Source organism: Numenius arquata, chromosome 4 (assembly GCF_964106895.1).
Source record: "Numenius arquata chromosome 4, bNumArq3.hap1.1, whole genome shotgun sequence".
Classification (NCBI taxonomy): domain Eukaryota; kingdom Metazoa; phylum Chordata; class Aves; order Charadriiformes; family Scolopacidae; genus Numenius; species Numenius arquata.
Window position 1 is genome coordinate 11,490,137 of NC_133579.1, and position 72,089 is coordinate 11,562,225.

Below are 72,089 nucleotides of genomic sequence, written 5' to 3' on the forward strand. Positions count from 1 at the left end.
CCTCCTGCGCCGTGCCCCTGACCCACACGTGGGTGAGCAGGCAGGACTCCAACCAGGGCTGGTCACAGCAAAGGGATGTCTTCAGTTCTATGGGAGCCCAGGGTGACCACATCTAGTAGAGCTGTGAGAACTTTCAAGAGGCTCTTCAGTCCAGCTACTCAAGAAGCAAATTGGTTGCCTCAGGATCGTATTGTGCCTGATTCAAGGATCAGAAGTGTCCTGTGTTCATTTTAGCAGTTTCCTTTTCGAAGGATTTTCCTTTATTTCACACCTTATGTTAAAGACTAGGATCTCTCAGTATAAATTACTTTCCAGAATGTTGCATAGGATATATTTTCTCTGTTTTCTCTTGCATACATTACCCTTTAAAAAGAAAAATTTCAGTGCAAGTCTGCCATCATTCTTGAGGATTACTTCCTTTCCTCTGTGATTTAAGAATGTCCTGAGATTTGTGCCTTCTTTTGAAATGTGTTTTTGTAAAAAAGCTTCAGTCTATATTAATTTCCATAATTAAAAAAATTCTCTAACTAATCTATTCTGTTACTGATTAGAGTTTTATCACTGCTGGACAAATTAAAAACAGTGATCTACTTTTGTCAAAACTATTTCTGTCAAAATTATTTCTGTTTCAAATCTTTGTTTCCTGTTTCCTACTGATCTTGAAACTTAATTTTCCAGACAAAGTAAGTATTTATTATCTTTTGTAAAGAATCTGTTGCAAGTCTCTCAGAGATTTAGTAAAAATAGTGTATGACAAATGTAACTAAAATAAAAAGTTGTTTGTAGGCTTAGTCCAAGTACTACCAATCCTATCAACTGTAGAAATATAAAGGATGCAAAACTAATTAAGTAGGAAAGAAAAAACCCACCAACGTTAACTTAGATTTTTAAAAAATAACATGATGTTGATTACTTAAAGTTTTAAAAAGGAGGCAAGTATAAAATAATTATTGAACCGAAAGCACTCAACTATTTTTTGAAGATATGACTAAGATATGACCTTTCCTTAGAACAGGTAACATTTGCAAGTTGTTTGCTCCCCTTTTTAAATTTTACTTTCAAATCCAGGTGAAGCCAATAGTCTGATAATAGTGTAGTTTTCACATTGTCAAAATTGCTTTTTAAATAGCCAGTGGCTGACATACTAATAAAATGGGTCCAGTCAGTCACTGTATGCAAAGTGGGTGCCAAGGACATGTCATATTTTTCTTATGACATTTAACTGCTTCCATGGCAGCAGAATAGCCACCAGCTTTGGCACTCCCTTGTCAGCCTTTACTTAGGATGAAGTAGCTTTCTGCTCCGTGGGGTTTCAGTGCAGCAGCACAGCCCTCCATAACTGCTGGGGAAAAGCTTATGAAAAAACGAATCAACAATTCTCTCAGTTGTGGCTTTTCTTCCCCGAGGCAGTACCATCCCACCTGATTCAGAAAGGGAGCAGTAAGGTAACGAAGGGGCAGGACGCTGTTGCTCTTTTTGTTGGGCCAAGCACGTGTTTGGCAGAATTGCAGAAAATTTGCGCTCCCAAAGGCAGTAGGTACAGGTAAAGAGCAGGAGATACCTCCTGACCCTCTGTCCTGAAACTGGACCTTGTTGGCTCATTAACAGAAAACCATATTCTCTGCTCCAACAATAACTGGAGCAGTGGGCATTTAACACATTTGGTCTCTCCGTGGGAGACGTAACCCGTCGTCTGTCCAGTGGCAAAGAGGCCACCCATGACTCATTTCTCCAGTCTTTGCCGTGTGGCTCGTTTTAATCTGCAGCCAAAACAAAAAGTTGTAACCCACCTCCTTGGTTTCCATATGCAGCTCTTATGCAGACCACCAAAGTTGCAAGTGCTAATTCAGCCAGTAGATAACTAAGAATATAACATACCTATAAAGGCATGACAGGCTTTGCAAATTCAGCGTCTCTCATTGGTAGCTTAGCTGGTAGTCCAAATAAGAGACTGACAGAGAAATGAGTTGATATGTGCTTAAAGAGATTTACACTCCAGTGGCTTACTTTTTACTTAAAATAAATGAAAATTCCACCCTCAGAAATGTCGGTGTGGTAATCAGGGTCACATTCTTCTGTCTCTAAAATGGAGAAAAGGCTCTTCATTCTGCTTTCTCATCTATTTCAAATCATTCAGCTATATGTCATAGACCATTGCTTATTTTCCAACTGCAGATACCAAAAGTATTCTCATTATTGCACTTCCTGCACCTGTTAACCAATCTTCTTCCAAAAATAATAATGCATTTCTTTCTAAAACACTGTTTTTTTTTCATAGAATCATAGAATCATCTAGGTTGGAAAAGACCCTTGGGATCATCGAGTCCAACCATCTACTCTACTCTACAAAGTTCTTCGCTACACCATATCCCCCAATATCACATCTAAACGACTCTTAAACTAATCCAAGGATGGTGACTCAACCACCTCCCTGGGCAGCCTGTTCCAGTGTCTGATCACTCCTTCTGTGAAGAATTTCTTCCTAATGTCCAGTCTAAACCCACCCTGTTGCAGCTTGAAGCCATTCCCTCTTGTTCTATTGCTATTTGCTTGTGAGAAGAGACCAGCACCAACCTCTCTACAATGTCCTTTCAAGTAGTTGTAGAGAGTGATGAGGTCACCCCTCAGTCTCCTCTTAATGTCCAGTCTCACTTAATGTTTATTTTCTACATAATTTTGACCTTTTCATTATAAGCCAGCATCTCTGTTCTTTCACTAAACAGGCAATGGCCTCAATGCCCTTGCCTCATTTCAATGTAGCTGCAATATCTGAGGAAAAGATCTCTTTCTTCAGTAACCGCAAATGAGGGTTGGGTACAGAAACACCTTTCTTCTTGATAAATGCTTTCATTTTTATGAACAATGGTTTTGGTTTTCTTCCTTTCTTCTGGAAACTGATTTTTCTACACAGGTTGTGGTTCATATTGATCTTCATTGATTACAGGTGGCATGTTTTAATCTTATAAACCTTGGATAATATGTTTGATATATATTGAACAAGCATGTTTCATTATTAAACTCAACTTGGATGGGATAAAAATTACAGAATCATAAAATGGTTTGGGTTGGAAGGCATCACTAAAGATCATTTAGTCCAAGCCCCCCTGACATGAGTGGCAGGGACATCTTTCACTAGACCAGGTTGCTCAAAGCCCCATCCAATCTGACCTCAAACACTTCCAATGATGGGACATCCACAGCTTCTCTGGGCAACCTGTTCCAGTGTTTCACCATGCTCATTGTAAAAAATTTCTTCCTTATATCTAGTCTAAATCTACCCTCTTTTAGTTTAAAGCCATTACATCTTGTCTTATCGCAACCTACTAAAAAGAATGTCCCATCTTTCCTATAAGCCACCTTTAGTCACAATAAGGTCTCCCCAGAGCCTCCCCTTCTCCAGGCTAAACAACCCCAACTCTCTCAGCCTTTCTTCATAGGAGAGGTGTTCCATACCTCTAACCATTTTTGTGGCCCTCCTCTGGACTTGCTCTAACAGGTCGCTGTCTTTCTTGTAAAAACTCCTGTTATGGATTTGTTGTCACATAGAGGTTTCTTTTTTGCTGACATTTTTCTTGTAACTGAGGTCATCTTTAAAGCCGTTATTCATTCCATGATTTTTTTCTTTTCCTCAGTGACTCTTTTTTTCCATGTCCTTGTTCAGACATTCTTCATCTTTTGTGGCAGCTAATGTCATCTTCCTCTTCTGACACGTGGAAGCAGTGGATCAGAATTCGTGTTGCAGTCTCTCTCATCACTTTGTACCTATCAAGAAAATAGATTAGATGGTCATTGCTGGAAGATAGTTCTTCTGCTGTTGCTACAATCCAGATATCCATTTTTCTATATCTATAGGGACTATTTTTCTGCATCACATTTATCTTGAAACAGGAGAAATTTCTATACATCTTTAACTTCTCTGAGGTCAGTTCCTACTTACAAAATTTCAACTCCATTGGAACTGGAGGGTAGGAAACCACTGTTTTCAGAATATTGTCTTCTTTTAATCTCCAGCCATAAAAAATTGGTTAATTTTGAAGGCATGCCATTGCTGGCAGTGCTGTAGTCTTATTGTGCTACATATAGAACACCTACAATTCAGAAGGTATCAAATTTGGTGGCCTTTTATGATACTGCCACAGACTTGGTGGACAAGGGCAGAGAAACAGACATCTACCTGAACTTATGCATAGCGTTTGACACTGTCCAGCATGACATCCTGGTTTCAAAATCGGAAAGTCATGGGTTTGATGGATGGACCACTTGGTGGATAAGGAACTGGCTGAATGACCACACTCAAAGGGTTGTGGTCAGTGGTTCAATGTCCAGCTGGCGGCCAGTGACGAGTGGAGTTCCTCAGGGGTCGGTACTGGGACCAGTGCTGTTCAACATCTTCGTCGGAGACATGGACAATGGGATAGAGTGCACCCTCAGCAAGTTTGCTGATGACACCAAGCTCAGTGGCATGGTTGACATACTGGAGGGAAGGGATGCCATCCAGAGGGACCTGGACAGGCTTGAGAGATGGGCTTGTGCAAATCGCATGAAGTTCAACCAGGCCAAGTGCAGGGTCCTGCACCTGGGACGTGGCAATCCCAAGTACAAATACAGGTTGAGCGGAGAATGGCTGGAGAGCAGCCCTGAGGAGAAGGTCTTGGGGGTGTTGGTGGATGAGAAGCTCAACATGAGCCAGCAGTGTGCGCTGGCAGCCCAGAAAGCCAACGGCATCCTGGGCTGCATCAAGAGAAGCGTGGCCAGCAGGACGAGGGAGGTGATTCTACCCCTCTACTCTGCTCTGGTGAGACCCCACCCGGAATACTGTGTCCAGCTTTGGAGTCCTCAACACAGGAAGGACATGGACCTGTTGGAATGGGTCCAGTGGAGGGCCACGAAGATGATCAGAGGGATGGAGCCCCTCCCCTATGAAGACAGGCTGAGAGAGCTGGGGTTGTTCATCCTGGAGAAGAGGAGGCTCCGGGGAGACCTCACAGCAGCCTTCCAATATCTGAAGGGAGCCTACAGGAGAGCCGGAGAGGGACTCTTTGTCAGGAGATGTAGTGACAGGACAAGGGGTAACGGTTTTAAATTGGAAGAGGGGAGATTTAGATTAGATATTAGGAAGAAATTCTTTACTGTGAAGGTGGTGAGGTACTGGAACAGGTTGCCCAGGGAAGCTGTGGCTGCCCCATCCCTGGAAGTGTTTAAGGCCAGGCTGGATGGGGCTTTGAGCAACCTGCTCTAGTGGGAGGTGTCCCTGCCCATGGCAGGGGGGTTGGAACTCGGTGATCTTTAAGGTCCCTTCCAACTCTAACCATTCTATGATTCTATGAGATTGCATTACTTGGTTTTAGGTAAAAAGAGCAAAATTAAATGTTACATGTACATTTCTGTCTTTCTCTCCTAATAGTTTTCAAAGCTATTGACCAATTTTAACCCAGCTTGCAAAAGAATAATCAAAAGGATTTAATACATGTGAGATGATTTTAGTGAAATTGAATGGTTGAATGGAGAAGAGAGCGCACATTAGGAGCCCCATATGAGGGAAAGGCTGATGAAGGAGGTTTTAAACAGGACAGGAGTTGTTCCAATACTGCTAGGACAACTTATTTTATTTTTAAAGTATTTACAAGTTATTAAAGGTCTCCATGATGATCACTGACCTGGCTTGGCTTAGATTAGATGTCTGGGGCACAGTGCCCTTTTTTATTGTTTATATCAGGAAAGTAGAAACAGACAGAAGTGGTGTACGCCTAATTCCTTCCAAAGGAAGTACACTTAAAAATGCACTATATGATGAAGTGTTTAATAAATTTGTGGTTTTCAAAGGTCAGTTTGAGCATCATTTATCCACTTGGAACAGTGAATTTTTGCCAATCCATTACTATCTCTAAGTCTGTGATTGAGTGGTTCTCTGGGAATAGCATGTTAATTAACTTCAGTAACAACATGTTGTTATACATTTTTCTCTAGACTGGAAGCATGCCATCTCTGTAGAACATATATAAACCAGATAGACTGTTATGCTGGTTTATAGCTTTGCATTCTAGCTTAGCCATGAAGATTCTGTTAGCCTCATTGCAAAATAAATATTTGTTATGTACTTTTTTTCTAGTATTAAAAAATATCACTTGATATCCATCCTTGGCCCCCCTCTCAAATATTAAACTTTATTTAATCATGTTTATAACCAAAACAGGCTTGAAAATAAAAAAAAAACCTGCATGCTTTCATACTAAATTAATGTTATTTTCCTTAGGCACTTATGCATGGTGGTTAATTTACATATATTTAATTATAAGCACTCAAACGCCAAGATAACTTTCCTTCCAAATTCAGATATTTTTATTAACAGCAAAGAAGCAGTTCACCAAACTCTTCTTATGAAAACTTATGTGCAAAGTTTTCTGTGTAAGAGCTAGGTGAAAAATTGTCTAAAGATTTTTAAAAAAGGGGGGATATGCAGTTAAGAAGAATTCAGTGTAGGAAATTTCCATCTTCCACATGCTAAAAATTTCCTTTTTAATGTTTTCTAAACCCCATAAATACTGGAAATTACAGATACAGTCATGATGGTGAAGCAGTCAATGGGTGTTTTTCTCTTGACTGGAAAATGGTCAGGATTCTCCCTCTATTTTTACTGTTAACTTTTATTAGCTCAGTTTTGTTAGCCCTATTGGCTAGAGGAAGTACTTTGCCAGTTTGTGAAGTAGTGTCTGTTTTTCTCTGTAGTAGTAATTCCCAGTAGTCTGACTTGGAAAGGCTTGATACCTGGCTGGCTACAGACCTGGCAAACCCAAGCTTCTGAAAGTTACTGCCTTTTGGCTGGATTTTGGAAAATCTTGGGGAGATATCATTCCAATCTTTGCATTTTCAACTGGATTTATTCTATCATATTCAATTATTTGTGTGCTGAGTGGCTACTGAATATAAGGATATACTACGAAAGAAATTCTAGAGTGGAATAGGTAGGAAAAAGTATTCAAGTAATCGAAACTATGTTTGCAGTGTCTGTTAACAAGCTAAAAAATAATCACAGCCTATTTTCCTAGACTGCAATCTCTCTACAGAGATTATAGTTGAAAATCAGTTTTTCCATGTACGGTCTACAGTTATTATGTCTAATTCTAAAGAAAGGCAGCAAGAAAACAGGCAGCTGCTTTTGGCTGTCTCTGCCTCTTTCTTTGTCCAGTTTCCCCAGCCTTATAATCCTCCTTTCCTTCCTTCCTCTCTGTGCTTCTTTTTTCCTCTTCGCTGCCTCCGTACTGGGGCAGGGCCTGATGAGCTGAGATTGCTGAGTTCAGCTGATTCTATGGAGATGTCACCTTCCCATGGTCTGACAAGTCTCCTCGAGGCACTTACTAAGTGAGATTTTTCAAAAGCTTTCAACATAGCACCATTTGGGGTAATTGCCATACGAGCAGAGCTCTGATAGCTCAAGGTGATTCTGTTCTGAAAAACTATGAAGTCTTTCTGCTAAAATGTGTAAATACCAGATGACCTCAGCAAAAAGACAAGGTAAAACCAAACTGCCTAACCTCATTCTCTGAAGTGGCTGAATGCTTTTCTTCTTTGCTAATTTCTCTCGAAATCATTAAACTAAGGGAAGAAAGTTAAAGGGAAAAAAGTTAACAGGAAAAAAAAGACAAAGCAGATTTAGTATGAGAAGTTGTCTGAAAACTGAAAAATAGCATCTCGGAGACGGCAATGATTGAGCATCTTTGCCTGCTGCAGCAGTAACTACTTAAAGGCTGATTTAAAACCCTCTGGGAATAGCCCTTCACCGGGGGCTGTGGGAAAGGGCAGGAGGAGACTTTCTTTGTTGTAGGGCGAGGTCACCCATTTTTCTCCAAGGACTACTGCTGATAGCTTTTTGTTGGCTACTGTAGGGCAAGGAGAGTGGGGCCACAACTTGTGCTTATTTTGCTGAATTTGGTGATTCAGCTAAATGGCTTAATCCAGCCAACTAATTGTAGCCATCAAAGTCACTGGGAACATTTTTCAATGGAAGCATATTTTTTCAGTGTTTATTCTGTCCTTCTAGTTTTCAGGGGAAGGCCAGGGTAGGTTAAATAAGCTTTTAAAATATTATTCATTCTGGAAGTGTTCTCCTTGCTAGCCAGGCACTACCTGTCTTTTGTGTTTGATGATTTTTAACTACTGACAATTTGACTCTACAGGAAAAGGGGAATGATAGCGTTGATAAAACCGTATAAAACTCTCTGAAGATGTTTAATATCACCTATCAGTGGCTTTTTATATAAAAACTCTATATGTGTTACATAAATGAAATACTTGATGGTTGTAAACCAATATTTTTTTATTAGGAAGAGTTACTAAGCTCGTTAGGGTTGGACAAATTTAGTACTCCAGAAGGTGAAAAATTCCAAATTTGAACCAAGGAATCTATTATACGACCTTATCTCATATTGTACCTTCCACACGTCTGTGTCCCTGTTTCAAAAGGCAAATAGGTATGTAGTGGAAATTAAGTTGTGGATCTCATGATCAAGAGATTAGTAGTTATATGTTCAGAATTTAGTTTCAGCAGAAGTGATTGAAAAGGAAATATTTATTTTCTGCTGAGTGTAAAATGAAGGAAGACAAAAGAAAAAACCTTCTTAAAAATAAGAATGAGAAAGGTTTAATACCAGTGCAGTCTAGGGAGACAGTCATAGGAAGAAAGATGTGTCCACCTATAATATTTTAGGAGCAAAAATATTTGCATCTTCTATTGCAGAAGGAAAGCTATGGAGCCAATAGTTTACCAGTGAATAAATTACTTTGGAGCCATCTTTCAATTCTATTTTAATATCTGGTAGACTTTTAAAGCCCCAAATTTAAATCTTCCCCAAGAGTTGTAAATTATAATTTGGCAGTTGTATTTCATATCTATGGTGGTTGCACCTTATAGATATATCAGTGTCAGAACTAAATGTGTCACCCTTTCTTATTTTCTGGTTTTCTTATTTCTTGGTTGGTCATAAGGCTAAACAGCTTTGAAGATTTCCTCTCTCTCATGTGTCAATTCATGCTTCCTAAGAGATCTTTTTCAAACCTCAAAGATATAAAAAGTCTTATCAAAATGTAGGTCTGATAAGACCCTGTGCAATTCGTTTATCTTCTGGGAGGTGAAATGAAAACCAGAAAGGCAAATGGCATATTCTGTTTTTTTTTTATAGTTGCAATTAATTGTTGCTTATATCTTTCAAAATAAAGCATATATATTGAGTATATATATTTTATTTATGGAAACAGGTTTTTTTAAAGACTGGTGGCTGAAGCATTAGTTAGCTGCTAGTGCTGCTGCTGCTGAGTTTCTGAAATTATTCCTATGCCCACTAATCAATAATTCTTTCTGTCATAAAGTCAGAGCACTAACAGCATATGGATTTTATACCAGTAAAACTTCTGTCCATCTAGAGTTGAATAGATGGCTCATGTAATCGCTTTCTTTCTGCTGCATGGTAAAGAGCTGTATTCAGACTATGAAAGCCACTAATTTCCTGAATATGCAGGTGATGTGGAATGCTAAGGATACACCTTTTCACAGGTTATGGTGTTAGGCGTGTTTTTACTTTTTATCGCTCTTATTGATCTAGAATCATAGAAAAATAATTCACTATTTTAAAAGGCCTGTTCTGTAGGGCCTTACTAGCAGGGCTAATTGGACCAAGTCCTGCCAGCCTCTGGTGGATAGCTTTTGATAGAGATGTACTATTCGACTCACAGAGGGTGCACAGGTCGGATGCACAACTCTCCAGTGATATTAACACAGGGAAAAAGCTTTAGGAAAAGGAATAACAGGAAAGCTTGCAGAAAAGCCAGACATGTTATCTGGTAAAGGAGAGAATAAGGAAAAAGAAGGGATTTTAGAGTCTGCTTCTGACTCTCTTGTTTACTCCTTCTGTATGTCTGGAAACACAGTATAACCTTTATTTTTCTCCATCTTACTGAGCCTTTTTACTGTATTTGCCTCACAGCAGTACTGTGGTGCTTAAGCAGTTTGTAAAACACTGTGCTAGAATTAATCAGAATGCACAAAATGCAGAAAGCCTCCATCACTTGTGGTGTTTCCTTTCTTCCTCCATGAAGGGCTGGTTCAGACAATTTTGCTGGCAGAATTTATTGAATCGTGTCCAGTTATGCATAGGGAAATAAAAGAAGAGTCGGGGGTTTTAAAAATCCTTTACCTACCTGGACATAATTATGAGGTAAATTGTTTTAGTGGAGCGTACCCCCAAAATCCATTTAGTGCATTGCTATAAAGCAACATGGGGCTATCACAGAGGGAAAGCAGCAACTGTGTGTATATATGGTATGTAAGTTCAAAAATGTTGAACCTGGATCCTTTCCCAGAAACACCTTCGCTGCAGGAGGAATTATTAATCTGGAAATGGTAAATTCTTACTTATCCTTTTAAGTGCCAAAATCTGTGAAAGAACAGTACTAAATAAAACTGGCCTTCAATTTGTCAAAATCAGTTGCTGCAGAAATGGTCTCTGTAAAAAGCTCACGTTATACAGATAAGATTACTATTTCACCTGATTATGATTATCATATTGTCTTAGGTTTACAGAAACTGTTGAGTTGCCATAGTTTACTGTTAAATATTTATTATTTTCCTTCATGATTTCTCCCTTAAGATACAGCTTGGTATAACGTACTAACCCAAGGGGATAAACTAGCAGCTACAGAGTAGGAAATTACAGGGCGAAGGGGTGATCAGGAAAACGAGCAGTTTGAATGGAGGGCTAACAAGTCAAGGGAAACCGCAGGTGCATAATACTAGTGTCGGCTGAAACGCGCCACAAGTCTTCAGATTAATCACAGTGATGAGGGACTGAGGGCTTTTTGAGCCAAACAGCCAGCTGGCAATTGCATAGTAAAGGCTTATCAGAGACGAGTTACTAAGAAGCTTCCATGGCAACGTACATGAAAGAGGACCTTCACCTAAAACCCGGCGTGCCTGCCTGAAGCACTTCTAGGGGTGGTGGGACTGATCTTGCCCGCGGGGCAGGGCTGAACAGCAGGGATGACCATGAACTCTGAAGATCCCTGGTTGTTTTGTTGCCATAGACACACAAAAGAAGAGAAAATCTAATTATAAGAACAGCTTATCTGCTTTCTTGCCCCCAAGACACTTATAGAAACCCAGGAATGTAACTCTTTGTGGCAGCCTTGGGATCATTCCATTTTTTTTTTTTTTCAGAGGAAACAAAGGTAGAAGAGCAGAGGCTTCTGTTTGATCCTGTCTACTTTCAAACAGGTCAGGCTTGTATTGTCCAGACTATACATAAAATTTAGAGTGTTACCTCTCCTGTAGAAGAACAGCTCTTCTCTCCTTTCATCCTGTTTAGTTCCTAAAAGCTGGTCCTGTATTTTTGGTATTTCTAATAATGGAGAGAAAATTAATGACAAGAGGTATCCTGCATTGTTCTGAAAAACACTTCACCATAATCCTCTTCACTCAGTAGAGCTGTCTACGAAGTCCAGACCCTAATTTCTATGGAACCAGGATTCGTCCCTGCAATCATCTAAAACGATCTCTGAAACTCCCTTCTGAGATGATGTGTGTAAATTGTGATTTCTGAAACAGCACTGTGTGCGTCACTGCCATGCAGCATTAGCAGGATACAGATATTATAATACTACAATAAATATTTTAATCCTGCTACACTTGCCTGACTATTCCAGAAGAGTAGGACATTTTTTATCTTTTCTTTACAACTTTTAGCCTCTTCCATATTGGTTTTAACGTCATAAATAATAAACCTATCTTGCTAGAGGACCCATAATTGTGTCTGAATTTATTGCTGACTTCTAACAGAGTAAATTTAATCTGAATAGTTTTTGAGACTTCCCTAACTCTTCATCAGTTTAAGAGGTGGATTAAGCATTCTACAAGCATGGTGTGGCTTTAAACTATACAACGCCCCATAAACACTTGGTAAAATTCAAGGTAAATATAAGTCCAAATCTACAGTCAAAACTTCAGATTCGAATGGCTGAGGTTAGACACTCAGATTCACATCTAAAAATTTAGCAAGATGATTTTATCATTTATGTTGAAATAGTTAAATTGTATTACTAGAATTTACAGGCTGCTGAAGAAACTGGCAATTTAAATGGGAATGTTCTGGACAAACACATTACTGGCAGAAGACAATAAGGACTGGCTGTCTTGGCCAGTATGTGGGCGATAAACATGGTTACGATATCTGGTTTGGAGCAAGGAAGTGAGCCTTGGCTTTCTACATGTCTAGCAGGAGGTTTAGCTACTAGACTAGACAGCAGTCTGCCTTTCTCTGAATACTTGTTTATCTACAATGGATTGGCTCCAAGAGGAAAGGCTAAAGCCTAAAAATGGGTTGTTTCTCTAGCCCTAACTACCAACCCATTTTCCAGCCTCAGCTGCTGGAGCTCCCTCTCTCACACTCTCTCTGTATTTGTATATATACATCCATCTTCCATCTTCAGCAGAAATAAAGCGACGTCAAATAATTTCTACAAAAACTGTGTTCAAGAAACTTGACAGTGGGTTATTTGCAGAACTTGAGCTTTTCTGGCTTGAGGAAAACCTACTATTCAAGATAGCATCTTTGCCAGATGATCACAGGACAGTCTCAGGGAATTAGTCTGTTTGTTGTGCAAAATTACTTAAAGCCATGGGATGACACACCTATAAAAAGCTTTCTATGTTCCGGTAAGTAAATTTTAGGAGTAACACCAGTTTTAGTTATGATGCAGATTTTCTTAGAAATTGCATATCTGTATAAGAATTTGGTTGCTGGGCTCCGTCCCTCTAAGGTGGGTATTAGTAGAGTTTCTGTCTGTAGGATGCAAACGAACCAAAGAGTTACGAGTCAGGAACGTGACAGGCTATATACTTGTCTCCTGTTTTCTAAACTAATCAGTGATTTCTTTGTGTCATATGAAATAAGGACCTATAGGTGTGTTTAATACTTTGTTCTTTAATAGCCTGTGTGGACAAAATCCAGATTGTTCCATCGTTAACTGCCAGCTGTATGAAATGCCTGACTGGGCAACTCTCCCTACTGGTAGAAAGCAGCAGTTTCTGCCACTTTGCATGACAGAGCAAGTAAGAAGTCACAGGCAGTAAAGGCACACAGGTGTCTTCACTTAAAACCCGATATTAAAACAATGGAAATAAAAACACTGGGCACTGAAATCCTTTCTGTTCTTGAGGTTTCAAAGGATCTTTGCATTTACTAAAAAAATTCCTTCAGTACATAGAGCAATTAGCAACCTAAAGCAATTAGTAATCTTCTTTTACCACAATTGAAAAGTACTTTGGAAAATTAGCTGGTATGGGATTCTAATTTATTCAAATAAAAAGGAACTGCCTTGGTGCCATTAACTTTATGAATATGCTGATAATTTTTAATAATAGGCAGTTATAATAACAGTAAAAGAGGTGAAATCAGAAAAAAGATGAAGACAACCCAGTCACGTGGCATATACTTGAGTGTAATGTTTAAGCCTTTGATGATTTCCTTTGTTCTCCTGCCAAAGTATTAATTTACACTGTATGTTTCTTTTTGGTGCTACTTGCTTGCACTAACGATCTCGTCAACATTTTCTCCTTCTGCAGGTTTTGTTCAGCTTGGGTTGCCCTTGAAATTTTCTGTGTTGTCCTTTAGTGAGAATTTTCTTTTCCTTCTCTTCCTCCTTGTCTTTTAGAAATGAAATTTTTAGCCTGGTATTTTTCTGCCATGAGCAGTATTGCTGAATTCAGTGGCAGTGCACACAGCAAGTAATGACAATAAATTGGGCTTTGGTATTTTATGTGACCCACTTAGTACGGTTCTAAGTGAAGCATCAGTTTTTCAGTTTGATACCCAACTTGGCTGTAAGCAATTGGCAAATTGATCCCAGACTTATTTTCTTCCTGCATCACTTATTTAAACAAGTGTCTCAAAGGGCTCTCTCCCATACACTGCAAATCACAGGCACGAGTTTTTACATTAATTTTCACACGTAGTAATTTACAATTTAGTAACAGCATCAAACAATGCAGTGTAAAAGGCCCGTCTGTCCTCCTTGTGGCATTTTGTACAGGAGCTTAAATGTCTTTTTGTCTTTACCGTCTAACAAACGTTGCTGTTTCATACGCTGAAGCTGCGAAAGGCTGAAAGTACTGGCCTTATTGTCGCTTGACGCCGCTGAGTAATTACAAGTATAACCAGGGGAAAATAATGAAAACGGGTACGTGACAGGGCCGGGCAGGGGTTAGAAGGGAGAGGGTTGCCAAGAGCCTCACCCCCCGCTGCCTGCGGCTCCTCCACGGGTCCCGACAGGGCGGCGACAGCGCCGGGAGCCCGGCGGGGCAGAGACCCCGCAACCTGGCCGGGGGACGGGGGACACGGGACAGGTCCCCGGCGGGCGGCTGCTTTGCTTGGTGGCGTCATGTCGGGGCACCGACACCCTCTGCTGTTCCTTCTGAAAACAGCGTCGAGGGCGGGTACCGGCTGCCTCCTCCCGTGGGTACCGGCTGCCTCCTCCCGTGGGTGCGCCCGCCCCGCCGCGTACCGGATTCGCGTTTCCCTGGGTGTCCCCTGGCTAAATGGGTTCTCTGTGCAATCGGACAACTTTCGGGCTTCTCCCCGAGCCTTCTGCTTGAGCTTGGCAGGTCTTAACCCTTCGCTCGATGGGGCTCTAGGAAACCCAAACGACCTCAAGTAATTCAGGGTTTGTTTTGCAAGTATCGCAGGTAAATATATATTTTTAAAATCCCTAGTTCACATCAGTCCTGCTCCTGCACTGAGGAAAGCTTTGTCCTCCACACTTGTTTTTTCTTGATACTCTTCACTCTCAGCATCACTACTAATATACCGTTCGCTCCTACAGCTCCAGTAGGTTCTCTGTGGTATCGACTGAGCAACTAACAGGACTCGATTAGTGGGGAAAACGGAAGGGAGAGCGGCTGAGGGAGCTTTAGCCCCTTCCCTGCTCTATCCTGGAGTCAGCAGAGATGGGCTTAGTCAGCTGGTGCAGGCACAACCCCTTATTCAGAGAACTAAATTCACCCCTTTCTTATCACAATGCTGTTGTGCTCAAGCAATTAATTATGTATGAATGAAGGTGCTAAAATCAGGAGGCAGAGGAGGTGGGAGGGGTGAGGTTTAGGAGTTGTGTATATAAAATTTGCTTTTCTCTAGCTCCAGCTACACCGTTTGTTTTCAGTCTGATTCTTACTCCTGCCAGGCATCAGAAAAGGTGAACAAACAATTCCAAGTCTGAAGCAAAGAAGATTAAGATTTGGGTATCTTTGGCATATAGTCAACACAGTTCTTACCTCCTGAAAATGAATCATCCTTCTTTTCTTGTCAAAAAGCTAAAGAGAAGGCTCTGCAGGAGCTTGAGCTCTTTGGGGAGAAGTCAGTACTTATCCCACATAATCCACTGGGATCATCCCAAAAAGAAACAACCAGGTTAATCTTAAAGTGACTTATTTATTCCCGTAAAACTTATCAATGGCATCAACAGCACCTCGTGTCTCAGAGCTGAAGCCGGGTGGAAGTTGAGGTTGTGTTAGCTGATCCCCATTCCCTCCCTGGAGCAGAATACCAGCTACCAGCAGAACCACACTTCCACAAGCTGGGAAGCCAACTTTCTGTGAAAGATGGTTACCTGATTGTGCCCCACAGGAGAAGCAATTGTAAGTAATAATTAGAGAGACTTATTTTGGTTTTTTTTTTTTTTTTTGAGTTAAAAACCCCAATCTGTATCGGATGATCTGGTCTGTAGATCTGGTCAGGTATCTGTTCTACAGATACCTGAGGAATACTACAATTTTATCTTTTAAAGAGAGGCAGTAAAATTTGTTCTTCAGCCCATGTTCAGCCCCTCTCATCATCCTTATGTCTCCTCTGGGAGTCACAGCTATAGCCTGCTCCAGAAAAGAGGGAAGATATAAAACTTCCAGCTGAGAACCTCGGTGAATTGAAATTCAAGGAAGAAGGCAAAGTTGGGACCTGCTTTGACAACTCTGCCCCTGCTCCAAGGCACTGGCCTGTGTGCCACAGCCAGCTGGGGAGGAGCAGGGTGACAGCAGAGCAGAGCGAATGGCCTCCTGGTATCACCTACTGAAGTCCTGAACCTCAGCCACCCACCTTCTTGCTGTCCATTAGTTTCTGTTTGTACGTCACCTCTCCTTTTTTAACTCCTGGGGTCAGAAACCTTTCAACACCCACCCAGTGCCTCCCTGCAGTTGGCCCGTCTTTCACCCCCCTCCCAAGGTCTTTCCCATGGAAGATGGATGTGCCTTGGGACAAACCACAGAAGCTGCCCCAGTGCTCAGGATCTCATTGGGTTGGTTTCTGATGGTAACAATAGAGAGCTGTACTAGTAATTTATTTTAAAATGTAAAATGAACTTCTGCCATCTACAAGTAAACAACAAAGCACAAGTCTTACATTGAATATTTGCAGTCTGCTATGATCAATATATGTGTACAAAAACTCTCTTTTTCCCCTTCCTCTTCCTTACTGGTCCTCGAGGAGGGCAAAATATACCATTTCCTGAGAGCTGCGTTCACACAGCGAGCTAACATTTCTGGATGCAGAGAGCCAGGAGAACTTTGTTTCCCTGGCAACTGGAGCCACCAGAAAGCATTTCCAGCATCTCCTCCCTTTACTCAGGTGCACTATTATTGTAGCCTTTGGTCAATAAGGTCGTAAAACCAATTATGAGCTAAAAAGACCCATCTTGATAGCCTGCTCCACTTAACTCATCTGGCCTCTCTCCCAACCTCTAGAACAAAAAGTGACCTCTGCAAATGATCCCGTATCAAAGGATCCAGTGTTACAATTCATCCTTGAACTTCAAGGTCTGCCCTATTCTGCACATTTGGCCTCTTCTCCCAAGTGAATAATGGCAGGACCAGAGGAAATGGTCTAAAGTTGAGGCAGGGGAGGTTTAGATTAGATATTAGGAGGAATTACTTTGCTGAGAGAGTGGTCAGGCACTGGAACAGCCTGCCCAGGGAGGTGGTGGAGTCGCCATCCCTGGAGGTATTTAAGGAACGTGTAGACATGGCACTTCAGGGCACGGTCTAGTGCCCGAGATTGTTGGTTCGTGTCTGTTTGTTTAGTGTTTTGGATTTTTTTTTTTTTTTTGTTGGTTGGACTCAATGATCTCAAAGGTCCCTTCCAACCATGAAGATTCTGTGATTTAACTTAGAAAGTGTCACGGTGTTCCAGGACACAGTGTCGGCAGCTAAGGCGCTTTTGTTCAAAGCCCGCATGTGCCGGAGGGATGGAGCTGGGTCTCTGCTGCAGCACGGAGAGCAAGTGCCGCACAGAGTCGTGCCGGTGATTCAGTGCGGTTCGTTCTTACCTCTGAGTCAGGGCTGAATTAATGTCCCAGCACATTGTTCAGCTTTTGAAGCAGTGTGTTGATGGGGGCAGCTCTTTAGTTTTTTGTAATGGAAAAGGCAATGCTGAAGCCCTTCCCACCTGCTATTTTGAAATATCGCATGTCTCCCTCCCCCCCATGTTCCTTATTCATTCAAAGAATTTCACTAGGATTGCAAAACAAAACGCTTTACAGATACAAAATTCCCAATTTATGGTTGGCCCTTCCACTTAATGTGTCAATATTGTGTAGCTGATCTGGGAATGAGGCAGAGAGCCTGGGGAAAAAAAAGGTTGTGTAAATGCATATGTATTGTAGTGCTTAAGTGTTGGACCAAGTGTGGAATTTCTTTACCTCTGAGGACTAGAATTCACAGCTTAAACAATGTTCCCTAAATATAGGATTTGGTATATAGTTTTGCATTTTAATGAAAAAAGGTCCAGGTGATTTCTGTTGTGTCTCCCAAAGTCCATTGAGGTGAACACTTACTCTACAGTGCTGTAGTGAAAAAATCTGCGGATGTGTGAGACACAGGTCTGTAACAACACAGCAGCAGCGCTGGAGGAAAGTTGTAGCTGACTACTGGGACTGTGCTTTTATGCTGTTTCTCTTCCCTAAACCTTTCCTTGCTTTCCCTTGAAAGAACAGGGCCTTTTTTCTAATGCAACCTCTCAGAAGGAATAGGGGCTTCTGGCATCGGTGTGTGGACATATTGCATTAAGTCACCTGTAAACCCTTTCTTCCTCTTCCTTCATGAATTCAGGAGACTCCTGGCATTTTCTGTGGTACTATCACGAAGGGCACAGAGGCACTAAGCAGTTACGTGCTGAAGGAGAGGAAGATGGTGATGGACCATGGTTCTCCCTCTGCCCTTGTTTATTCTGTTGATATCATCACAGGTGTTTCCAGTACCTGTGGTGAGACCAGTTACTGCTGATAATCCAGATATTACAGTTTTCATCAAGAAAGCAAACACAAGAAAGGAAAATATTATCTTTAGCAGTTTATATGAATTTGACTTGACTTACAGAAGAAAAGGTGTTTCTCTAGCCTAGTGCTGTCTTTTTTGCTGAATTGCAAAGGCCTACAGCTACCAAGAGCCAGAGTTGAGCCTCCAACGTGAGCACACACACAGACAGAAAGCACCAGGCAACTTAAATGTTGTCTCTGACTCACCCTGTAATTTGCAGCACTGTGGTCAAACTCCACCGCATTCTAGTCCCGTGTAGTTGCAATACACGCTCCATTAAGGGTCAGTGACCGTAGCTGTGAGCGCATCTTTTCTGTGCTGCCTCTAAGATCACTGGAGAGTTTCAGCACAGAGAGTTTAGCTAGAGAAAGGGTAGCTTACAGTCCAGCCACTGAAGCCTGAAAAAGCTTTGAGTATGCTATTAATCTTAGTGAGTTTTTTACACCGTCTGTGCTTTAGATTTGTGCAGAGCAATAATAGACTTTTCTTCCCCATATAGAAGTTTCTGATCCACCTGTAGCAATTGCAGAGTAACAAACTGTTGCTTCTTTCTCCCTCACTTTAGCCTAACCCTTAGAATCCATCTTTTTAATATTTTGCAGCTGTATATGCTTGAATTTAGAGTCGTAGAATCAGAACGGTTAGAGTTGGAAGGGACCTTAAAGACCATTGAGTTCCAATCCCTCTCCCGTGGGCAGGGACACCTCCTACTAGGCCAGGTTGCTCAAAGCCCCATCCAGCCTGGCCTTGAATGCTTCCAGGGATGAGGCATCCACAACTTTAAGGTGCTTATCCAAACAAAATGATTGGTCATAAGAGATGAATTATCAATGAATGCTAAAATATTGCTATCTTACAGCTCTCCTGTGTATTTTAGTACTAGAATGTGGAGAAGTCTGGGGAAGGTGTTAACAAGAAGCAGAAAACTGTCAAGTAAAACCATGTATGAGAAGAAGTACATTTGCAAGAGCCCATGGATTGCAGAGAATAAAACCAGCATAGGGATACATATTATGTTAGGATCTCCCTTTATCTTCCAATAAATTATTATTGTCCCAGGTATGTGTTCCATCCTTAAAATGCATTTGGCTTGGGAGTGTTTTTGTCACGTTTTCTGTTTTGCATTTTTTTCAATCTTCATTAAGGATGAAACTTTTAGACAGCTCTGTAAAGATGATAGTGAGCAGATTCTGATGTTCTGGAGAAAGCAGTGACCACAGTCAAAGCCATCACCACCTTTGTGCAAGCCTCTGCCTCTAAGAGAGGAGATTTTGTACCTTTTAAACCTCCTTCATGACCTTTGACTCTACAGCTGACATAATTTCTTACCTTGGTTATAGGTTTAGGAAAAAAAATAGAAACCTCAGCCTCTCAGCCTTCTTGAGAAAACTCAAGAAGAGGAGCATGAAGTAAAGTTTCAACATCAGAAAAGGGTGAAGGAAACCCGCAAGCCCTTTCCCGGCCGTCTAAGCTTCACCAAATTCCCAGAGAGGCACAACTGTTGGCTATTCCCTGCAGAGACCTGGTTTCCTGCTACGTGCTTTGAGATCCAGCCAGCCTCGCTGTTCACCTCTTCCAAGGACGCGGGAACAGCTCAGGGTCTTGCCTCACCTCTCCAATTTGACATTTAGAGGAACTCCTGGAGGAGATTTCAAGCTCTGTTTGCAAATTAAGGGATATCCTGAAAACAGATAGGTGTGTTCCCAACCCTTGCTTGATGGAGTATGTTAGGGACAAGCTCTGAGAGATGTGACTTCTGCACACACCATCTCTCCATCCCTGGCTGCAGCTGGAGCCTGGGGAGAGCAGAGCTCCAACAGCGTTACAGGGAATTCTTGGCTTCTCACACACTGTGGGATGGCTTGAATAAACTAAGGACAGTAATGAGTGCCTCTCTGCTTTGCTAGCCAGCTTCTTCCCTGCAAGTTGCAGTTGTAAAGGAACAGGGGCACAGCCACCCAGCAAGAAGTGTTTTGGATGCCCAGTTGTGGAGCTGAGGCATGAAAGAACTGATGGAGCAGGCAAGGCATTGAAGCTGAAAATTCCTGTTGTATTCAGCATCTACTAGCCTGTGAAAGCATGTGGGGTTCAATAAGGCAGAGACGATCATTGCTTGAGGCCTGGGAGTGCAGAGGGAACGAGGAAAGATCACTCGGAAAAAAGTATTAGAAATAAGCATTCATTCATTGCAGAACTTATTTTTTGCTTTTCTTTTAATTTATCTGCCTCTCAGTGCTTAGGCAGAAGTCATGTGAGCTTCTGAGCTGCGGGGACAGAGGCAGAGGAGTACGTGTGCATCGGTGCAGAGTGCTGCTGGAGCCCTGGCAGAGCGGGAGGGAGGGAGGCAGCGGGAGCCTGAGAGGGAAAAGGCGAAGTGGTGGGAGCTGGAACAGCAGCAACTGCTGCTACCACGTCGCAGCTCATGCCCGGGAACCAGCTCCACTGCCAGCACGCCCCTCCGAAGGTGCAGGTGCCTGGGGTTCAAAAGTCCTAGAAGGTCCGTGGTACTTCCAGGAGCCAAGCAGCTGCTTTATATTTTTCTTTTCCTGCCAAGAACATCTGTTTGAGGACTCTGCTCCTTTTTCTGGACTGAAACAGGTATTTTATGCCATTAGTGTGTCTCTTCTTTGAAAGCAGGCATGGGATTTGGAAAAAAATAGCTCAGAGCAGGGTGTCAAAACCGATACGCAGGGAGGTGGTGGGTTTCTCTCTCTCTCCCCCTCTTTATAGTAGACCTTAGGCAGGAAGGAGCCCCTGTCATTAGGATACTGTTTGACTTAAAATATGGAGGATGGGAGAGACAGGGTTAAAGTGTGGGGGGTGGATCCGAGCTGTTTCCCATCTGATTTGTTTCTCTGTGCAATCTCTAAAAGTGGAGGAAAACTTTTGTTGTGCACCTGGAGGAGCAGCACTTACCTATTACATAGTGAGATGTAAAACCTTTAATTTTTTAGTATGAATGTGGTTTGCTTAAAAGTCTGCTTGGCAAATTACAGTTCCCATCACAGCAGAGCTCCCCTTAACACGTGCAAATTTGGAGGTGTTAAAGTCCAGTGGCTGTGATAGCACTTCTGTTTCTTTTCCTCTCTTCCCTCTTTTCAGTGTATTCAACTCCTGCTGTCTGTGCTCTCCTTCTGATCCCAATCTTGCCTGTGGGGGCCGTGCCTGTATGGATGCCCCCGTACAGATTTTCCGGGAGGAGCCGGACTCCACCTGCTCCCCGGGGCTCTGTCGTCCCCCCAGCACCAGCAGCAGCTGGCTCCTGGGCTGGGGGGACTACGACAGCAATGCCACCGGGGCCTTTGGGGATGCCCAGCACAACCACACCAGCATCTCCCCTGCCATCCCCATCATCATCACTGCTGTCTACTCGGTGGTCTTCGTTGTCGGCTTGGTGGGAAACTCTCTGGTCATGTTTGTCATCATAAGGTAAGGGGCTTTGGAGTACCTGTTGGAAGAGGTGCAAATGGACTTCCCTAAATTTGGCAGTGGAGGGAGGGAGGGTGGCTTATGGATGCTCTCCGGGCGTGCTTACATGAGGAGTTGGAAGAAAGTAACTGCAATGACCCAAACCTTTTCAGTCCCAGTGGTTTGCCTGGACGTGCAGTTAGAAACAGAAGGGAGAAGCTGTTTAAAAGTGATAAATCCTGCAGCCTGCGGAAAAGGCACTTTGTGCCCCGGAGCTGTGTTCATCGGCTGCCCTCTAGGGATGAGAGGCTGCTCGCATCCGAGGGAAAGCTCAAGTGGAAGAAAGAAACTTCTGCAAGGCAGCTTTTTCCCCCTGTGAGGAGTTCCCGAGGGATGGCTTACGTGTTTATTCGTGTGGACACTTATACATTGCTGCCCTGTCACCCGGTGGCTTGTTTAACAAGGTGGGGAAAAAAGGAAACAATAAAGATATGTGGAAATGTTTAATGTAAAGCGAGGCATGTTGTTTCTCTGTCTAGTGGTGTTTAACTCCAGCTGCTGGTGTTGGATGGAAGAAAGCAAAGCAGATGCTGAAATACCTTTCCTATTGTTTTTCAGGGAACAGGAGAAAGCTGTGTATCTGTGTTAGTTTTTGATATTAAACCACTTAGTGAAACGCACCAATATTTGCACTTACACTTGTGTATTGGTATATATTTTAGCTTGCACTATGATTTTTCTCTCTTTTTGTCCTTTTCACTTGCAATTTATAAAAATGTTTGGACAGTGAACATCAGCAGGGTGACAATGAGCAATCAAGAGGACTGAAATCATGCAACTTTTTGGACTCTTGCTTCACAGTCCATTTGAATCCTGCAAAAAATTCTGAAAAATAGCTGTTCATTGCTCGAACAAAATCAGCTTGTACACAGAAAGAAAAATGGAGGTATTGGAAGGGATCTTGTTAGTAAAGCATGCATGATAAGGATCAAGCAATTGCAGGATGGTGAATAACTGTCAGACGATATAAGGGGAAGTTAACTAGAAGCAGTGAAGTTATTGATGAGGCACTTCACAAAAGATGAGTTGTAAGTAGGTGTGTACTCTTGAATAACAGAAATGAAATCCCCTTTAATGGTCAGTGCAATAAATAAAGATGCCTGTGGTCAATGTGGAGAAACTGATTTGCTCCAGTTTTGTGGTGCTGTAATTTTTGTACCCCTGCATGCCCTTTTGCCCATCATTCAGAGTAGAGATTTCATTTATTTTTTGTATTTCTCTTGTGAGAAGAGAGACTCCATACTTGACACACACAGAGCTGCAAATGCAGATTTTCTAAGCCATCAGTCCCTAATAATGATAGTTGATTAACTGGCCTGGGCAGTAGAAATAAATTCAATCTTAGCCAGAGTCCTAAAAGTTAGCATGTGTGGGTTAGGCTAGTGCATATGTATGTCCTTTTTTCTCTCCTTCTGTAACCATGCTAAGATGACTTTTGTGAGGGTCTAGATAGCTATGGCTCGCTCTCCTGCCCGTTCCTACATTAGCCTTTTGCTTCAGTTTCTTCTTGGTCCATCTCTTGATTACACAATCAAAAAAAGAGGAAAAAGGTATGAAAAAACGCCTATTTGGTGGTTTCTTTTTTTTTTATATCCCCCTCTCCTAGGTCTTCTCTCTGGCAAATGCTTTAAGCGCTGCTAGAACCATTAGCTGAATTACATGTATACAAAAGCCTACAGTTTCAAACTTTCATAAGTAGGCTTTCTTATGATTTTGAAATATTCCAAATGTTCTTGCAAGAGGTGTATTTTCTTCATTTTTGTCATAAGCTCTCACCCCCTCTTACACTCGCATCCACCCTCTGTATGACTGGATCTCAAGATGGATTTTCATGACCCATTGAAAAACGTAGTCTGCAGGGCTGTCCTTTTGTCCTTGGCTTTTGGAAAGTGGGAAGTTTGTGAAAGAAGGTGGCAAAGGAGAGCTGTCCCACACTGCCTCTCCTCCAGCTGCTACAACTCTAAAGGAGGATGGGGACAGACTGTGGCTCTTCTGTATCCTCCAGATGAGTACACGATTTGTGTGAGGCCCCTCATTGCCATTTCTCATGTGTCTGAGTTCCAGATCTGTTCCTCTCCTCCTCCTAACCCCTTCTGGACCTGCAGGCAAAGAGGTCATCTACCCTGACTACTTCAGGGCTGATACTGAGTCACCTTTTGGACAGCACAAACAAGATTCCTTATGTTCTGAGACTTTCAGTGAAACTCTTGAAATGTCAATGGTGTGATAGATTCAGGAGACTCCAAATGGTCTTGAGATGCCTCAGACACAGGCTGAAATTTATCCATAAGCTGTGGCATAGGCAGGCCTTGGTCTATTCCTTGCTTTAATAGCCCCTCAGGGGTAGTTTTGCTACTCCTGGAAAAGGGCTGCTGAAGAAGCTCACGGAAACCAACAAGCCAGCATCTGAGCAGCCTGGATGCAGAGTGCTGGGTGTCCAAAATCTCCTCCAGGGGTGGTAGGGTGTGTTTCTACTGAGAGGGAAAACCCTCTCAGAATTCCCTCAGAGGGGAAAATAACGGGAGAACGGCACTGTGATGACATGTACAAGCTCCTGAAAAAAAAGTCGCTTAGTTTGGTACAGCTCCTGTAAATAGAGATTTGTGTTGAAAGCAGATTGGTTATGGTACTTTAGTATGGTTGTGGCAGCTGGGCCCGTTAAACTATGTCTCAGGAGACCTGGATTCTTCCTTTGGTTTTACTACCAGACTTCAACACTTTGTCCTGTCCTGAGAAGGTTACTTCATGGCCCTGTGACTTGGTTTCCTCGCATGTACAATGTAGATACTGGTGTTCACTGTCTTTAAGCACACAGCAGCTGTTAGATTTGAAAACCAAAGTCCAGTCACCAAAAATCCTAACAGAGCAAGACCAGGACTACTGTAAGCACCCCAGAGTCCTCAGGCGCATTGAGAATGGTTATTTTTAATGAGCAGAAAGAGCTCTGTGTTGGGTATGTGATGCAACCTGCACTCTTTGCACACCTGTTGCAGTCACTTCTCGCAGTGTGGATGGTTTGCAGGAGCCCTCCTGGTGTTGGCATCAGCTGTGAGGCACGTGTACCAGCCCCAGGGTGTCTGCTGTCAGGCCAGCAGCCGGCCGGGTGGGCTGACAGTGCCTTGCTCACACCAAGCCATGGCACATGGGATGTAACGCTCTCCTGTGGCTGCTGCTTTTCCTGGAGAGAGGGTAAGAGAGAAAAAGGGCATCATGTTATCTCTTGCACTGGTGGGAAACGCAAACACTGTGTGGGAAGCATAGTCCTCCCCCTACAGAGGAGGACGGGAGGCATGAAATGGGTTTGTAGAAAATTATCTGACCGCACCTGAGTGAAGTTATATGGCTACGTGTGTCCTGGCATCATCAGAATCTTTCTCAACCCCAAACCTTTTCTTTTGAGATTAGCTTTACCTCCGAGGTCTTAGAAGATATTTCTGGAGGTGAAATAGTTGGCTGAAGTTGATAAATAAAATGACTTGTCCTTGGAAGCATAAAAGACTTTTTCCTCTCTTCCTCCTCCCTATTGACTTTGTTTCTCTAAAATTTAGTGCTGACTTTAAAGAAAATAGTGCTTTCTTGTGACAGCTGGAGGGGAAAAAAAGTCTCCTGACTAAAGTTACAACTTTAACTATGGTTTTGCCCTTATCAAAAACATAAACATACTCTGGTAAAAACTCTGCGAGATGCTGTTTCATATCCATTCCAGGTTCAATTTTTCTATGTATGTGCCTTACCTACATTGTTCCTGAAGTCATTTACTGAGAGCAGCTGCTATCATCAGGATCCAAAATAGCCAATCCTGTATTTCTTTTAAAATTATCTTTCAAGCTTCCAGTGAACGGAATAATTTTCTACAATTAAAAACCAGTTTTAACAAGGGGCTGTGTCACAGATATGTAGATTCATTCCTAAGGGAAAAGAGAAAGCTTGTATTCCTCTGCTTAGTCTAATGTTGAAAGAAGAATATAACTAGTAACACATTTTTTTTCTTGTATTCATTGAACCAAGTGGCATCTTATGCAACAGGAAGAGTCTATTAAGAAATGTCATGTAAAATTAACTCCTTTCCAGATTGCTTTTAAATCTTCTCCATAATTCATTCCAAATGAGAATGAAAATATTAAAAAGAAAAGTATAGGAAAATGAAATTGATTCAATGTATTTGTTTAAATCAATAATATTTTTTTGATAACATCAAAAGATTACTTGTTAATTTGCTTTAATTTGTTGTTCTAATTTTATTAAATTATATTTGGAAAGAATATTGTTCTGAAATGAAAAATGAAGCTCCATAAGAGTCAACCTAACTGAATTAACTGTTCTTTATTACTTGCAGTTGGTATGATTTCATTCTTTTATGAAATCAAGGGTTCGGCTGCTAAAAGTAAAGATCGATCTGTACTATACTTTGTGAAGTTTATGGTTTTTAACCTTTTTTTACACGATCAAACGTTTGACACCTTACTATTATCAGTACAGAGGTATCAGATGGTTTGATAGTGATTCATCTCAGGACCTCAAAGAGCATCCGGCCTTACCTCACTGAATGGAGGTAATTTTGGTAGGTTCTGCACGGTTTGGCCAAAACTGGCATAATTTTCATCACAACTTTGAAGACTGATCATTACCAACAGCTTTTACAGGTGGCACAAAGACCAGGGTAACTGGAAACATGTAAGAGGACAGGTTTAAAAACCAGTATTGGTAGTTTGACAAGCACAGCTCATTTTAACAAAATTCGAATGTTTCTAATACTTTTAACACTCTGCTAGACAATGACTACGGGAGACCTGGGTTTTATAAGCTGACAAGAAGCTCAACATGAGTTCCCAATATGATGCTATGATAGAAGAGCAAATACTGAAAAGGCAGAGAGAGCAGAGGAGGGGCTTGGAAGGAATATTTACCAGAGACAGTATTAGAGAGAGGCTATAGTTTATAGTGAGTAATCTGTTTGGCTTCTGAAAAGTAATTTGGTATCCATCCAGTCACTTCCGCTGGGCTAGCAGCCAGGTAGTCATTTATTTCAGAGAAAGATGTAACTAGAATCAATGTCTGAAAGGAAGACAAATTACAGGGAGCCCTTTTGAACTGGGAGAAAGTGAAAAATTACAAGAACTTTCCAGTTTGGCTGCTGGAGAGGCAGAAAGCTGTAGATAGCTTGTCTGTCCTCAGCCAGGAGAGGGTGGGGAAGCTCATACTCTTGGCCAAAACATGGGAAGGGAGCACAGTGTGGAGATGGTGTTGTGCAGGCCAGGCTGGCTAAGCCCTTCTGGTGAAGGGGACAGAGCAACGGAAGAGTGGGGACCTTTCATTTGTTTTTTCCCAACGAAGGATTTTTGAATTTGCTGAAAAGGTGTTGTGGCAGGAAATTCTTAACTTTGGATGGCTTGGGGTGCAAGAGCAAGGGAGGATAACCTTCCTGGCTTGCCGACTCTCATTGTCTAGTCAAACTGTGATTAGTGTGTCCCTTAAGTGAAATGCTCTGAAACAGGTGAGTTCCCAAGGAGGGTTTTGATTTCAGTTACATATTGCTTTCTAAAGGAAAAGCATCCAGAAAAACTTTGATAAACTCTATGTCTATGAAGTTTATTTCATGTCTCTGTTTTGGTCCTCCTATCTGTAAGAATCAGGTAGTTCTTGGAAAATGTGAACCCTCTGCTCTTCTCCTCAAGGAAGACCGTGTTTTGCTTATTGTTAGTCTCTTTTGTGGAGTTTGAAAGGCATGAGGAAATGGCAGTATGAACGTCATTTTGTCTACTGACAGACATGAGTTCACAAGCTGAATTAGCTGTGGGGAAGGAACATGTACAGATGGAATGAGGACATGGAAAGAAGAGTGTCTGACCATGCTGGCATTCTGCAAAATTTAAAAAAGAATATATGTAAAGAATATGTAAAGGTACACAGCATTTCCATGGTCATATTGGGAAGTTTGCATGCTAGCCTGTGTATCGTCTTTGGAATATTTCTTTTTCCTGAAGCCAGAGGGTTCAGCTCTCATTAGATTCACCTTCTAATCCCTAGGGAAGTGAAAATTAATTCTAAGCAGTTTGCTATTTTCAATTCTAATACATTATTTGCAATGAAGCCTCTGTCTTCTCTGCATGAGTATAATGGCCTAACATGATTTACTTCAGTGCATGAGTTTCCACTAGTACATGACAACAACATGAGCAAACCCCTTCTGTTTTCTCTGCTCCGCACATCAATCTACCTGTGCTAGACACGGTTCTCTGCCTGGCAGCTTGTCTCTGCTCTAAAAGTCAGTGCCATTCAGCAGTGCATTATGAGTGAATATCTAGGGTTCCCAAACTTCCCTGTACCTGCAAGACAGAAGATTTTATATTTGCTGACTGACTACATAGCTAAATCCACTTCCCACTGCATTTTAGGTAGCCTAGCCATTGTGGCTATCATAGGGTGACTGGGAAAGGCCTCCTTGAGTAGTGACAGATGGGAATCTGCATGGTAGGATTGGTTCAGACAAGCTATTCAGTGTTCATTTAGTGTTCACACCCAGAAAAATTTTTTTACAAAGGTGCTGGCTGACAGACAGCCTCAGGACTTACTCATGCCTTTCAGAATGACTGGCTTGTTAAAGTGCACAGGAGAAGAAAAATATTTTCACCATGGAAGCCATCATCAGCTGTGCTGTTCAGTTGACTGCGTCTTAAAGCTTTCTGCATTTCACTTGTATCATCTCCATTGGGAAAGTGTGTGTTCAGTTGATCCGTGCTGTGGGCTTTTCTGAGGCAGGTAAGGAGAGCAGATGAATAAGTAGTATCCAGAGAAAGCATCCCAACTGCCTCCTATGAGAGACTAATGACTTTTCCTTCAGCTGGCTCTCTACTGATACAGGCATTTGTTGCCTTACCGCATAATCCTATACTTGTTATACAGTGAGGTCCCTTGTCTCCCATTCGACATTATTGCAGGAGTGCTGACCAGAGTTTCAGGTCTCCACACATCCAAGTGTGTAGTTGTCCTATAAAACACTCCCAGCAGTGGCAGTTATTATTCATCCCTGTGGCAAAATGGAGACCAGGTGCCTTGTTTTGAGAACAAGAGTGATACCCACACCCCAAGACCCCCGCATGAGAGATTTCTGAATTCTTTCCTTATTTCTCTCATGAAAAAATATCTAGGGGAAGCAAATATTCAATAAAACTTGGCTGCTTCCAACCAGCTCCTGCATACATCAGGATCAGAGCCTCTCCAAAGAGTAAGAAGGAAAGAAAGACCCTGGAAATTCTTCTGCTGGAGCTGCTACCCCTGTCCTCTTAAGCAATGAGATTTATTCTCTTTTCCAGGCAATCCTACTCACTTCCCTCTTCCATAAACATATAGGGAGCACTTTGGTCTGCTAAGGGAGGTCGTGTTCTTCATGGGAAAAAAAAAATCCTCCCAAGAGAGAAGAACAATGGAACACTGGGAAAGGTGGATGTTACCAGAGACAGAGAGTTTGTACTCACCAGGGCAATGTACCTGTGGCAAGTAAGAAATATTAGGATGGGCTGTGCAACACCCTGGGAACTCCCTGTAGCATGACTGGTCACTGGAAAACATCTGCAGCAGCATAGTTTCTCAAGAGACAGAGTTAGGCTTGACAAGGTCTAGATTCACCTTACTTACGAATAAAGGTCAAAAAATCAGGTGCGTAGTCTAAGCTAGTTGTCTAGGCTCTCTAATAGTAATAGTAGACATATTGATTTTGGATAAAGTACTGATTTTGTAAAATTCTGCATTCTCACTATTTCAGTTTAAGCCACAATAAATCACAACACCTTGACATTTCTTTGAGTTCCCCTAGCAAAATCATGGAAGCACAAACTTCACAGTATTGGTGTTTCTAACATTAAGCATATTTCTTCAAAAAGAGGATCTTAAGCTCACATAAAAATATTAAAAGTCCTTATCATAGAAGGAGGAAAAAAAGTTCATTTTTGTTAAGTAGCGTGAATTTTTCTTCATTTTGACCAGGGTATACGTAGACTTGAACTTCTCTTCTATAATTCAGAAGCTGGTTCTTTAATTCAAGAATTAAAGCTTCCACATCTAATCTAAATCTGAAAGATCTTGTTGAGGCTCAGTTTATGGCTGGTTCAGAGGAGTAATGGTAGTGGTAAATTGTAAGGATTTTAATGATACCTTCTGACGTTCAGGTAGATAATGCTCCCTGAGGGGAGAATAAAAGCCAAGATCATGCTTTTCTTCTTTAAGCTGCTTAAAAATAGATACCCACAGGTGCTTATTAATAAAGAGAATTTGACTTTAGGATACTATTTTGTAGGCAACGTACAGTTTTTTGTAGACCCCTAACAATTTTGATGTTAAAGACGGACAACCTTTAAATGTGTGCAGCAACAATGTTTGCCTTTATTTAAGGTGTTTTCCGAGGTCCTATGCCCTGCTAAATTCTGACTGTGGTAATAAAATATAATGCAATATGAACATGGAAACTGCTGCATATTGATTTTTACATTCTTCAAGAGACCTCAATCTTAGTTTCATATTGGCATAAGCCTTTTATATTGACTTATGAAGATCCAAAAGATAGCTGAGCCATCCTTTTGACATGGTATATATTTGGAATAGATCCTCCTGGGTTGGGTTTTTGGTTTTTTTATCCCCTCTCTGACGCAGTATGATATTGCCTGTGCTCTGAATATAGCCTTGAGACTGAGAGCTTTCCTGACTAAGCTTTTCAGCTGCTTGATCTCCATATATACTTCATTCAGAGGAACCTAGTGGAACAGAGCCTGCATCCTGCTGATAGGTGTTTTTTAGTAATTTGCCTTTAGATGTGCTTTAGCTCATCTCAGGTATCTGCCAAAAAATATGTTTGTTATACCTCGTTGTATTTCATGCTTTCGTACTTCCACTCTCCTACAGAATGTTGTTGCAATATATTTGTTAGTCTCGCTCCCCTCCCCATCCCTCTTTTCATCCTGCAGGGAACAGTTCAGCTTATTACAGTTACATGAAAAAAATTTGACCAGAGCCTCCTTCTCAGCTCTTGTTAGTTTTACTAATGTTACGGTGTCCTTTAGAATCACACTCCTCTCTTCTGCTTGAGATAATAACCGTAAGGGCTCTAGTAGCAGATTTGGTAATGCATTTTGATATTTTTCTGAAAGCACACCAACTTCTTAATAGCATGCTTCCTTCTTCTGTTACCATGATGTCACTGATAAGCTTAGTCTGGAGATGTGATTTCTTCCTATTTACTGTCTTAAAAAAAATCTGCAAAGTAAATTCTACTCAAGAAGGAAAAGTACAGTAATAATGAGTCAACTGAGATTTAGGAGAAATTTTCTAAGAGTCAGTCTAAAGTCAGCCCCAAAGAACTTCTGGAAAGTAGACATAGTCTAAGTTGTGACAGTTTTGTGAATTTTGACAAGTAAGCAGACATAATTCAAATCTTGCTCCTTAAAAACTCTCATCATATATCCACCAAAAAAACCCAAACCATCCAAAACAAAGTTTTATTTTTCATCTTGACTATTTTTCTGCAGGGTTTCCATATATCATCCAGTTACTGAAAGTTTCAGGGACCTGAGGCCTGCATATAGCTTGACAAGCAATCTCAAGATCCACCAAATAGCTTAAGTCATCAAAGATTTTTCTGCCTCTTTAAGTTAGATACTAGCACCTGATTTCAGAGGGATCTTCCATACCTATGTAGTATTAGAAAAGCTGTCATCTTATTTTGAAATCCCAGTATTTAACAAACCATTTTCTAGACACAAGACTTTCCATAAACAGTTTATACAACAATAGTTTGTAAATATTTTAATTGTCTTTGAAAGTTAAATCTCAAAGGCACTAAGAAAATCTTTGTCATTAATTGCCACTGTGCCGTCTATGCTGTAGTTATGTTCAGGTTTCTCCTGTCTGTTCTGCTAGGCTAATTAAGGCAGATAGCAGTATTTTTTTCCCTAAATGAAATTCAGATATTTGATCAAGAATTTTAATTTTGAAAAGGAAGACAAGATTCCCTTATTTGATTACTGTTTTGACCTTGTTCAAGTGCAGATTTGGGTGAATGGAAGGTTTGGTGGGAAAATCCCAAACCACATAAAATATTGCCTCCTATATTTTGGTGCAATAAAATGAGTTGTGGAAAAGCGTTTAAATCCCTCCTCAAGATTCTATCAGGGTCCACTACAAGGTGTCTGACAGCAACAGCAGTCGCTCCACTACCTTAACTGGACTTTTGATTAAGCCTGCAAGCACATATCTTCAGAGGCATGCAGGCATATAATAATTTTTAGGTGTTTAATTAAAAACATTGAAAGGAGTTTGGATGATTGAGTCCAGATTCTCAAAGGCATTTCTGAATATTAAGAACTTCTAAATGAAAGTATGATTTAATCTATATTGCCTAGCAATTTTAAAGGCCAACATCTCATTTACACAGAGGCCAATGCTTTCAGGTGAAAGTAATCAAGCTCTTTACATTACTTGTGTGGGATCAATGAGTTTTAGGGTTGCATCAGTAGAACGTGCTTGGATTTAGCATTGCTGAGGTAACCTTCATCCCTGAGTGAGGTACACATGATCCCTCTGCAGTGCCTGGGAGAAATGATTGCCTAACTGTAATAAAGTATTTATTGGAGAAGTATTTTTTGGTCTCGCACCTTCTTGTTCAAAGTCTGGCATAAAAGGGCTCAGGCTCCTATTCTGGCTCAGAGAGCTGCAAGGAGGCAAGGAAGGTCTGTGAACTGGGGTGGATTTGGGCAAGGACAGCTGGTCGTGGGACGGCCGGACTGGTGAGCTGTGGGGAAGCACTAGATGCAGACCACGCATGGTTATCGAAGCTGGGATTGTTATGTATATGTGTGTGCCCCTGAAATGAGCTAAAGCTTTCACAGAGCTTTGTGGGAGGAATGCCACACTGTGGGTTTTTCTTTTCCCCACTACCTTTTCACTCCCATACATAGTTTTGATTTGGTTACATTGGAAGTTGTATAAATGTTGATACTAAGGTGGCTTTATATTTCTTAATACCTGTGAATGACAAGACATCCTTCCTGTTGGACCAACAGTAGTGAAGAAAACTAATTTTCTTATATGTGCGCCTATTGCATAGTCCGAAAAATCAAAACTGATCACTTCACATGTATAACATAAGCATCACATATACAGAGAACGTGCTTTATGTTGCAGCTTCAAAAGTTTGAATTTTGAAGTTACCTAAAATCCTAGTTCTATTTTACAGAGGGTCTTTCCTATTCTGCCACTGGAAGGTGGGGCAGGGGGAGAAGAGAACAGGGTACTGGGAAAATATGGTATATAGGGTAACAGTGTCACACACACACAAAAAAATGAAGGTTGCAAGGAACAGTAAATGCCAGATATAAAGACTTTCAGATATTTGATTTTTCAAGGCTAGTAAAATCCTCGTAGTTATTTTTTACTACTTTTCTGATTTTGTTTAAGGAAAAAAGGTCAAACTAATTCTTCTATATGTGAAAGTAAACTTTCTTTATCCAAATCCTTGGGGAATTTTTTAAAGATCTACAGAAGTAATGATCCAGAAGAACTATTAGTTACTTCACCTCTGCTTATCACAGGCCATTGCATTTCATTTAAATATTCCTGTATTGAATCTAGTAACTTGTATTCGACTGAAGCAGACCCTCTGCAAAGCAGCAGACATTGATTTGGAGACATGAAAAGGTGGAAAAATTACTCCTTTCTCACGTAATTTGTTCCCAGTAATAATCACCTTAGCTGTCAGGAAAAATCTGTCATTGTTTCTAAGCTGAGTTTGTCTGGCTTTGACTTTTACGTATTTGTCCTTGTTACGCTTTTCTTTGCAGTCTGAAAGAGCTCTTCAGTACCTGCTATTTTCTCCCTGTGGAGGTCTTCAGACACTGTAATCAAGTCACCTCTCAGTGTTCCTTTTGATAAACTAAATGTGCTGAGCTCTTTAAGTTACACACAGTAAGAATTTTCTCCATCCTTTCACTTATTTTTATGGTGCTTTTTATGCATCCTTTCCAACTTTTCATAGTCCTTTTTTTTGCAATATGAACAAGACAACAATTCCAAATATCACCAGCGATGTCCATAGAAGTAAAATCACCTTCCTACTATGCCTTTTCAGACATTTAGTGGAAATAGTGCATTTTAGCATGGATTTGCTATTTGAGTGTTTTGTGAGTTTTTATTCAGTCTTGCAGCTGAGATGCACTCGCAGCTGTAGATCCTAGTCTGTCAAGGTGCCTTGTGGTTGTTTCTTCTAGCTGTAAAAATTTGTGTTTGCTCAGTCCCTTACTGGCTATAAGGTGACCTATGGGGCAGACTGCCTCCTCTGCTGGAGGGCAAGTTGAGGCTATTGATCTGGGAGAGGGCAGAAGCCCAGCTCTGACTGGCTGGTGCCTCCTTGCTCTGCCTTTGATCTTGGAGAAGCTCAACTGGGGCAGAAGGACTCTAGACCATGGGGGTCACACCACCAGTGCAGAGCTTTTGTTGTTGCTTCCTTTTGTCTGTCTTTGCTCAGAGACTTCTAATGCTCCAGTGGGTATGGCTTTGTTCAAGATGTGAGCCTGGGCATGGTATCTGGGTGAGAAGGATTTACTTTCTTTTCCCTTGCAGTTATTTTTTCTATGCTTTGAACCATCATTTGGTTTCATCTTCTCAGGAAGTCATAATTAGAGTGCTTTAGAAAAACTGATGTTATTTTTAACATTTTGTGTTGGTCACAAAATTTCTGCCCATATCTTAGTTAAAAGCTAATTTACTCATTGGGCACATTTTGTCAATATCTTTTTTCCATTTTTTAATTTTTTTTATTTTACACATCCAGGCTTTAAAGCCAAATAGACACATTACCCTATATGTTCACTAGTTGGACTGATCAAATCTTATATTTCCACTATAAGTTATTAATGATACATATCAAAATCTAGCTAGATATGTTGCTGTGTGTGTTGCACCTTTTAGTTTGGATACACATTCAAAGCATGTTGGTGAAATAGTTTAGAAAAAGAAAAATTTGTCTCAAAATAAATCTCAAAATAAATTAATAGCAGTGAGCAAAAGTAACTAGGGGGAGAAAGCATTTCAGAAAGGAGGTTTAGGTATATCCTTGTATTCACAGGCTCTCCTTCATCCATTGTGTCCGTAGCTGAGCTGGAAGCAGTCCTCCACACTGTGGGACACGGGCTGTGCCCCAGAGTCAGACTGTCAGGAGCACAGAAAAACCAGATTGCTGTTTTTTGCTGTCTCAAAAAAAACAGATCCTATTCTTCTGTGTAGGCTGAGGTTCTTACCAGCTGGACAAAACAAGTGCTTCATTTTGATGAAATTACAGGATGCAGAAAAAATGCTATGGTCATTTTTTTTTCTCACTCTGGTATCCTGTTAAAACAATAGGCCTCTTTTACATTAGCAGACACAATAGCGAGGACTGGGAAAAGCTGAGGATAAGAAAGGAGGAGAAACTGGAAATGAAGGAGCAAAGAAGGGAAATGACTAAAAATTCTATAAGGTGGCATTGTTGCAGTGAATTCAAGAAAGGTAAACTTCTATACAAGAGGCAATCTGGCTTGGCAGATGCAACAGTTAAAATGGATTCTAACTGGAGAATGGGACAACTAGTCCTTCCACAAAACAGACCCAGAAAGCTCACAATCACCGACAGTTAGCTATAAGAAAAGGAAACACAAAACATTTTGTTCACTTGCAAATGTAACCATGATATGTTCTTGTAGAAGGGTTTGTGAAGATAGAATTGAAATCAGCATTTGGCTAATGAAATTAAATGTATTCATACACCTGTTTTTGCCTGTGGTGAATAGTTCTAGCTGCTAATGCAGGTGTTGAGAGACTGAGTCAAACGTGTGTGCTATTACCCCAAGAGTCTTGCATTTGTGTGTACTTCTGTCATAAATTAAAAATGAGAGAAAACCCCCCAAAACTATGGCAAAGCCTGACTGATAAACTGATACATATCTGAATGTGCATAATCATATTTTGAAATAATAAAACCTTACTTTTTTTTTTGTTTTTCAGGTATACAAAGATGAAGACAGCAACCAACATCTACATTTTCAATCTGGCTATGGCAGATGCACTAGTTACCACAACTATGCCATTCCAAAGCACTGAGTACCTGATGAACTCTTGGCCCTTTGGTGATGTGCTGTGTAAAATAGTTATTTCAATCGACTACTATAACATGTTTACCAGCATATTCACACTGACCATGATGAGTGTTGATCGATACATTGCTGTGTGTCACCCTGTGAAGGCTCTGGACTTCCGTACACCTCTCAAGGCGAAGATTATCAACATCTGTATCTGGCTATTGTCCTCATCTGTTGGCATCTCTGCGATAGTTCTTGGAGGTACCAAAGTCAGGGAAGGTGAGTGTGAGCATTCAAAATTGAGTCTCTTTGTTTCTCAAATGACGTAAAATGTAGCTTGTAATATTGGCTAAACCTGATTGATTCCTTTTCCAATAACTTGTGCGTGCTCAGCACTTGCATCCACATTCCTTGGTTCAAAAATGTCTAAATTCCTGACATTTTGAAATATATTGTGGAACATTACAGTATGACATATAAATCATTTAAGCTCAGATGCCTTTGCCAACTTAGAAAATAAAATTCACTTTGAAGCATTGTCTGTGCTAGAATGAGACCATCAAAACATAGTAGCAGACACCAGGGGAAAATAATCAGGAATTTGATCACAGTGGACAGATCAAAGATCAGTTTAGAATGAAACTTGGCATTATGGGCTTAAGGTCCTTTTTTGTAGGTGTTGTGAGAATAGTTCTGTTGAAGTTCCAGGAGTAGAAACTAGATTGTTTTTCATTAGTACTAATATTGAAACTATCATTAGTAGTAAGACTTGGGAGCTTATTATCAGCAGCTGTTTCACAGAACTTGAAGGCGGGATGAAGAAAGGAAAAAAGCTAGTATCTGGACAGAGAAAAGGAAGCTAAATTCTATGAAAATGACAGTATCTCAATTCTTGTTTACAAGAGATGGGGATGTACATGGAGACTTGGAAAGGCTGAGAATAAGGATTGGCTGAAGAACTGGGAATAAAGACCATGTCAGGGAAGCCACTACAAGAATATGAAGTCAGTAAGATCTGTATGCAGACTGTCTGTAGGCTCTGCCTGAAGTTTATCATCTGTGAAGGGCTGCAGATGTATAATATAACTGGTGACTCATTACCAAAACTGCCCTGCTACGTAGTTAATCTGATTTTGAAATCCTCCTTGAGAAGGACGGGGGAGAAACATTCTCTCACACATGTACTTCATACTCACAAAAATGACATTGGTGCAGGAGTGCCTCAGCGTCTTCAAAAGGCTTGAGGCCTCTAATGATGTCCTTGTCTTGGGGCGATCTGTTATGAATGGCTCGATAAAATACAAGACATACATATTTATTGGGTGGCAGTCTTGTTTGAGACGTAAATAATCTTTTGAAGAATGATTAATAAGTTCCTAAATTAACAACCTTTTCTATTAAGAAAGGCTTCAGTCCTCCCAAGACAAATGGTAAACTTTACATTAGGACACTTTCATCTGGCAGAGACAATAAATGCTGTGTGTTAAACTGTTTGGCATAGATCAATGCAAACAAAACATTTCAGTAACAGCTGCTCAAGGGCTGATTCTATTTGGCTGAAGATGTATAGATTTTCTTCTGGCTGTTGGTCTTCTGGTGGCTAGGTGACAGGAGAGTCCTCTGGTAACTCTTCTTTCAGGCCTTTGGGGGATCAAGTGACCTGGTCTGCAGTGCTATAACTCTTCTCCCCAGTAAAGTTTTGACGAGCTCTATCAAGCAATGTCTAGCTCAGGAAACATTCACTTCCAGGCATCTTCACTTGGGAAGAGTGATTGTCTCACTGCGTATGAGATCCTGAAAGCCCCGGGACATTGCCTGGGTCAGGTGTTTTGTAGGAGCATGCTTAACTAGCAGAATATTGCTGTCATTCGCTGTAAGCATTGCATTGAATCAAGGGGCTGCTCGGAGGCCAGCAATAATTAAATGCCTTTTCCACGCCCTGTGACAGAGAGCCTTTCTTTTTTTTTTTTCCTCCTCCTGAAACAGGGACCAGTAATACACTGCTCAGCTGGGCCAAATGAGATTGGAAATTATTGGCAAATGCTTGTCAGCCCCTACAGTTCGGACCTGTTTGTCTGACCCAAGGTCTCTCTGGAGCATCTACTGCCGATTATCTTTCCTGGTGTGCTCTTGAATTGTGCTGATAAATGGTGAAAGGGGAAAAAAAAATCCTTTTGCTAGCTGGACCTCCGGACCGAAACTTTATGTTATGTTGGTCAAAATAGTGGTTGTTTATATGCTGCAGGGCCTCTGTTGCATTCAGGTTTAAACAAAAACTGAAGATCAAATGGAAAGTGATTATACTTAAAGTTCCCACCCCATGCTCAGTTAGTCCCTTTTGTTCTCACAGTTCACAATTGCTCAAAGTGGAGTCCTTCTGGAGACATTTTCCCTGCAGAATAATTTATACATCTGTGTAAATTTTCCTTCTCTGGCCTTAATGGAGCCTTTCTTGTCGAATAATCATTCACTAAAAAAAAAATTGGAGGTACTATTAGTATTCCCAGTAATGGTATTGAGGGTCCATCTGAGTACAGAGGAGTATGGATGCCAGAAAGTGATGTAATTAATAATATATAAACAGAAATATATTTCCTGTGTCAGGATTAACATTAATCCTAAGTGGTAGCTTATCAAATACATTTAAAAATATATTTACACTGAAACACCATCTAGAATGCAGTATTCTTCCTTAAATATATCAATGTATTTGAAATATTTGGCTGAAAAAGTTCAGCATGAAATCTTAAGTACTCAGCTGGTGACACTGTACTTAGTTCTACATCTTTTCAGGGAGCAAAAATAAAATTTAAACTGGATTATATTATCTTCCAAAGTTCCTGAAAATTATTATGATATTGTGAATTATGACAGGGCTCTTTGTTGATTGCTTGTCAGTTGTAAACTGGGAAAATGTAAATGGGTTCCATACAATTCATAGCATTATATATTAAGTGAAATGCACAAATATTAATGAATATAGAATAAGATTTTCTGTAGAAAGTAAATTGTAATGAGATGTTACACATTCATTATATCTCTATTAGATGACTTAGAATTCTAAAATAACATTGCCAACTACAAAATATATTAAAATGTAGCAAGCATGACCTACTTATTTTAATAAATATATGAAATTATGTCAGTAGATCTGAAGAGGCATTTTCCTCTGCGAGAGAGTTTCAGCGAGCAGCTGGATGGGGTTTGGAGCAGTCAACCCTGATTATACCTCACTTTCATCCATTGCACATCTGGATGCAGTTTTCCTAGTCTAGATATTGTAGCTTCATCCTGATTTTATTGTTGCTGCTAGGCCATGATCTACTACAAATAACAGTAATAATCAATGTGAAAACTTATTTGAAGATGATTGTTGACATTTCTAGAATAGAATTAAGTAAAAGCAGCTAGACTTATGACAACCTAGATCATAAAGGATTTAGAAAAGTTGACTGTTAAGTCATACTTGTGCTTTCAGCTTAGCATCCTCCATCAGGCTTGAAAGATATCTTTTCACTTTTCAGCTTTTAGAATCATCCATTAGTTGTTATATTATTTAAAATAAAACCTCAAAACATTTAGCTTTCAGTTCAACTTTTTTATTTGAATGTTTTAGTATTCAGTATCACCCAATAATGGCTTTCTGGTATCTAACCACAGAAATGTCTATACAATACCATAATGGTAACTTCCTCCCCTAGTTGTTTTTCAAAACAAATTCGCTGCAATCTCATCTGGATTTGTGAAGTATTTTGTTAGCAGGGAAATAAATATGTCTTGATGGAATTTTACTGACCAGCTCTGCTGGAGGCAGATATGAAAAAGTGTTGTGCAAGAGTATACTGAATCATTCCACCCTTAGATCTGATTCAATAAAAGCCAATACATAATAATTTATAGAGGAACGACAAATTCAGTAGGGAAACTGAAAAAAAAAATCCAAAGAATAATTCAGTGCTCAAAAGGATAAAATCTAAGCTACAATTCAGAGTGAAAATTCCCTGTGTTACCTTGACTTGTCTTCAGTAGAGTTTAACTGCTGATAGTTCTAAATTTATACCTTCTCTTTACTTGTCATTTACATTGTTTCTTGGTTTTCCATATGTTTTATATGCTGGAAGGCTCCAATGAGGGCAGCAAATGAAACCTTAAATATTTCATTCCTTAGTAGCCTCCTGCCAGATGAAGTATTTCAGGGACATAAAATCAAGTGACAGCCTGTGAATCCTGGCTTGGGCAATGAGAAAGGGAGGGGACTGGTGTCAGTGGCCCAGATCCTGCAGTCTCTGTGCAGCCTGAATTTTCAGTGACTTGATCTGCAAAAAGAGCAGCTTCCATTTGACTCTTCACACACATACTTTATTTGCTTCTATTTAACTGAAAAGAAGCCGTTGCTCAGAAATGTTTTTCTGAGTGCAAGCACTTCTGCGTATTCCATTTGCACTGAAGAAGGCACACGGGAAAAGATTATTACAAACTTATCATATATTGGCAAAATCTTCCTACAATAAAAACATCATTCAGCTACCACCATTCTTGATACCAAAAATCTGTCTCCACCCACAGACAAATCCATATGTAGTTTGATAATAGTTACGAGATATCTACTCCATTGAACATAGTACTCATTCCAGCTTTAAATCTTAGTGAGATTTAAATGGAAACATCTTTACAAATTTTTATTTTTGTGCTCTGTGTTTTTAGATCCTCCCTGGGAAAAAAAAAATTATATAAAGTTATGCATTTTAAAAAGTCCCTATCTCTCTAAGTAATTTCTAGACAGCTGCATAAAACCAGTTTCAATGGTAATTGAAAGCTTTCCTTCAAGTGATTTAGTGATAACTCCATTTATTAGTATCACATTACATGTTAATCATTTTTCCTAACTTATGCTATGATTATTACATTGTTTAGAATACCTAATAATGAAGCAATTTTCTTCTTACCTCTTTCATTCCTAGATACTGCTAGCACTGAATGCTCCTTGCAATTTCCAGACAGAGATTACGTGTGGTGGGACATCTTCATGAAAATCTGTGTCTTTGTCTTCGCTTTTGTTATTCCAGTTCTCATTATAATTGTTTGCTATACTCTGATGATCCTGCGCCTTAAAAGCGTGCGGCTTCTCTCAGGGTCTCGAGAAAAAGATCGAAACCTGCGCCGCATCACCAGGTTGGTTCTTGTAGTTGTGGCAGTTTTTATTATCTGTTGGACTCCTATTCACATTTTTGTGCTGGTTGAAGCCTTAGGAGATGTGTCCCACAGTACTGCTGCTATATCCAGCTATTACTTCTGCATCGCTCTGGGTTACACCAACAGCAGCCTCAATCCAATCCTTTACGCTTTTTTGGATGAAAACTTCAAGAGGTGTTTCAAGGACTTCTGCTTCCCCTTTAAGATGAGAATGGACAGGCAGAGCACCAGCAGAGTCAGAAACACAGTGCAAGACCCGGCTTATTTGAGGGAAGGAGATGGGACAAATAAACCTGTATGACTAGTCGTGGAAATGTCATCTTACTGTCCTCCAGAGAGAGAAGAGTCCAACGACCTAGGACTGACACAGATTACCACCGCAGTTTGAACTTGACTCACCCAGACAGACATTTCTGGAATATTTCAGGAATCCTAGTTGTTTGAACTAAAGCAGATTAATTATCGACAAACAAGAACCTCTTGAAAATAAGCTCAAATGAAAAGGACCTGGCTGATGGTCAGGTTTTGGCACCATGTTTGCTGTACTTGAGCAGATACTAATACACGCTTTTGGGAAGACAGGAGATAGTGTTGTACCATCTGATTCTGGATAAAGTAAGCTCTGGGTTTTCTCGTCACAACACGTAAGGCTCTATTAAGCAACACTCAGTCATAACACCGAGTTATGCCGGAAACACAGTTTTGCCCCAACAGTGATGGCTTCTGAACTCTGTAGTCTGACAACTTGGTTTGTCATACTCTTTAAAATGTAGAGTGTTGTTTAGGTTTCTGCAGAACAATGCCAGAGCTATAATCAATATTGTCCTCAACTAATATATCTGTAACATTTGTCTGTGCCGTGGAAATCCAATTTAAGCATGATCTGCCTACATACCAAAGTGATTGTACTGTGTCTGTGCTATGGTAAAGCATTTTGGCATTTAAAAAAATTGGGATTTAAAGAGAATTGTTAGTATATTTTTAGCACATATTTAATCACCTGTGTGTAATGTTTTCTATGTGTGATTTTCCAAGATGATTGTGTATTTATTGATTGTGAATAATATAATATGCATTTTCAGAGTGTATTTTGAACAAGAGGCTAGGAAAACTTCAAATACTTCACTTATTACAAAACTGATGAAAACCCATGCCACAGTCATTACATGGGGGGAAAGAATCACAGTCCATTTTCAGTAAAGGGGACAAACGGACATATTAAAAATAATGCTGTACTTGTTTTCCTGGACAATTTGTAAGCAGACTAAAATAAATATTTGACAAATTAGAAGCTAGTGAATTAACACATGGATTAACTGGAAACACAAAGGAAATGAAGATTAAATATACTGGACGATTTAATGGTGCTTGACTATAAAAGTTCCCATTTTATTGATGATGATACATTTTCTTTGATAGTCCCATGAATTCAGTATATTCTTCTGTTTTCCTGTGAAGATGGAGATGCCAAGGTACAGCTACACAACTTGCTGGAGGTAAGTTTCTGATAAAACTGAGCCTAACTTTCAGTCTGTAGTCTTTTGTCTTCCTAGTTGTTACCTATTACTGACCCCACTTCTACTATTGCTGAAGTTTGGAGGAACGCTTTCATTGTCTTCGCTGGGAACAGATCTGGTCACCAGACATCTTCCTGGTGACTTTGTTCCATATACAAAATCATTAATAAGTTGGGGGCCTTGATTGCAGGGCAAATTTCTCAGAAACACAGTCTGGTTTGGTCCCACTGGACCAAAAATCCTTTATGCACAGAAGTATAAATCACGAGATTTGTTCTTGTAGCTGGCAGTACAGTTCCTTTGGAAATGCTGTAGAGGGTCTGCACTCTCTATAAACTTCCACATCCTTTATTGTTAATACAGCCATGTATGTAAACACTGTTGAGATCAGGTTGATAAACGCAGTGCTCCTACACTCGTCTTGCAGTACCAAACCAATCCCGAACAGCCAGAGGTGTTCACAGCCTTTCAGTGACGCTGCTGTGTGGAGCAGAGGTGTAAGATTCAGGCCATGGAGTCTGGTACTTGAGAACTAGCTGCACTAATGCGGTTATCTTTGTTAACGAAAATATTCAAAATAATCCTTTCTGGACAAATCTAGCACTTTCTGATTGTTTCTACATGATGAGTGAATAGCTGACCTCAGGATATTTGATTTACTTGGGGAAATGAATGATGCTCATCATTCATTGAGTGAGTCTATCTTCCTACTCTTTCTTTTGTTTACATGCATACACCTTTCTAAACAAGGTTATGACCTTAAACAGTCACAAAAAGAGAGTGTTTAAGGTAAAAATTGAAATTCAACACTATTCATCAAGTTAGGAGCAAATGAACTGTGAAAGAAATAAGCCCTAATGAATTATTTTAATTCCAAATAACCTGCGTTCTTGTTCATGATTTACCATTTGCATATGTATATCTGTGTTTCAATAGAACTATTGTTCTATACATTATATGCAGTGCTCTGCATTGTAATGAAAATTCAATGTTCTTAATTTGTAAAAAGGAGCTTTATAATAATCAATTTTTTTTGTGTGTGATTATATTTTTATTAAGGAGACCATCTTCTCTATCATAGTGGGAGGAAAATATGAGATACTAGCAATTTTTCTGTGGTATGGAAATACTAGGTTTAAAAAGTGATATAAGAATATGTTCTAAAGATTTATTTCTTTCATGCAACGTTAACAGCCAAACTAGTCTGGATGCAGCAGAAAGGAGTCTTGGGGATTTTCTTGTCAAATTAGGCAGCTTACCACACTTCATTGAACAACAAAGGAAATCTGGCCAAGGTTGGGTTTGTTTTTTTTTTTTTTATAGCTGAGAAAGTATATTAAAAAATAATATTATGTTTTTGCTCACAGAATCTGCTTCCAGATGATTAAATTCTCATTGTTTGTTCAGCGGTTCCCAGACTGGAATGAATAACAGGCAAAACCAATTATTCTCCCAGGGACATGCACGGTGACTTTGGAAACCTGTATTTAAGCCCTTGTAAAGCACCTCACTTTCGTGTAACTCCAGACAAATGATCTGGCTTCACTCTTGTGTAGCCAGGCTTCTCTCGTATTTTCAGGAGCCAGTGAGAGGTGGAGGAAGGAGTGAGAGCTGCTTGGCTGCTTGGCCCAGCCATTGTAGTGCTGGGAAGGGGATGGGGCAGCAGGGACAGATTTTGCTGTCCCATGGGTCCCGGAGGAAAACAACAAGGTGGAGCACACATGTGCAGGCAGCCTGGGAATCAGCCGTACCTGCTGCAGCCAATCTCACCTCTCTTCTCTTCAGGGAGGGGTTTCCAAAAATTCAGTGTTGCAAAAGTATGGTGCATGGTTATGTGACCTGCTGGTGGGGTCAATTTCCAATCAACTGGTGTGGGTATTAGGTTGTCCCATACATACTATGTTCCCTGATTCTTTTTGTTTAGAAATCCTTGGTATGGAAGACAGTGCTCTGGGTCAGTGATTTTGTCTCAGCTTTGGTGAGCAACAGAGCAAAAGAGCATCACCACCGAGTTCCTGAAGTTTGCAGATCAAGTATCTTTTCAGAAGTCTCAGACTATTGCATTGTAGAGGTACCAGATTAACTAGAGCGGAGGGCTGTTTCAGTCTCACCTCTCTCTCCACTGTAAGTTTAACTATCCTCAACATTTAAATACTCTGCAGCTGCCACTAGACAACCCCTATAGTTAATTTTGTGTACTCTTTAATGCAGATTGCAAAAGAACAATTAGGTGTAAAAAATAACTAGAAACCTTATTCAAATCTTTCTGTTCCTTGGGATTTAACTCAGCCTAGACATGTTTGTGTATTAGAATTGCACCACAGAGAATAATAGTGGGCTTGTTTTTTCTTTTTTTTTTTAAAGTTGGGGAAAACCCCTGTGAAACCTGTGTGTGTTAAATGTCCTCTGCTTTCCTTAACGTTAAATATCTTCTACACATTGAAAGGGTCTTTGTTCAAATAAGAAAACTATTGCCTAGGTTTGACATTACCCTCTAAAACCAAAGATGACCACAAAGTATTCCTTTTGCTTTCAGCTACAGGTCTGTAGTTCATTGTTTCTTTTTGTTCAAGATAACATTATACCACATTTTTTCATTTAATGATGGTCATGGTTTACACCTAATCTAATGAAAGTAAACAAGCACTGAGAGACAATTTACATAACTAATTTCCATGTCAGAGACAGCCTAGAAATGGAAATTTCTTCACATCCAGGTGCACATGTATGTGAATATGGAAAACTGTTCAGTGCCTCACTGCTTGTACATTCAGAATGCATTAAATCAAAGAAGAAACAAATATTCAGCATTATGTTTTCTAGCTACACGGATACATAAAATATTAAAGGAAGATTATGCATCATTACTCAAATGCAAAAAATATATTCTGTTGCTGTTTATGAATAGAAAGAGCTAATTTTTCAGGTAGTTTCTGCTCTCATTTGAGTTGATTAATGCTGAGAGATGTTATCGTGTTTTGGATTGGACTTAAACATTTTTAATTTAGCATCTGGCAAAGTAGCTAACTTAAGCTGCCACTCACTGTCTTACATTGAAAAACTGCACACAGAAAAAAATATGTTCCTTTCTGTGTTTTTCTGTGCTGATATCAGATGGGGCCAAAAGAGCAAGTTTAATATACTGTGCAAACAGTCAGATTTTGTATTGTTTCCAGCTGACTAAAAGAAAAACTTGTGATCTTTGTTGCACACAGTCACAGAACTAAGACAAGTATGTGATAGTTAAGGTGTCTCAGGGAAAACATATGACTCTGGGAAAATATATGTCCTGGGAGAAAAATGATGTCACAGAAGCAACACAATTCATTATCTTCCTCATACTCAGGAATAATAATTTTTTTAATAGGAAGTCTAAAGATGGATAAGGATTTTTTCAGACATTTTCATTTAAATTCCATATTTTGCCCAGCTAAAGCAAAGAGGCTTTACGTGATCTGTCAAAAAAAGAAATTCACTTTGCCTGGATAATATCAAAGTGCTTCATTTTTAACTGTATCTTGCAGGCGTGTAGTACAACACAGTGAGTACATCTATTGCTAGAGTGATAGACTGAAAGGAGATGTTTCAACCGGATGAATCAAAGTACTTTGGCTTGTTTTGTTTCTTGAAAAATCCTGGAAATTTGACTTGTCTTGATCAGAACCAAATGGAAAGTTTCAGAATTTTTCACAGAACAGGGAATTTGCTCGTTACATATAGTCTTTGCATTACCTCTGCCCCTCAGGAAAAGGACCCGGCTATCATGTGTGTGATAGCGGCCACCACCAGAAGAACATGGGAGAACATGGGGACAAGAAGACCTCCCTGAGCAGATAGTAACCTGTCCATCTGGGTGTAAAAACAGGACAGTAGTGGCTGGATAATATTGTCCAAAAAGCAGAGCTTACTGCAGCAGTGTCACAGCTCCTTCAACCCAATAAATGTGCAGGATGAGACTTTGCACTATGTGAATTTTTCAGCTTGGGTTTCCACTAGCTAAGTTCAGGTAAGGAAGGAAGGGAACTAGGTGGGCCACCACAGATGAAAACAGACATTGAGAGGGGGTAAAGATGATCTGTTACCATAGCAGAAGAATAAAGATACAGCTTTTGAAATTGAAAACAAGTTGAAAACTCATAAATAATAGGACTTTTACACATATAGCATGTATTGCTAGCACATGAAATTAAAGGCCATGGCTCAGCTCAAAAGAGTTATGTATGTTGTTGAATCAGAAAATTAGGCGGATGAAAACCTTCAGGTTTTCAACCGGCATTTCAGGTATTAAACCGGCATTTCAGGTATTAAACCAACCAGGAGTATAACACAAATTCCAGGTATTTAGGACACATAACAAGTATTATTAACACAAGAGAAGTTGGTGTCTAGCGTTGGTCCAAGACTCTTCTCAGGGCAGCAGGGCATTTTAGTAGATGTTGCTCTGGGAAGGATACCCAGGAATTTTAGGCTGAACTACAGTGTCCGATGGGAAGGGAAACTTGTTATAAGAAGCAGCTTTTCCTAGGACTGAGAAACGACATTTTTCAAATAGAATCTAAAATGAGAGCTATTGCTCAGGAAAGAATAGCTGATGGTGTACTTTGGTGTACATTCCAAGGCATTCTGTACCTGCTGGACACTAAAAAAGTGCTCTTTTTGGAAACTAAAAAAGAATAGATGGCCATTTGCATGAAGTAGATTCTGGGGAATAAAGAAGCACGGTAGTGTTTGACCAACCAGTTAATTTTAACAGCTAATAATATTTTCCTTATATGTTTGTATTCTGTGCTACATTTTGATCTATATACAGCTTTTAAAAACCTTGTTACCGTAATGCCAATACTCTATTATGTGTGAAATGACCTAATTGTGAAAAACAAAAGAGGTGAAAACCAAGTTTTACCCTTCAGTATCTGCAACAGTGCTTTGCATGTGTGATGTGGGGATATTGACAAAATAATCCTGTTTTCAAAAGGCACACATTTTGCCCACACCTTCAAAATCAACACAAATATTTGTCTCAAATTGCTCATGTGACTGATTATAATGTAACTGGGAAAATAAATACTTTCCTCCCTCCTGCTGTGTTTGTACCACGTGCAAACAGCAGGGTATGTTGCTCAGCATTACTTGATACCATACTGGATGAAAGTGTCTCAAGAGATGAAGCTTTTTTATTGTGATTGCAAGTAAAATGTTAAGGCTGAAACTTTCTCAGAAAGCATGTAGCTAGACATGACTACATCAAGGAGGTAAAAGATTGAGATTTTTTTGTCTGTACGATTTATCACATTTTTAGCCCTAATTAGAAATTCTGGGAATCTTGCCCCCTATGCCTCCTAAATGGGAATTTGATGGCTTTGAGCATGTCCCTGGGGTAGCTCAGGACTGCAAGGCAGCTGATAATTATAAAGCTAACATTTAGCACCAGTTTCAGAGTCTTCTGCTCACTTTAATATTTGGGGTCTGAGTTTTCTTGCTTTGCTAGAAAGGAAGCAAATATTCTACTTTTCTGAAGTGAATCGCAAAATTCTGAAAGGTATAAAATTGGAGAGAAACTGTTACCAAAGGAAAATTTTCAATGTGGCTTTGACGACTAATGGTAGAGATGGGATGGCACTCCAAAGTGCTATTTATATCTCATTTAAAAATATTTTAATAGAAGAAAAATTTTATATTTTGATATGAAATGAGGATTGTTTAATTTGCTTTTTCTCTTGTGGCACAGCCAAAGAATAATAAAAATATTTCCATTTCAAACAAACTCACAATTGAAGAAAATTATATTTGAAAAATAATTGCTTTTCAGAACAAAACTGAAAGAATTGTGTGTACTTTCTGAAAGATGGAAGTTTGTATTTCCCTTCAAATCAGCTGCAATATGTTCTCAAAGGGTTGAAAACACAAACAGTGTATGCAGATAAAGTAGAAAAGGTGGGTACTGAAGTAGCAAAGATTTGGTATGGTGAGAAAAAGGTGCAAGATAAAAAGGGATTTTGGAAATTTCTGTGAAATGCTGCAGAATTTCTTGGTAGAGGCCATGATGTCTTGGAAGAAGACAGGTCTTGGAAGAAGACTACTTATTACTGCTGATGTGTTTTGTTCCAGGCTGTCTTCTGTCAAAGCAAATGCTTATCTCTCTGTCTCCAAAAAAGCTATGACCATTAAAATATTTTGCTATACAAGAAGGTTCTCAAAAAGCAATACCAGGAAGCAATCATCAAGGCAGTCTGATGACAGACCTGGGACTAAAGGTTGTTCTTTAGTTATTGCATATTATGGGCAAGAAACCTTTTGACTGTATTTATTTTCTAGTTCTAAAAATATGAAACCCAACATTGACATTCTGCATCTGTTGGACAATTGTTTGATTGATCTGTGAAAATACTCTTGTACTGTGAAGTTGTAATATACTTGGCAAAACCACTGTAAGTTAGCCAGGGAAAGGCCAAGTGCCCTTATTCAAAAATGCCTTTTTTTCAGGTCAAAAATAGTAGATGATTTGGTATTTCATCCTCTCAGAGCACCTTTTTCCTCAGTCTGGCAATATTTCTTATCTCTGGTTTGTGTCACAGTGCAAGAAGTGTCTGGGTCGGCATGGGGAGGAGCAGGGGCCATTCGATGCTCAGCAGTGGGTCATGGCACCAGCTGAGGAAGGAGCTACTGCTGGTGTTGCCACAAGCAGCACAAGTCCTGCACAGGGATTAGGTTTAATGAGTGTATCACGCCCCTCTCTTCTTGCCACACCTGCTCCAACTCCTGTCTTCTTCCTGGCTGAAAAAAAAAGGACTTAGAAATTGTATATGTAGGCATAAAGTTGTTATCTCTACATCCTTATCTTCTTTTTCTTTTTCTTTCTTTTTTTTTTTTCCCTTTTTTTCATCCTAGCAACTTCTATATACCCCCAAAAACTCAGTGATTACCTCCACCTATATGAATCGCATTAAAATACAGTGACTTGACTTTATATGAGCTGTGGCAGGTATTACAGTTCTGCCTCATAGGTAAGGACACACATACAGTGCTCTCTGGCAGCTGTTTCTCAGTATGGAGTTTCTCTTTTCTTATCTGATAGAGCAAAATGAAATTTGGGCACTCTACTGTACCCTAAAGATATCAGCACCATATAACGATATAAATGGTTCTTAATTGCGTTTGTGTTTGTGCATTTTAACAATATTTTGTTGTTGATTGCATCATAATCCAGAGATACATAGAAATTGATTCCTCAGTGTGACGGCCGTTAAGAGTAATAATAATAATAACAATGCTAATAAATGGATCATATAAAATGTTACGAAAGTAATTGAAATATTTTTCTTAACAAAATGAGGCATTTGAGACATTTCATTCATTTAATGAAAAAAATGCATGTACTGACTCTGGGATCAAGGGGAGAACAGAAGACCTCACCCCAGGAGATCAATTCAGTTATGGCCACCAGGCTTTATTTGGTTTTATACAGTGGAAAAGCTTTCATTTTCTGCTGCATAATTTCTCTTGTGTATAAATTCTGCAACTTCCACCTTCAACAAACCTCTGCAACACAGAGGAGTTTTCATGTACATTATCGGGGATACAAGTTTGGATGACACATTGCAAGACTTAGAGCTGGATTTGAGCATGGTGTAGAGTGCTCTGTCCCCGGATTACTTCTGTTACCCCAGGGTCATTTTCACCTCCTTGAGCACCAAATGGTGGCAGCTGCAACTGTACGCTCTGTTGAAGCCCAAGAAGCATGTGGGAGAGGTTTCCAAGCCACAACTGTTCGGCAAAAGCATGAACTGGGCAAGGAGTTGCTTGGCTTGAGCACAGGCTCAGCATACACAAAGCAAAAATTTGAGCATGTAGAAACTTTCAGGAAAATGTATATGCCTGTAGGTTTCTGTAGTGTTAAGTGGCAGCTGGGCGAGATATAGAAAGTATGCTGTTGGTGTACAAAAATCTGTTAAATTCTGTCTAAATTCTAATACTCTCTAAAGAGAAGCAGACCTTTCTCTTCACAGGCTTTGTACTGAAAGTAATTGTTCTGTGGGTGACAGAAACTACATTTCTGATTTCACTCTGATGTACGAATTTTAAACAGAAAGTAAAATACGGTTAAATCACACAGACCTCATGATAACCCCATGAACATCACAGCTGCAACTCAAAACATCAGATGACTAATATAGACCTCTTTTTATGAACTTACAATCTTAACTCTTCATACCAGTTCTAGCCAGACACACACAAATTTTGAATCTTTTTCAAGTAATATTAACTGGGTTACATATGCAACATGTAGATTAAATTCCCTCATACAACCACTGTACAACACATGTATAACATTTTTGTTCATTTCTTAACCAGTATAGGAAAAGGCAAGAAGGTTTTATAAAGGGATATTTCGCATTTATATTGCTTAAAAAAATCGGATAGTCAGGACAAGCATCATGTTTTTCTGTAGGAAGCGTTTTGGTCTCATCAAACAACACAGAGCTTACAAATAAATTAAAATAATAACACTGTATCTTTTTATAACCCTTTTCATTTGGATGGATCCCAAGGTACTTTACAAAATACGTACACTGAACATAAATGTCTTTCCTGCTGAAGAAATGTAGCAAGCTATTTGGTTATTGAGAGAAGTGAAAAAGACCTTTTTGTTTAGATGTAAAGCCAGAGAATTTCAGGTGGGTGAATTGCCAGGCTTATAACTCTTTGAAGGAAATGCTATGGTTTTGCAGAAAATGAACAGACAGGGTTTCCCACCAGTCTGATATTCTTTACAGCAGAGATGTTCCCAAAGGGCAAACAATGGCTCAGGAGAAGGGAAAGGGGTTGGTTTGACCAAGTAGAAAGAACCAGTCAGGAGACAGGACTGGAGGATACGTTGGTTGGAAGATACTTAATCCCTCAGATGGTACTTTGAGGACCTCCTGTTTTATGGAATAACTGTATCTTGTTAAGGCAATTTGAAGGCTGAGGCACCTACAGGAGGTATTGCTGGAGTCGCGTCTTCTGGCCTTGTAGTCGTCACAGGAAATGCAGCTGAAAAGCCTTAGTTTGTACTCCTTCCTATTCATAAAGCTTTGATTCCTGTGCTCCATCCCAGTGAGGATGAGTTTCAGTGTTGGGTATCGCTGGTTAAGAAGCTGATATAGGTAGGAGTACCTTGGGTATGTGGATACTGCCATTCTCAGGTGAGAAGATGGAGTAGTACCATTTGCATCCTAACAATTATCAAGTTTTTAGTGTAGGCTTTCGTTTTAATTGTGATACATTATTCTACCTTACCTTTTCCTCTGCCACCATATTGTTCATAGATGCTATAAAACTGCTGTTAAGCTTATATAATTACTAGAATTAAGATTTTTTTTTGTTTGCCAGAGAAGTGCAGTGAAGTCATAGAGGTCACTTTTTCATCTGATCCAGTCTGTCAGTATTGGCTCTAATCACAAGTTGTTGAACACTACACACCCCAGGAATTCATACTTTATTTTATTTATTGTATGTCATTCTATTTTACGACAGTCTAACAAACTTTGTGGCACCTCATGGCAAGATACAAAGGACACGTAAACATTCACAAAGAAGACTATGCTGTCTCAACATGCACTGTGAGCGTTTCAGTCAACTAAACTGAAAAACATTCCTCATAGTCTAAAAATTGTTATATCACTATTTCAAAAACTTCTGCTCTTTTAGCAAACACTTAGAAGACATTTCTTGGAAATTGCCTTACTCTTTTCAGCTTTTATCTGGTTTGCTCCGCAAACAAGTGATACGTGGCAATACTTTTGCAAAAATGTATTGAAAGAAAATATTTTTTTCACAAATTTGTTCTCCAATTTCTTCATTTCTGCAATGAGAGATTAAAAAGTGTTGCCGTTCAAGAAATTTTAGCACCTTCCAGAGCCAGATAAAGCACTGGTATTGATGGGAACACTTGGCTGTTTGCCCATTATGGCACCACATGGTTGGGAACATACGCCCAACCATGCGCTAGAAGATGCTACAGGAAACATTAGAGCAGGCCACAGCATTTATATATCTGTCCTCTTGCTGCCCATCCACTATTTGCTAAACATTTATTTTAAGGATAAAACACTAAGTATTTTAGCTCCACCACCTACTTTTGTTACTCTTAAAGGCTTGGAATAAACTCAGACAGGGCCTAGAGAGTCACATTTTTAAAGCGATTTCTTGGGGAAAGAGGTCTTTGTGAGATGAGTGTTGTGGAATGAGTGTTCTTCCCCCTGCAAACACAAATGGGCCAAAATCCGTCAGTGAGAATAGTATTTGTGGATTACTATGATATTAACAGCTTTTTATGCGTTTGTAAACTGTCTTGTGGCTTGGTTTGACATGAGCATTTCACACATCCTTGGTGCTTCAGCTTTACAGGAACCCTCTGAGGTATAAAATGAAGCATCGCTTTAATAAATGGAAATTTGCTGCTTAGCAGGAAGGAGTTGGTAGATGGGGAAATCTGACTTCTTTATTAATACAGCTGATCTGAATATGGAATTTCTTTCAGGAAAACATTATGATGGATGGAGGGTTAAAAAAGAGCAGAGGAAAACAGTCTTTTTTCCTTCTTTTCTGAGAACAAATAGCGTGTAACTGGTGGCTTGGCACTCTGATCCCCAGCCCCTGAGGATGCTGGTAGCAGACAGATGTTCTTGGAGCAGAGAGGAAATGGCTCGGGAGCTAAAATTTGCTTAAGGAGCTAAACTGGCATCCTGAATAGCTTTCTGCTTGTGGCTGTGGCCCAGGGACAGAAGCATGTTAGTTATCTCACTGGCAAAACTTAGGTAAGTAGCTTTAATTTTAAAATCCGTGGCTCTTGGAAAGAGCGAGGTAAGGCAAATGATAAAATACTAAGCTTTATTTGTATTCTGTGTTAGTTTCTACATTGCATTCACAGCACTTATTATAAAGCTAGGACAATGATTTGAATGGAGAAGGTGGTGGGTTTGAATGATGAGGAAGAAATTATGATTATTGCTGAGTAACAGGAATATATTAACAGGAATATATTAACTCTAATGACATCCTGGGCTGTGTTAGGATCAGCGTTGCCAGCAGGTTGAGGGAAGTGATCCTCCCCCTCTTCTCAGCACTAGGGATACACACCTGGAATGTCGCATCCAGTTCTGGACTCCCAGTACAACAGAGACATGGACATACTAGAGAGAGTCCAATGAAGGGCTACAAAGGTGATTAAGGGACTGGAATGTTTTTCCTCTGAAGAAAGGCTGAGAGAGCTGGGACGGCTTATTCCAGAGATGGGAAGGCTCAGAGGGGTCTTATCTATGTAGAGAAACACCTGAAGGGAGGGTGCAAAGAGGATGGAGCCAGGCTCCACTGTGGTGCCCAGTGCCAGGACCAGAGGTAATGGGCCCAAACTGAAACAAAGGAGGTTTCCTCTGAACATCAGCAAATTCTCTTTTACTGTGAGACTGACTGAGCGTTGGCCCAGGTTGCCCAGCAATGTTGCTCAGTCTTCACCTTTGGAGATATTCAGCAGCCATCTGGACATGGTCCTGGGCAACCTGGTCTGGGTGGTCTGACTTGAGCAGAGGGATTGGACCAGATGACCTACAGAGATCCTTTATAACCCCAACCATTCTGTGATGCCATCTTTTCCTGGAGACTTGATTTGTGTGATAGTTGCAGGTAGAATATTTTTCACTCAATACCAAAACCAAAATGTGATATATGGTAGACACATGCATTATCATGGTGCTAGTGTATGTAAATAAAATAAATTAATTCAAATTCTTAAAAGGTACTGATTTAATTAATGGTGATCAAGACATTTTTGTAATATTATAAAAGATGGCACTGTTAGGTATACTTTTTTGTCTTGAGATTATAGCTTGTAGTTTAAAAAATTATTCTTCCACTTCTAATTACAAATTTTAATTTTGTAAAATTAAAATTTTACAATTTTAATTTGTAAATTAAAATTAATTAATTAATAATTAATTAATTAATGTAAATTAAAATTAATTAATAAAGAATTAATTTACACATTAATGAACATTTTAATGTGTATTCACATTTTATTCACACATTAATGAACATTTTTTTCCTAATCTTGAAACATAATTAATCACCTATTAGCCTCCAAACACTATTTAAATTTTTTTAACCTGACACCTCTGGTGGTAGGTGCCCAGGGCAGTGGTTGAGGCACCATCCCTGGAGGTATTCAAAAGACGGTTGATATAGTGCTTAGAGACATGGTTTAGTGATGTGTGGGGCTTTTTTTGGTATGGTTTTTTTTTTTTTTTTTAATCAGAGTTCAGTTGACGGTTGGACTAGATGATCTTAAAGGTCCCTTCCAACCTAGACAATTCTATGATTCTATGATTCTGACTGTCTATATAAATATTTTCATGTCTTCTTTTGGACTTTCATACTTTTGGTGATGGAGTGGGAGATTCATCAAATGAGACAAAGGTCTGTCCTTTTTATTGTGGAAAATGGGTTACATAAGAAATGTCTCTGCTGCCAGCCTTATGCTTCTCTATGTATGTCCTCTAAGGAGTTAATCTGACAGCATTTTCTGTTTCATCTAAGAAAATTTTTTGCCTCATTACCTTTTTCTATCACCATGTTTCGAAGTTGGAGCTTGACAGGTTGATAGATCTGATTTACATGTGTTTATTTTAAACTTTAAATATCTTAATTAGGTCAATATTTTTCTCCTTTCTAACACAGTGTTAAAAAAGGGCATTGAGGTTTTTCACTGACTGCCCTCATCTCAGGGCAGTCTTGTCCTGTTCCTTGTTACAGCCCTGCCAGTAATAAAAGGAGAGTTGTATACTCCTGAAGTGGTTTCAGATTGCTTTCATCTAGATTGTTATTTGTAAACCTTGCATATCATAGAACCTAGAATAGTTTGGGTTGGAAGGGACATTTAAAGGTCATCTAGTCCAACGCCTCTGCAATGAGCAGGGACATCTTCAACTAGATCAGGTGGCTCAGAACCCCCTCCAACCTGACCTTGAATGTTTCCAGGGATGGGGCATCTACCACCTCTCTAGGTAACCCTTTCCAGTGTTTCACAACCCTCTTTGTAAAAAATCTCTTCCTTACATCTAGTCTAACTCTACCCTCTTTTAGTTTAAAACCATTACTCCTATTGTAACAGGCCCTGCTAAAAAGTTCGTTCTTGCCTTTCCTTTAGGCTCCCTTTAAGTACTGAAAGGCTGCATTCCTAACTCAGTGTCCCCTACTCGCAGTATGAAGGTTCTTCATAGCTGTTTTCCTCAGTAACATATTCTTGCTGTAGTTGCTAGAAAAATAGTATCTGATATCATGCTTCAAAATAGTTACCAGTGGTCTTAAAAGTCAATGAGAAATTAGGAGGTTAAATATGAGTTTGATATGTACTTATTCCATTAAATCCGGGTTCAGATGTGACACGTTTTTCCCTCTGCCGAGTCGTTTGCCTCTGTGGTGGCAGTTCACTGATCTTGCTAGAGCAACAGTCCTATTTGACATGGTGAATCCTACAAACTTTTGTGGCTTTTTGATTGAGTCTTTTCCAGTTCAGCATTCTTCATTGTCCTCAGTGGAGACAGAGACACTTGTGTAGCAAGTGTAAGGTGAATTCCCTCAGCCGATATGCAAAATTGGACAGACAAGGAAGGGCTTCTACTGCGAGCTGTATCCAGAAATTTCCAACTTAGTAAACAAGGTAAACTGGATGCTTAAGACCTTCCTGCAAATTCCCACAACACTTTTCCCCTTGTCAGCTAATCTCTTCACTTCTCTCTCAACAGATACCTGTTTCTGTTTATCTCCACTCCACTCCTCACGGATCAGCTGTATGCACTGAAACCATGTCTTGCATTGAACATGCTTAAAAGCCACACTTATTTTTAAAGTCTGATAGATGTTCTCTTTCTGATTTTCAATTTTCTGGTTGACAACTTGCCAGAGGCATTCATCAGTGAACACTAGCTTATTGCTAATTATGACAGTTGACAGAAAGAGTTCATGCCTATGCTTTCATTTTTGTAAACAGTGAACAAAGCTCACCACATCCCAGTAATTAGCATACATTGATGCACTAGGATGCAACCGTGAGAGCTGTACTTATCGCTAGGAAGTATTGTTTTGTCAAAACTGAAATTCTTTGTGAATGCATTTGTTCTGATCAAACTTTTCTAGGGGAGATTGCATTGAGAAGGGTGTAGTTTTTAGTGAAAACAGCCTCCAGAAGGGCTGCAGTTCAGGTGCTAAGTGCTTACTGGGGATGCTGGAGACAGAGTTTAGTACAGCTGAAAAAATATGTTCAGGGCCTGCAATGTGGCTCTCCCACATCCTAGATAGCAGCTTCATCCCTGGACTAGATGAAATCTCTTGGCAGTCACTTTCCAGTTGCGCAGATCTCTCTTCTGGAGACGTGTCAGACGCAGGAATGTCTCATCCCATGGGAGAGATGACCTGCACAGGGGGCTTCAGACATGCTACATTATCACAAGGGGCTGCAAAGGCAATACACTCAGCCTTTTAGCTGGGCTCCTTGGAAAGTGCCCAGGCACTGTCAGACCTGCTGTGTGAGACCCAGACACCTGAGGTCACGTCTGTTGTGGAGCAGGAGAGAGGCCGTGACACTATGCTGAAAGAAGTGGCATACCGCTCTGCTTGAGGAGAAGCTCGAGATGGGAGCCAGCTGCACAAGTGTCTCACTAAGCGTGGGAGGGCTTGTCAGGATTGTATTTGAGGATTTTTTTCTCTCTGTCCTTGAACATTTTCAAGTGGTCTCAGTTTTGTTGCTACAAATTGAATTCTCGTTTTTCAGACAGCCTGAGCAGCTGCTTCCAGTTGAAATGAGAGTTATTCTCTTTTTCTAGTTCTTTATTTTTTTACTCTCTGCTTTGTTAGTAAGAGTTCATGTAGGCAATGCTTTGATTGATCTGAGATTTGATCATGTAAAAATTCATTTTTTGGCAAATCATAAGCCAAAGTACAGGGTGTTGGGTATAAGTGAATGCGCAGATGCTAGCTCTGTGCAACACAATATTGTTAATTTTCTTTCAACAAGTGAAGTTAAATAGTGTCCATGGGAAATTTGTATTGGTGGAAACTGTCTGTGAATTTAAAATATCCTTTTAACAGAAGCTATTGTTATATTTGTGGCACTTACAAAAAAAAAAAAAAAAAAGGCAAAAAAATGCTGGTGAAGTTTTGTCCCTTACAAAGCTTGTAGTCTAGGTGTTCAATTAGCAGCTCCAAGAGTGGAAAGATGATCCTGCAGGTACTCTGAACCAGCATTCGGCAAACTGGAGCTTTCTCCCAGACACTGTCGAAGATACTTGTTGGAAGATCAAAAAAAACAGGTGGGCAAATTTTGCAAGGTAGTTTCAAGCAAGATTAATTTGGAAATGCTAAGGCAGCTGACTCCCCAGAGGAGTTGAGTGCCAGTATGTTTTAAAAATAACACTGGAGGCGTATCTGCATTTTCAGATACCTTTACAAAGCTGGTCTATAGGATTTAAGTAATTTCACAGCTGTAACGGTTCCACCTCCTGTTGGCTGAAGAAAGCATCTTGCTCTAGGTCTAACTGTGATAAGCACGTTGGATGAGGAGTCCTCTACCTGGGGTACATGGCTGCAGGTGGACCAAGACCTAATACGAGAGACATGTGGAGGCTGAACTGTGAAAAAGCCTGTTTCTACACATGACAGTCTTGCATGACTTAGGTACTGCCGTGATGGGGTGGGGTAGATGGGTTCCTAGAAAATAGATCTGATGATTTAAAATCTGATTTTTTAAGTAACCCAATTAGCACTAGCAGTGAGTGTGAGGATATAGATAGCATATGACGGGATAAAAAATGGTGAAGGCTGTGTTTGCATAACATGAATTCTGCACAGAAAGCTTATGGAGCATGACTTCCCTTTGTAGGACAATTCGTGCTTCAAAAGCACTTGAAATACAACAGAAATTCTCTACTGTAATTTGTACTTGGGACTGAAATGGTGCTTGAAAATAACATAGCAACTTCTGCAATTTCTGTATCGTTTGAGATAAAGAGATATAATTTTATTCCTCTTAACAAATTATTGAAATCAAATGACAGTGTATTTATCATACAAGTTAACTACCTTGATATTTGTTTAAAATGCTGTGAGACACACAACTTCTTGAGAGCTCCTTCTGGTGTTTATTCTTCCAAATGCTGACGAGTTGTTTAGTTTGACATACTTCTTTTTTTGCAGAGCTCCAAAACTGCATAATTTTATCCAATTTTTTGGCTCCTTTGGAATTATTTTTGCCATATGTTGTAGATGCATGCAACAAATCAGATAGGCCATATGTAAAACCTTTGATCTTTCCAAGCACTGAAGGGCTGTAGATATATTTTGGGTAGCCCTGAAGTATGCGTGCTATGAACCTTCACTCTTTAGTTTTATATGATCTCTCCCACCAAGCTTACTCTTCATATGGTATAGGAGAATTTTGAGATAAGAATCAGAAGGTGGCCACTAGAAATTCTTCACAGTTTTTTAGTGAAAAATCCTTCCTTAGGATTGAGGGCTTTGAAATACGTCTTGTACTCCTTACCTCACCATCAATATGGGTAGATGGAAGTGTGGAGATAAAGATATGGACAAGGTGATGAAAATCGTATAGACATATTGCAGAGAATTGAACATGGTAGAAACACCTATATTTGCAGCTGAATACCTTATTTTCATTAAAAAATAAATCTCTGTAGGCTCTGTAGAGTCTACTGGACTTTAATAAGAACATAGGGATTAAAGTTTTTTAAAAATGGGAAATGCTTTCTTTAAACCAGAATACAGTTCTCACACTTATAATGAGCAGTTTCCAAGTATCTCATGCAGAAGCTACTCTGTCTTCTTTTTTATTTATTATTTGCTTTTAAATAATATACCCCACTGGGGAACCAAGGGATTGTCAAACAATGATTGGCAAATCTCAGGTCGTCTTGTCACTAAGCAGAGCAAAGGCAACAGCTGCTAAGAAATACCTTCAACACAAACCTGTGCTTCAGTAACAGAACAGAGATACTGAAAACTAGGATGTTCGATTTTTTTTCTATACCAACATATACCATCGTGAATCTCCAGTCAGGAAACTGAAGTTAAAGTAACACGTGACATCTTAACAAAACTAATTCAAAACCACCTTAAATCCACTTGCTATTTTTGTACTGTTTTTTATGGATTTCTGAGTTTTATTAAAGTTAGAGGCATGTCAAAAGTGACCTCCAGAAGCCACTATTTAATGATAAAATAAATGTTTATCTTTTCAGTCCTGCCACCCAGATTTTACATTTATTAATACCTTATCCAGAACACTAGGAAAAAGTTATCCTTGTAATTTTTTTCAGTCTTCTGTCTTTTAAATGGTATTTTATGCTGAATTATATATATCGTGACTGTAAGGGCATTGACTCATTTCTTTATTCAGCTTCTATGCCAGCAAGTTTTTTCATTTTTATCCATTATGAGAATTTGTATCTCCGGACAAAACATTTCTTACTCCAACATTTTTTTATACTTTGGTGTAGGAATTTTTTTTTTACTAAATTGGTACTGTTGACTACAACCTTCCCTGTCTATTATCCTGTCCCTGTCTTGGACACTATTTCTTCCATGATCTGCACTATCAGTGTTCTTGGGATGCTGGTCCGATGAAGGAACAGGGAAGGAAATGTTTCTCTTAATCTTTTCATGCTTTTTAGCTATAAAAATTCTTGTTCCTCACAAGGACAAATGTAAAACCTCACCAAATCAAAATGAGGCCTTCAAATAGGCAAAGGGAGTGAAATATGAGAGAACAATATGATTAACGTAAAAGAATATTACAGAAGACAAAGTCACAGTCATATCTCCAGGGATTTTTTTATTTTGGAGCAGTAGAGCTTATCACTGATTGTGCTTTTGATATTGTTTGTGGCTTTTTGTAGGATCAAAACGTCACATTATTTCATTGTCATATTAATTAGTCTGTTATTTAAAAGTCCCAGACTTAAAAAACAACCCTTAAACTTGTTAGAACATTCCAACCTAATTCAAGCTCTAAACTCTTTGTTCAGGATTTGAGAACTTTGTTGATTTTTTTCCAATAAAATATGGAATCTAATTGAATTTATTATCTCCTAAGAATAACTGAATTTTAATCTCTGTTTATAGGGTAGTTGATCTTAGATTGCTGTAATTCAGTACTGTAGCTTGTTGATTTCAATTCATGTGGGATCTATCTTGACTGCGGGTACTGAATGCTAATTTGATAATGTAAATTAAAAATACAAACATAACCATAGCTGGGGTTTATTTGGAGAGCAGACTACAGCCACAGTACTTTTTGGGGGGGTTGTTTTCTACTTACCATGCATACAAGGCGTATCTTCTTGATTTTGTTTAAAAAGTAAATTTTCGCTCCTTCTTTTGCTATTGAACACCTTAGAACTCTAAAAGTAAATGATTTGGGATCTACTTTTCCTTCTGCAAAAAAAGCCTAAATACATAAATGTACTACATTCTTGCTGAAAATAGTTATACCTGTGCAAACACAAAGGTAAGAGACTGTGTAGGTAAATATCACACTGAAGACCAAGAAGTTTCATGGTTAAAATTGGTATAAATCAAGGTGTGGTAAATCAGCAGTGCTCAAATCTTCACCTACCTGACCACACAGTTGTAGTCCTTAACTAGACTCAACTTTCTTGGATAGCTGTTTGCTTTTGTCACTCTCATGATCATTGTGTGGATATACTTTTAGAGTAGAAATTAAACTCTTATTAAAGATGAGATGGAGAGTAGTCAAGTTGTCCTTCTTGTTGCTGGTTATGCATAGGGCTAAAAAGCAGAGGAACATAACATAAGAGGAACACAACATAACATAAACTAAACAAACACATCGACTTGGAAAATATCGCATCAGTGAACATCAAGAGGCACAGAACTGACTGGGTTATCAGTTTTCAGAAAAAAACTTGTAATTTAAGGTTATACAAACAAATTTCCCAATTCATTTTCCTATCAGCATTTACCTGAGAATGGACTTTTGGAAAGGGTTTAATCTGGCAAGGATAGCTCTAAAATCATTCTCCAGTATTTAAAAAGCCATTGGAGTAAGAGACATGGATGATGGGTTCATCATGATTCATAATTTGATAGGGCAAATTCAGTTGAAGGACTAGGGTAGAACATCTCATAACAGAAAAATGGCTGTGTCCCACCTAGTTTTAATCACTAATATATAAACATATATTTGCCAGGACTGCTATCTTCATAAAACTGAATTTTCTGTTTCTGAACCACTAAATTACCATATTAGTTAATAATCTTTCTTTTATTTGTTAATTTGAGTAGTTGTTGCTAAATTTGTTTTCCTGTGGAAAAGGAAGATCATAAGTCAAATATGTTTTATGATTTTTTTATGAATTTTTTATGATTTATTAAGCTTCTGGGAATTTGCCTTGCATAAAGAATACTGAATCTGACTTGAGATTTTTCATATATTGTTAAAATTATTTCTGGATTAATTCAGGCAAGCCCAGATAATAGACTAGAAGATGACACAAAGAAAGTAACTTTTCAAATTGACTGTTTACATTCCAGTGAACACCGACAGGGATTTTTTTCTTAGAACTAAGACGGCCTTAATTTGGTTTTGCTTAATTCACTTTGAAAATTAATTACGCCATACAGTATTGATGTCACTTTAATTTTGAGTGAAACTGTCCACTCACAGATTTAATTCTGTTTAATTATGTATTTAAATTTGTAGCTAATTTATCTGATTCAAACGAAATTTCCTGAATAACATTATGTAGTCCAGATCTCTTTTAAAGCTGACTGTGGAAAGTCAGCAACAGTTTCTGCAGGAATTACTGAGTATAATGCATATTCATACATACTTTTAGATGACCTTGGAAATGCTTCATTATCTCTGGTACCTGCTGTGATATTTGCAAACTGCAGTTTGTCAGCTTTCATCCTTTTCCCTGGTATGAATAACATTAGCCTTGACAGAAACGTGAACTACAAACTTTATTACCAATGTATTATCTTATTATGAAGTTTACAAAAGCATTCTCCATAGTCCTCGACCTCTGTGGGTTTAATGACTTGTATGAAAATCAGCATACATCTGTTCCTAGAGTCTAATAGTCTTCCAGACTTCTATGAATTTCTTTTTTTCAGAGTTACCTTCATTCTTAGTTCCTGTAGAGACATTTTTTTCTGCTGTTTATTGTTTCACCTTGAACCAAGCAGAGTAACACGCACTCAGAACTCCACTTCTATTTTGCCCCCTGTACTCTGCCAATTCCAGGCCCTTACACAGGCCTCATAATTCCAAAATGCCCCCTGTATAAACATGACCCTGATTAAGATTGGTGTGGTACCATTAACTTCCAGCCAAGTTACTCCTATTTACACCTGTATTGTCTTAAAGAGAATTAGTTCTCAATGGGACAGCTGTGCCAAAATTGTCGTTCATTCATGAATTCACCTTTGGTTATATTTCTAAGTTACTGATTCTTGCAAGTGAGCTTATCTTAAATATTATCCTTATTATTTTTCCAGAAGTCTCATGATCCCCAGAAGTCTTATTTTGGTCCTCAGAAGTATCTGCTATTTTCAGTTCATTTCGGCATCTCTCTGAGGCCTGGCATTCAGCTCTCTCTGCCTACCCTGGGCAGAGACACCCAGGGCTGACCCAGGTCATCTAGGGGCTTGTACTCACCACGTCAACGTGAAGGAAGGGGCTAGAAGAAACGGACCTTACGGTTGCTCTCTATCATATTTCCCATCATGTAGACTGGGAAGAGAGAGGGTCAGCCATACTCAGCACCGCATACGGAGCTAACAAAATGTTACCTTATTTGTGACACTCACTTCTAGGCTTGTTTAGTACGGATATTTTGAAAAACAACAATATGTTAACTCAGTGAAATAAGCTTTTCATGGGGGAAAATATAATCTGTTGTGAGCATGCAAAAAGATTATGCCATATGCTTTTGGCTATAGTGTTAAGTTAGAGCCTAGAAGGGCTAAAAGTTGTCTGCTGTAATAGACCTATTCATTTCTCAGGTAATTTACATTTTTGTTAACGTTAGATCTGGCACGGCTATAAATCACTTGATTAAGTTAGAGTTAAGTCCAGTATGACCCTGTCTAACCAAGATATTTATATACTAAAGCACGGGTAGGTTGTTGCAAAACGCCAGTTAGTTTAGATCAAAACTGTTTATGGAAAAGAATTTTTCTCATTGACGCTTCTTTGTTTTTGAGCTATGAAATTATTATTATCATATTTGATTTCAGATTTTTAAAAATAAAATAATGTTGGGAATCAAATGGCTTTTTATTATGAAATATAGGCCTTAGTTCATTTTGCTTCGTTTTATGTATTTAAACGTTACTTTTCTAATCTAAATTTCACTTCTAGGGTTCTTCAGTAACCAGTGGAGTAGATCTTCAGGGATTAATGTCTTCTATCCTACAAACAGTGTTGGACAACAGTGGGATAAATCACCATCTCAAGATGTGTTTCTGAAATGAGCTGAGTCTCACTCGCTATTTCTAACTTACAGAAAAAACCCCCAAACCCTCCCACAAAAACATCCTCAAATTAACTCAAGATGAAACATTTTATTTAGATAATTTCAAATGTAAATAAAACCAGAGTGGAAATATTTTAAAGGATCTAAATAGCATAGATGATTTCATCAATTTTAATGATTTTTGAAAGATTTTTCAGGACCACGGAGTTTCTTTTAATATAAGACAAGGAATTCTTTAACGTCTGGTTCTGGTGTTAGCTGTCTTCCTTAGCAAATAGTGTGGCTCTGTATGAGTGGATTTATAGAGTGAAACAGCAGATGCTGAGAACCCAGTGTTCTCATACAATATATGTCTTTCAGGGGCATGTCCCTTGGGTTTGCCCTGGGGCACTGGCCTGTGGCCTCTGTGCCCATCAGCAGCTGGAGAACATGGGACATTTGCTTCTGGAGCCATCTGGCAGATTGGTTGCCAGTTGCATCTTCACAAGGCTGAGAGCTCTGTGATGTCTCTGTGAGGTGAAGCAGAGGTGTGACAACAGTGATACCAGCTTAGAAGGCACACTCCTTTCAGGAACTAAAATGCAATGTAGTCATATCAGCATTGTTTTCCTTATCTAGGTCTAGATACCCTCTGTTTAGCTCTGGGCACATCCTGCAGTGTTGGCTACATGAGAAGCCTAAGACAAGGCAGTTATGTGCCTCCAGTTAGGCCTGTCGGATCTAGGTGTATAGATCATTTTATTCTAGATGCTGTTAGTGAAAAGACAGAAATGGTGGGAAATACGACAGTTTTGAGCAGCAGAGAAGGGCTGCTCCAGGCCTGTGGAAGTCCTTCTGAAGATGCCAGCACCATCAGGTAACCCCCCAAAAAACCCACATCAATATGTGCCTTCTTTTTGCATACAAATCTCTGAAGTCAACCAAAGTAAAGTACAATTCATTAAGCCTCCTTTTTCAAAAATAGGGTCCATCTCACATTTATATGGCAAAGGCAAGTCAGAAAATGATTAGTTTTAAGAAACAACAGATTAGTGGGTGTTATTCTGTCATATAAAACCTCATGCAACCAATAACAGAGAATGGGGTCTGAAAAGCTATTGGATTCTTGTTTTGAGAGAAGAAATTTGTTTTGACCTGGAGTCTGAAGAGTGAAGTTGAGGGAGCTGTTAGATCCTGTTTCTAACTCCAGTAGTTGTCAGCTCTGCTGTGCAATCTTGTTTTCACCAAATCAGCATTCACCACTGACTGAATTCAAGGGGAGTTTCTCAGTGCACAAGAGGCCCTCTCAATCCATCTGTTCCTCAGTTTCTCCATCTGCAGAGCTGGAATAAAAACTCTCAGATTCTGGATCTTGCTGTTTTAAAATATCTGAATGCTCTGAAATTGGCAAACTTTCCTTCCTTCTTTGTTATGAATTTCCCAAATGTAGGAGATAAACTAATTCAGTAAATCAAGCAACTACATTTTGAGTGAATTTGGAAGAAGCTTTGCTCCACATAAGAACCAGGATGTCTGCATGTTTGCTATTCAGCCATCTGTCATGTCTCTTGGCCATCAACTTCTCAAAGATCCTAGTGATGTTCAGTTGATTTGTTGATTTCTCATGTCTCTCCAGATTGTGCTATGACTATGGTAAGGTTTGGGGGTGTGAGCTTCTTTTTATAAAAAAAATACTTTTACAGATTTTTAGCAGTATCCTTGCATTAACTCAATTTAATTCAAATTAATTCAGTTTCTACCTTACTTTGCCATAATTTACTTGCTTCTGTTCAATTTTTATCATCAGCCTTCAAAAAACCATGAATTTGCAAGCACAGATTTGTTATTTTTCATCTTTCCTAGCTTTCCTCCTGCTGAGTAAAGTTTCTAAAGTTTTTTTAAAATGAGTTACGCATTGTAGCTTACTTTATATGGTGGGATTTTAAATTTCTATAATATAAAATGACAATTTCCTCAGGAAATGTTTCAACAACTGACTGAACAACATATGAAAGAGTTTATTTCAAGACTCTTTAAAATCAGTGGGAGTCTTCCCTTAGGTTTAGTGAGTTTTAGATCATACTCCTTGTTGATCACCTTTTCCAAGTGCATCTCAATTTTCCAAGCACATCTTTGATATAAAAATGTAAATATAGCAACTGGTTGGGCAATCCTGATTATCTGCATTTATAGGCATCATGCACATTTTCCCCATATAAACTACAATGCTCGATCATCAAATAGAGAAGTAGGCTTGATCCTTCCCCCAATTAAAAATATCTATAAACCAGCAGAACAGTGGTGAGATGGAAGAACAAGATAGTGAAATGAGAATTATTCTACTGACTTTCTTAAAACAAGGAGTTCATAAGACACCCAAGACCCTTCTGAACTGGTACAACAAGGAACTCTTTCCTTTATATCACGGGAGAAACTCTTGCAGTCACTTCACCAGTGGAGAGAATGCAGGGCTTGTGGAAGGACTTGTGGATGAGTGTCAGTTTGCTGCGCATGCAAAATGGAGCAGAGGCATAAAAGCAATGTGTGAAAACTGTAAAAAGGCTTGCCAAAGACAAGAGAAAGGTAAATAGGCAGAAATATGGCAAAAAACTTGGCATGGGTAACTGGAAACTATTGTGACTCAATACACAGATTCATGTCTTTTTTATTGCCTTCACTTTGTTTTTGGTATTGTTAAGACTGTAATACTTCATTAAAGATCCGCAGCTACTGTGTGTATGTTACCACTAGTTGTTTGTAGTATTGTGCGATTTCTTCTTGCTCAGTTGTTGAAGTCATCAGAAGATTATAGATTATATAGGATTTGTTGAAAGTTGTGGTTCTGCAATAAGAGATAGGAATCTCTTCACTGTTTTCTTTCTAAGGGAAACATACCTTGAAAGTCCAAGTGCAAAGACGTTTTGTATTTCTTGCTGGGAAGGCCCTTTGGAAAAACAAAGTGCATTTCTGCTTAAAGCTCTGTGACAATCATTATTTTCTTCTGTGGGCTGTGAATAGGGCAACTCAAACTTGAGGATTTTCAGGAGTTACGTTCAGTCATGAGAAGCCAGCGGGCAGTGGTCCCGCAGAACCAGCTCCAGGGCAGACTGAGTGGCGGGCTGGAGAGGCTGCTGCCAACTGTGATCTGGGGTTGGGGGCATTCCAGGTTTCAGTCACATTCCCTGAAAACATGTAAGTGGATTAGTGTATTGTCAGTGTTATGCAAACCCATTATGAAGAGAATTCTGGGGAAAAAAATTAGAAAAACAAGTGCTCTGCTCCGAGTTGGGTATTTAGTACACTGTGTTCCCAACAATGTTAAAAGCTTGCAGTCATTCTCAAACGCTGTTCTTTTTCAAGTCTGGAACAGAAGTTCAGGGTCTTAAACAATTGATCATCATGTTTTTTCTCAGATTGGTACATGGCCAGGCCGAATTGAGAGGTGTTGAAAAAACAGAGTTAAAAAACTAAAAACATGAGGGTAGCTGTTGGTGGATGAAGGCGTTGGTCCTAAGGCAGTATACAATCCTACTTCTCTGTGCATTTATACCCATTCTCTGCTCTCTGTGGGAACTTCTAGTGTTACAGGGGTTTGATATTCTAGGTTAAAGTAAACCCACTATCTGTTCAATGCTTATTAAGGTCTTCTTCATTAAGTTGCATTCTAGATTTGTTAGTCAGCAACTTTGCAATAGCATAACAGTCCACCTCACCAAGCCTGAATTATGATCCAACCTGTAAAACAAACTTTAGGAAAGGCTTAGAACATTTTTACCAACTTTTTTTTTTTTTTTTTTTTTTTTTTTTTGGGACAGGAACCTTTAAATAGAGTCACTACATGATCACTTAGTTCATTCTTAGAAGGCACCACAGACTCCTGAGCTACCACATCTGATTTATAACCTAACTGAGGTTAATTTTTTTTTTGCAAGTCATCTCCTGGGCAGCAAAACAGGGCTTGGGCACTGCAGGGCTGATCCTTGCACCCATTATTTTTAGATACTTGCCTTGCACAGTGAAATCTCAAGTCCTGTAGAAGGTACTTATACTTTATGTGGTGTATGGAAAGCAGAGTAGAGAAAACCGGCCACCAGAAACCCCTTTGATGCTGAGAATAAGTTTAAAGTCCGTCCAATACAGAGCTCATGTGTCTAAACCTGGGCTCCGTGGATTTGCATCCTCCTTCAGTAAACCTCCTCCTTAAGATGAAAGTTCAAGTCAACTCACTTTTAGGAAAGAACTGAAGTGTTTCACCCCTGTCTCTCCTAGGTAAATCATTATAGGGATGCAAGTATTTACCCAGAGTGTAGGACTCCCCATTTTATGTTTTGCCATCTCCTGAGGGGTCTGAAACAGCTCTCAACTCTGAAGTTCATGCAATAAGTAGTAAGTTATACACTGGGAATGCTTTAGGTATGTTTTTACTCTTAGGGCTGCATGTTGGCTAATGATTAAGTAATACAAGGGCAGCAGCAGATTTTAGAATATGGATTGAAAATGGATTTTGCCCTTTCCCAAGAGAGCTGCCTAGTCACTAATAATAGTCACATTGCTTTTCTTTTTTTAATCTTACTGACCCTTTCTGAATGAATCTTTAAAAGACAATAGCTTTAGTTTTGTTGGGGTGGAGAAAAGTCTAACTGAATCTTTGAGGTCTCTGATCAGAAGGCTATTGAAGAAAAATCGTGGGAAGAGAGCCTTATTCTGTGCGAAAACAGGTATTTCTGCTCTCTTTGAAGACAACAGTCACCACGTGTTTTTTAGGTGAATTTCTGAGCTTGTCTGGTAAATTGGATGCTTTACAGGAGAAGGCCCATTTGAAGGCAAGAAGTAGCTGCTGAGCATCAAAAACTGGAAATCTTTTGGGGGTTTGCAAAAGCAGAGCTTACATGTTTAAGCAACTTACATAGTGGAAATGCAGGTGCTTATGAGTCAAGGCAGAAGCTCCAAGGATCGTGCTGGTTCATACTTTAGTGTCTAAATTATGCCTACATTAATTGTTGAAATCCTCTGTGAATCTTAGCGCTCACCTACTATGCAAAACCTGGTAAAGTGATATAAACACTAATAAATCCAAGATACAGCTTCTCTCTTGGTGATTTTTCTCTCCTCTGACCGGCTGTATTACCTCATGAAATTTGTGGGAACTTCACACTTTTAAGAAGCCAGCCCTTCTGTCATTTGATTGACACTTGATCACCAGGTTTAAAAGCCATTAGGAAGAAACGACATTCAGAGGCACATGTACATGCACAATGATTTCATCTCTTTTGCTGGGATGTCCTGGCCTCTCTTGTAAGGAATGAATCATGGCACGCCACTGAGTTTGTCAAAGTTACCCAGAGTCTTTCAGCAGCAAGTGCAAAGCTTAGCATAGGAAACATTCATAAACATGGAAGGTGCTTTGCAGAAGATGTACATGACCATTAAAGGTAGGTTTCTTCACATTTGGAGTTTTTGTTACAAAAAAAGACAAAGGAAATTATTTCAGCTCTATGCACTTGAAGTCTCGCTTCTGAGGTATTCAGTGACTAGTTGTGCTAATTATGGCATTTAAGGCCGTCTGGGCTTCATGTAAAATAGGATGATTGTCAGCTAATGAGGGTGAGAAGATGATAAGATAAAAGTCTACAGTCTAAGAATAATGGAAGACTGAAATGAGCAATGTATGACAGCAATGAAAAGAGTAATATTCCTCTCCTAGTACAGACACAAAAGAGTGACTTCAGATCTGGCAGAAAAGAATTTAGCTACATTCTGAAGTTGGCTTCCTATCTTTTGTTTGGAAAATGTCTTCATATAAAAATAGATGTGATAGTAGTGAGAAAGATTCTAAGCAGGAAGAAAATAGTTGCTTGTACTTTAATGAACAGACAAAATTGCAGTTAATAGCTGAAAATATGAGCCTCTTTAATTCCCGATTGGATTTTGAGTACTGGCATGATGGGCTGTGAATAGGAAGAGAAAGAGAGGGAAAAGAACACCCATGTTTTAAATACTCAGTAGCATATGTAAGGAAAATTCAGTATATTTCTGTGATTAGCTTGTAACACCAGACAGTTTTTTCCCTCACACTAAGATCTCTGACCTCAAATAAGCAATTTTGAGAATTCAGTGCTTTGCAGAATGTGATGCTGGAAACAAAGGAAAGGAAGCGAAATGTGAAATCTGACTTCTCCCCTTGGTAGATGACACTGTGGGGCTGAATTCTCCCAGCTGAAGCACCGTCCCTCAGAGAGACCTGTATCATGTGGTGCTTCATTTATAGTTGAAAATTCTGAACCTTGGTGAAGATCCTCTAAGTTACCAAGTGGAAATGCCACTGGCCTCATGGGAACTAGACTTTGGGAGTCAACACCTGCTCCAAGCAGTTGTAGAGCGTGATGGCAGAAGTGAAGAAAATGAAGCAAAATGTGAAATCTGATGTCTCCCCTAGTAGACAGGTCCCTTGACTTCTGAGTACGTTCTGTCACATTTCAGCTGGAGCAATTACTTTTTCTAAGAAAGCCATTTTCCAAAGTGGTATATCCAGGAATTATAGACTTACACAAGCTCTGATATACACATTGGTTTTTTTATATAATTTTTCTATAATTATTGCTATATTTTTGTGAAAGGTCATCTCTCTAAGAATGTCAGAAATAGTAGGACCAAATAAATGGACCCCAGCATGCTTGGTTTAGAAATGCAGGGTGTCACAGTTCAAGAATAACAACACTCAATTTCTGTTACATTTCATAAAAAATCATCACCTTGCAAGTTTCCAAGCTTTGGCCTCACTCAAAAAACCAGTTGCATTTCTGCTATGATTATTCTTAGTAACTATAATTTTATATAGATGGCTCCAGTTGAAATGGGTTATTTGTCTGCAACTACTTAACAATTTACACAGAGCGAAGACTTTAGCAAGAACTTTTTCAAAGCTGTTAACTAATTAAGCTGCCATTTTTCAACAACTCAGTAGAGAAGTGCATAATGAAGTGATGTTAGAAAAATTTTTTCTTGATAATTGGATGTTGAAACAGATTATTACTCTGTTGCACAGAACTTATTTAAAATAATTTTAATGATTGTTTCAGTTATATACTGTTGTTGTTGATATTTAACACATTCTACCCTAAAAATTACACTATCTCAAATAGAAATGTTTCGAGGTAGACGAATTGTCCAAGCAACATACTACAGAACAATGTCCATTCCAGTTTGTCATCATTTTTCATATACCCCTGTATTATATGGCCGCTCTTATGCAGTTGAGTTGGCTCTGAGGTTCTTTCCTTCCTCAAAACAAGCTGATGGGAGAGCTGCAAAGGTTGTGGCTGCTCTAAGAACATGGGATTGTGTGGGCACCAACAAACATGTTCTACATGCTGTGGTGGGAATGAATGTGGCATGTCCCTAGGAGCTCCTTCAGGCGGTAAAGGCATTAATAGGCTTGTTAAAGCTCTAGGTACTAAAGTATGCCTCTTAAATTTTCACAAAGAAACAAAACTTGCTTTATGGCCATATTTTTATTCCTATAAACCACTTCACGTTTAATACCATCATAAACAAAAGACAGCATTCATGTCAGGGTATTCTTGATAGCCTGAAAACATCCAGAGCTGGTTTTCCTCCTCTCTTCATGTAGGTGTGAGGAGCAGATATTAGGGTCACACCAATTCCAGAAGACTGCTGTGAAGAGGAGAAGGAGCTGAGGGTGGTGGAAGTCCAGAGACAGCTTTGCAGCTGAGTATTGATCCCACAGGGTTTGTCACTGCTGTTTCTGTCCTCCTACTTGGAGCTATTCAGACCTACCCACACACTGTCGGCTACAATTAAATATATATATGCCAGGCATGACAGACAGGATTTATCACACTATGTCAGAAAACAGATTTTGTGCAGTCTTTTCAAGTGACTGAATTATTGGAGGCACAATAAGCCTTATAATACTGTA

At 39.5% G+C, this 72,089-nt stretch overlaps 1 protein-coding gene across 2 annotated transcripts; it reads left to right on the top strand.

The window, feature by feature from the left end:
- Window positions 1–21,512: 21,512 nt before the first annotated feature.
- OPRK1 (opioid receptor kappa 1) lies at window positions 21,513–41,404 on the top strand. Of its 2 annotated transcripts, none has more exons than XM_074146213.1 (3): window positions 21,513–21,772; window positions 35,837–36,189; window positions 40,872–41,404. In XM_074146213.1, the coding sequence occupies exons 1-3, from the start codon at window positions 21,513–21,515 to the stop codon at window positions 41,402–41,404; spliced, it is 1,146 nt and encodes a 381-aa protein (XP_074002314.1). The 2 variants fall into 2 exon arrangements, with proteins under 2 accessions (XP_074002314.1, XP_074002316.1); XM_074146215.1 differs by having other exon boundaries at window positions 21,597–21,772; window positions 35,837–36,193; window positions 40,882–41,404.
- The last annotated feature ends 30,685 nt before the right edge of the window (window positions 41,405–72,089 follow it).

What these genes read in the sequence shown, in the direction of transcription:
- OPRK1 (XM_074146213.1), top strand. Translation starts at nt 21,513, where the DNA reads ATGGATGCCCCCGTACAGATTTTCCGGGAGGAGCCGGACTCCACCTGC. An exon ending in GTCATGTTTGTCATCATAAG is followed by an intron (nt 21,773 to 35,836) that starts GTAAGGGGCTTT and finishes TTTGTTTTTCAG; the next exon opens with GTATACAAAGATGAAGACAG. An exon ending in AGGTACCAAAGTCAGGGAAG is followed by an intron (nt 36,190 to 40,871) that starts GTGAGTGTGAGC and finishes TTTCATTCCTAG; the next exon opens with ATACTGCTAGCACTGAATGC.